Source organism: Erigeron canadensis, chromosome 7, assembly GCF_010389155.1.
Source record: "Erigeron canadensis isolate Cc75 chromosome 7, C_canadensis_v1, whole genome shotgun sequence".
Classification (NCBI taxonomy): Eukaryota; Viridiplantae; Streptophyta; class Magnoliopsida; order Asterales; family Asteraceae; genus Erigeron; species Erigeron canadensis.
The window spans coordinates 31557199-31618146 of NC_057767.1; the positions used below are offsets into that span (position 1 = coordinate 31557199).

The following is a 60948-nucleotide window of genomic DNA, read 5'->3' on the forward strand; positions in this document are numbered from 1 at the left end:
AGAAACACGAGAGAAACTAAACACATAACAACATGATGTGAAAAGCTGAAGACGGATACTTAAATTGGACTATTGGAGTTTTCCATAATATATCGTTTTTCAAACAATATATTAAAAAACTTTTATTAAATTTTGTGTTATTGTATTTGAATAAGTATATATATTTTATATGTCAAAGTATTTAGAAACATAAATCATCATTATATTATATACTCGAATAATTGAATAGCATGTGAATAGTAATTTGTCTGCGTGGCGAGTTACTATTATATACTTTAATAATTGAATAGCATGTGAATAGTAATTTGTCTGCGTGGCGAGTTACTATTCGTCCATGTTATAACCCGCACCATTATTCGGATTTTGCCAAATCGCATCCGGTTTAGGTTTTCTAATACGAGTTACTTTCTGGTTTTTTCCATATGTTTTCCTTTCAGGTTTTCAAATAATTATATTGAAAATGTTTATTTTTTTTTTTGTAACAATATTCAGGTTTTACCACATTAGATACCTTTCAAGTTTAAAATTAAGGGTTACTTATTGGTTTCTTACATTTTCTTTTCTTTTGGGTTTTAAATAATATGTCAAAACTACTTTTTTGTAATTATATTAAAAACATTTATTCTTTGGTTGTAACAATAGTCAGATTTTACCACATTAGATCCCTTTGAGGTTTAAAATTAGGAGTTATTTCTTGGTTTCTTACAATTTTTTTTCTTTTGGGTTTCAAAAAATATAACAAAACTATCTTTTTTTGCTATTGCCTTTGAATAAATATCATTTCATACAGTATTTTAACAAACATATATAGCGACACATCATCAATAACAAAACATATTCGTTTTCGAGTTTCCAAACAATATATTAAAACCTTTTTTTAATTTTTTTGTAGTATTGTATTTGAATAAGTATATATATTTTATATGTCAAAGTTTTTAGAAACATAAATCATCAATAAAAAAAAAGTAATTGAATTAATTGAAACCACGCATGCTTGAGTCACAGCATCCAGGTTTGACCCAAATTGAGCAAAGACGACCACTTATGCAGACAAAAATTATTGTGGTTTATATTTAAATGAATATATTTGCTAAATATATATTTGATATGATAAAATTTTAAACAAACCTATCTATGACAACAGAATGTTTGTTTATTTAATGTAAGTATACTAAATAACACAATCGTTTAACACGAAAATTTATGCATCGCAACCAGGAAATTCCCTAGTTTGTAATATGTGTCCTTCCACTGACAAAATAATAAGCCAAGTAAGGACTATGACATCACTTGGAATGAAATGATGAAGCATGTGTGCCAATGAAAAGGACATGACTATATCACGTTATCTAACTACTCAAACGAAAATCGTGGCTATGCCTATGGTCTATTTTCTTTTCTTTTCTTTTTGTTGGTGTAGGTTATGGCTACATTTACTCACAACCAAGTTGGATGTTCTTATCTCCCAAATGAATGTTCTCGGTCCCTATTGTTTGGTTTGGTTACAAAGCTCATCACAATATGGTCCAACACAATTCATTTACATGCTAATAAAATAAATGACATAACATCAAAGAATCTAGAAAATAGGTAAGAATGTAATTTCAATTATATATTTTAACTTGCAATTTAGGAAGCGTGTATACTAGAAAATGAATAATGTTACAACTCTTAATCTTTTGTGATTAGATTAGCAACAACATATCAAGATAACCAAGTCCAAAATGATCTTCAAAGATATAAAATAAGTAACTATTACTAATACGAATGTATAACATTGTATAGAAAAACAAGCCAATTATCGCAATGTGCTAGTCATGAATCTAGCGATTTAATACAATAATACTTATCTACTCTTTTACGTAACAATTGTACATGTTTACAGTTACAACACAATCATCATAGAAAAATTACTAAAATCTAGCTACATGAGTATAACAGAGCTATAATAAGTCATTAAATGAAATTAAATTGGGTTATACTCGAATGGTAATATATTCATGCTTATTAAACATAAATTTCTATCAATAACCATGGAAATTAAATGTTTATATCAAAACAATTAAATTTAATAATCGTCATTAACGAACCTAACTTACATACTCACTTTCCAAAATTGGTTTAGTTCTAGTCCCCATTGCCACCGGAACTTTAGCCCTCCCCACGGCGGCAACCGCCAATGGATCGCCGCTTTCCGCCACTCCTCTCATTTCCGCAATCCGTTTCCTACCAACAACCCGTCTCACCGCCACCACAAGCACCACCATTGCCGCCGCAACCACCGCCCCTCCGGCAACCGACCCACCAATCCACAACCACTTCTTCCTCACTCCACCTCCACCACCACCACCACCACCCCCATTCCCTCCGGCAATCGGATATTCCGACCCATGGGACTTTTCCGGTGCCGGCACCGGCGCCACCACCGGCGGCGGCGAAGTTTTTTCAACAACTATCCCAAAATGCCCTTGTGTTACACTTGTACAAACACTCCCGTTTTCAACATGATCAAAAGCAACCCCACCAAACAAATCAAAGAAAACACATTTTGGCAAAACCCCATTTGGCAAAACACTTAAAGTTTCAAACTTTATCAAAATGGGGTTTTCCGATGACCGGATATCAAGCTCCGGCAACCCTTTTCCGGTCAAATTCGCTGCATTGTAACCCAACAATCCCACCACTGGTGACAAGTAAACAAACCCAGGTAAAGGGTAAAAAACATTTGACCAATTACCCAAATTATGATACACCAAAATAACCCTCTTAACATAAGGATTTACCAAAATGCCACTAGGAATGTCAAACTCTTTGTAGTTAAAATAGCCTCTTCTTCTCAAACTACCACTTCTTAACCTAAGGGCAGAAATGGTAGTTCCTGTTACGTTGGCAGGAACAATGCCGTCATAAATGACACCTGTCTTTTTCCGGTGACCGGAAAATGACCGGAAAGCATAGTCTTGGAGGACGGAATCAAGAAACCTTGAAGAAAATGTGGCTTCTTGTTGAGTGATGGGTTGTAAAGAAAATGTTTCAAATGGATATAAAAATGTGAGAATGATTATACAAAAAGAAGGAAAAGAAATCATGGGTTTCAGTCAAAATGAGTTCTTCTTTTGCATTGAGGAATCTTTGAGTTGAGTAAAAGAGTGTGGGGATGGGTGAGTGAGTACAACGGTTGCCTTGTTCTTGAAATAAGTGTTGGAAATAAATTTTGTTTTTATTTCTTATTAATTGGTAAAAAGATATTGTACATAAAAACTTTTAGTTTTTAGAAAAACAATTTACACCCTGCTATGTATAACATTGTATTGTATGCATCTTGATTTTAAGATATAGCACTAAAAAGTAGTTTGACAATGAAGTTCGGCACAAAAAGTTGGTGTAGGACCAAACAATATTACTCCTTATTAAACTTCTATAGTTCTATATAATTGATTTTTAGTAATAGTGTACCATAGAATTTTCACAATTTATAGTCATTAGGTACATGTAACCTATAATTTAATTATAAATTACTAAATTTGGTGATCTATGCATTTAAATCAAAAGTAATGAATATCAATATGGCCATAAAAAATGTTATAAATTGTATAATCCAATTATGTTGTTTTGGGAAACAAATCAGGCAACTTTAGATGTTGGCATAGAATAAAGGAAGGAGCATGTTTGTCTTTGTAATTTGTCTAATGCTTTCACTAGGAAATTGTCATAGAAATCAGATATTTGGATAATTGAAACCATTAAAACAACCAGTCTTTGTGTGTAGGGGGTTCTATAATCAAGTGATAAATCATTATTTGTTTTTGTTTTGAAAGTTGTGTGAGTTAATAGCATATATTGAGAAATTTTACATCTATCGGTGTAAACAGATCTATGCTATAAAGCCAGATTACTCGCCAAATAGATCCTAATTTGAACCATTCGATGAGGGAAAACTATTATCTAGATATGAAAAACTCACACAGGTTTCATCAAAGATAACAAATTAAATTTATGTGACTACCCAAATATGACTAGGTAAAATTCGAAATCAATAAATTTGTCGATCTATGCATTTAAATAAAAAAAAAACGTTTTTTTTTCATTTTCCTTTAAAAAAAAACGAAATTAATATAGTAAAAAAAAATGTGATAAATCGTAATCAAGTAATGTTGTTTTGGAAGGACCGGTCAAAATTTGTTGATGCCTAGAAAAAATTCATTTTTAAATATATTTTTTTACAGTACAATAAATAGTTGTATAATTTATTTATTTTTTATAAAACGAGCATGGTATCTGTGCGTTGCAACGGATATTATGGACGACGGTGGCTGATGATGGACGATGGCGGTGGTTATTCACGAAAATAAAGGGGTTGTGTATTGTTTTGGTATATAGAAAGAAAGAATATTTAGTTTTGTTTTAAAAGAAAGAGTAAAAGGGTAAAATTGCATGTCCCAAACATGTAAACTTTTCAACACCCATATAATTTTTAATAGGGAATATAGATATTTAGGAAAAACGAAATAAAAATAAAAACCCTCAGTAGTTTTGGGAACCAAATCAAACAGCTTTAAATGTTTGGCATAATATAAAGCAAGGAGCATGCTTGTCGTTTTGGTTAGTATGAAGCTTGATGCTTCTTCTACTCGAGTTTTTCTTTTAATGGTGTAAGATATATCTTTAATCCATTTGGAAGATTAAAATACTTGTCATGTTATTTGGGTGATTATCTATGCACCATTTGTTTTTCACCGTATACCACAAAATAAACTTTAGAATGTTGTACAATACAATACTATATAGAATGTTTAGTGGTGTACGGTCAACATCTGATGGCGTACAGATCACTTCCCTGTTTGTTTTTAGTTATTGAAAGTGCATTGTTTTGGTCAAAAATCACCTATGATAATATACGTCGAAGTCTTAGATTAATTAAGTAACCAAACTTTCATTCGTGAGGTTGTGTGCTTGTAAAGTGTGTTGAGTTGCAAAGATGCGTTGTTAAGAAAGACTTTTGACAAGAGATTATGTCGACTAAACAATAAAGAAGGTTAAGATAATCGCAAACTAATGTAAATGATGCAAAATATGTTAAGGTAAACAAGATATCAAGCAAGAAATAAATAAGTAATGCGTAAAATAAAGAGTAAAGAGCAATGACACCGATATTTGTTGACGAGGAAAAACCCTTAATCATTAGAGGATCGCCGGCATAAAAACCCCAGGAGGAAACAATCATTTCTGCCTTGTTCTTTATTGATTTGTATTGAAATGATTACAAAGGGTGGAAATTGGTTGATCGATCTTTCCAAGTGTATAAGCAGCGAAGAAAGTAATATGCAGTGTGTGTGAGTACAAGTGAATTATAGCAGATGATCGTAAGTGCCTAGGATCGATCAACCTCCTTCTATTTATAATGCGAGTGCTAAACTAACTATCCTATATTGTAGGGATCTTCCATATCTTCAGTTCTTGAACGTTGGTGAAGATCTTCCCTGGTCAAGTGACCGTTACTGTATTTCTCCTCATGCAGAATTCTACTTGAAGTCCGATTATGTTGGAGGACTAAGTCTTCTTTGCGTGTTGAAGAGATTCTTTGCGTGTATGCTTGATTTTGTACCGTTAGAGGTATTTCCCATGTGTGATATTGATTGATCCTGCATGTTTGACTCAAGAGGAAATAATAATAACATGTGTAACAATCGTTAGTATATCTTCCGAATGTTCTGATGTGTCAAGATCCTGAGATGTCAAGATCCTGGGCTTTCAAGATATTGGTACTTGAAATTTCAGGTATAACATGCATAACTTTTTTTTATACATAAAAACATTAGAAGCCGCCTTACGTACTCGTCCAAGACTAGTCCTAAGACTCATCCTCCATTGAACACCACAGGGTTGGATTAATCCTTAGACTCGTCCTTCCCCATTCGTCCCCCCATGGACGAGTCTTTAAACATTTAATTTTTTTTTTGTTAGCGTATAATTAATAAAAGGTAGGTCCAAGACTAGATCTAAGTATAAAGTTGGATTTAAAGGAATTAGTCTTTGGATGTTTTTTTTACTGGTGTGACACTGATTAGGACAAGTTTTCTTGGGGACGCGTTTATGGAAGCTCCTTAGAGTATGCTTATTTTATATTACATATAATGCAAAGACATTTATTTGAAACACGCCTAAAGCAATTATATAAATATAGAAAATATAATCATTTAAGATATATAATGATAATAATAGTAATAATATTTATGTAGTTTTTTTGAAACAATATTTATATAAATAAAATAAAATGTAATTGGAATTATTCTGACTTTTTGGTGTTAGCTAGTTTGTTATATTATGTTAGTGTGGTACATAAACGTGCCCAAAATAATCAGTTTTGGGAAAAACCGGTACTGAAAAAATAATCGGTTTTGCCAATATAATCGACTTCTTCTGAACTGGTTCAATTTTATAAAAAAAAGTCGAAGGTTTGAAACTAGTTTGGTTTTCGGTTCCTAGGATTGGTTTTCTTGGGGTTTGGTCAAAACCGATTTTTGATTGCGTTGACCTAATCCGGTTTCAGTTCCAAACCGGTTTGGCCCAAAACCAGTTTTTGGGCATGTAAGTCTAGGTTTCACTGGACAGGTGTAGTTGGAGCTCTTGAAGATTTATTCATAAATAATCTGAAGATTAGTGAACGCCTTACTTGTACATGAAATTTGGTGACTCCAGAATTCAGTTCACTAGATTTCACTCCAATCAAGATCTACATCACGGAAGACATTTTCACTAAAGTAAAAGGCTAGAGTCAGAAAAAGAAGATTGTCTAAACCGCGTAACCTGGTTACAATCTTACCAAATCAAAGATTGGAACATTTATCAGTACTCCAGTATTTACAACTCTAAGAACTAGTTATGAAGAATACCTTTAGTTTTACCTACCCACATCTTTCTTTCTTGAATGTATGGTATGCGGCTTCCCAACCCTCCCACCACACCATTCAAGCATAAAATTAAAACCGCCGGTTTTAAGCATAAAATCAGCAATCCTGCTCAGCACTCTTACCCCTTGATTAGCCAAAGTCGAAAAGGCCATATGTTAATATATTATAAAAACTCAGTATAGATATAAATGGTTTAGATACTAGCTTATAAGATAATTAACGTTTCTCCATTAAATTATATCGATGATTAAAGTATAATGTAATCTAAATATTTATGAATGATATTTGAGGGAAAATAAGGTCCCCTCTTGCATGTGTTGAAGATATAAATCAAGGCCTGACACTACTTTAAAAACACAAATAAAGCCCAACCCCACCATCACTGGTCAACCTCCTTTCCACTAAACCTCCCAACTTTAATGTAAATTCATTTTTAAGGACGAGTTACTTGTTAGATGGTTTTGAAAATTCACAATGCCGTTCAAACTTTAAAAAAGGACAGTATACAAACCTTAAACCTACACTCTCACATTACAATTGTTACCACCCCTAATTAATGGTTACACTTACACTAGGGCTACCACGAGAAAGAAAATCCCTCAAATAATGCTCGAATCCAAGACCTTAATCATTCTTTTTGTGATGGAGTGCCAATTTTTTTTTATTTTTTTTAATAAACCTATTCATAAGTATACATTCATTTAATACTTTTATGAATAATTAGCGTGACACCTTTGCCTCTGGAGACAGAGGTCATGGGTTCGATCCTCATCCCATGCAAAGGTTGAAGGGCCTTTTTTACCATTTAGGTAGAAACTGAAAGCAGCCTCACTACTTAGGTAGAGGTAAGGTCTGCCTACATCTTAACCTCCCCTATACACTGTCGAGGTATTGGGGCTCAAAACCCGCGGAAAGCGTCACTGAGCAGTTACTTACTTACTATGAATAATTAGCGTGACAAATACAAATAAAAGAAAATGAATATATGTAAATACAAGGTTTTCAACTTTTGACCCATATGTTGTATTGTACCTGGAGCAATCTAGTCGAAGTGTGAAGCTTTTTATCTCTTGGTACAGAAAAACAATGATTCTTAATATAAAATATCAGTCACATGCTAACATGTGATCATATTTCCAGATATAGATAGAGATGCAGAACTCAATGCTGGTTGAAATATATTTAATTAGGAAGTATTAATTAGTTTAAGATAACTAATAATCTCCCACGCATCAATTCATATGATGCCTAGACAACACTTCACTACATCAAAGTGAGGGAACTAAAATGAAACCAAACCAAACAAAACCAGGTTTTAAGTTTAAAAAAACAAAGAAAACCCAATAAATAATTCAACTTATGTGTGTCTGCATTATGCATGTAAGACATACTAGTGTTAAAGGAATATTAATCTAACTTTTTATTCAAAACAGCTTAAAATGTGGTACAATATGCAACAAACAAAATGTACTATGGGCGAGTTTTGATACGTTTGACCTGTTTTCCTTTTAGCTATGTTTTTGATTGACCCGTTTATATGATTAAACGTTCAAACATATCCCAAACCGACCCATTTTTAAATAAGCAGGGTCAAAATAAGCACCAATGTATAATGGTAAGGAAACCAGTATCATATGTGCCCAGGTCATAAATGGGTTGCCACTTGACACCTTACATTTCGAGAATCGAGATCAACAAGCTTAAAATCAATAATGAGTACCCTTACCGGCCTGACCCTTGTCTCTTGTCTGTGCATCAGATATTTGTAGTATCTCCCTTTCTAGTGTTTCATATAGACGGGGCACGTCATCATCCTCAACGATGCACTTGGGATCACGAATCCACATTAGGACTTTTCTAAACTCTTCAGTAATGTATAATCATATTTCAAAGAATCGCCCTATAACAGCATAAAGTACCAACAAAACAAGAAAGCCAACTAATGTGAAGAAAAAGATTTCTTTTAGTGCCCATACATTTTTTGCTGCTTGTCTAGTGTCTACTATATTGATATATAACTTCTAATGACTTTTGTTGCTTCTTTGACCTTGAGAAATGAAACAACCAAAGGACCAAAGATACTGTAGATGATTTAAACATTATATTTGTCCCTAATTCTATGGTGTGAAAAAAAGTATTGAGGAACTACTAGGTTCTAGGAGAATGGGCCTGCCTCATTACACTGGGTTACAGTTGTAAGCCTATATGCAACAAAGACCACTTTTCGGTTATGGGCAAGTGTCCTCAATGCAGTCAGAATCTCTACCTCAGTTGTGCTATCGAGAGCACTTGTTGCCTCCACAACCTGAAACAAAGATCAAAAAGCATTCCAAACGTTAACTTCTCAATGGTGAAATCAAAGAAGGGTAAAAGAACTTTTTCCCATCAAAAGTCCACTTTATCATACAAATAATGAAACGATAAAACAGAGGAAACCATCAACAAAATATAACTGGAAAATGAAACAAGACAGCTTACCAATTAGGTGGAGCTAACAGGAATGCACGAGCTAATGCAACTCATTGTTTCTCACCACCGTTCAACTGTAATAAAAACAAATGAATGAAAATATTACATCATGAACCAATTATGTAATCCGATAAACCTACATACCTTCAAATTATAAAAAGGGACAAAATTAAGTTTACCTTTTAGCCCACATTCCCCTGCTAGAGTGGAATGTTGTTGTGGAAAGTTCATGATAGTATCATGAATTGCTACCTTTCGGGCAACATCATACACCTGCCTGAAGTCAATTGGTTAGTGAAAGTGAACCTCATTCATTTATTCTATTTACATATCACAGAGAAATGCAATTGCTGACCTCTTCAGTTTAAGATGAAAGGCGACCATAATGAATGTTGTGGCTTTCGTACATCTTGCCCATATAACTTCACCTGTCATATAAGGGAAGTATTAAAGATTTGCTGGTGGAAATGTGAGGGACACTAAATATTCGAGAAGCAATTTCAACCCATTAATTTAAAATACGAGTCTACAGTCTCGGGTTATATTTTTCAATTTATAGGGGTCAACTTAATATAGTAATTTATCAACAAAAAAAAAAAAAGGAAAAAAAAGAAAAGAAGATAAAGGTGCTAGTAAGCCACCTACACTGAATGCTTCATATGATTGATGTGAAACCCTTTCAACGGTTTAGTTTACCTGTTTGGACAGGTATACCGTAGAAGCATAAATTGGGTTGTAAGATTCACATGTGCAAAGTAAAGTGTTACTAAAAGGTAAAGTAGGGATGAATCAGTTACCGTCCCAGAACAAGTGTCAAAGAACCTGAATGTCATCTAAGAACGGTTGATTTGCTTGCACATGAATTCAGTTCATGTATAGTACAAAAAAGGAGTAAGTTCACTGAAATTTATTCATATATAACCGATCACAACAGAAATACTACAAGTGCCACTAGTTCCCACAATAGCCACACTTTTCCAAGCTGCCAACGCAAACGATATTCCGTCAAGAATCTTGCTAGCACATAAGTGGAAAAACAGGCGCATATCTCTATATCACTAAGATAAATTACAAAGCACAAACCTGGTCCATCTGGGTCTTCCACATCATGTCTATCAAATTTGATGAAAGCAGCTCATATTTAGAGGTGGTACTCAAGATTGCCAGATAAGTGAGTTAAATACGACGATACGTTGAACCATCGGTGAAGCAACTGTATGTGTAGATAAGTGTGTGTGTATATATATAGATCCAAAAGTTATCCAAATTATGCATTTTGACAAACAAAGTATCTAGAATAATGAAGCATAATAAGGATTAATACTATGCGTTAACAATACTGGATTGGATGTTTTTGCATATATAGTGCGAGACAACAATGTCATATTTCATTTGGACATTTAATCAAACACCTTGTTTTCAAGTTTAGTTGATTAAATACACAACATTTGTTGGAAATATGTATGTCTCCAATCTTAGCCTTAGTTCTACTTAAAGGTGGTCAAGACAAATATAATATGCAGGGCTGAAGTGTTCTTTACCCGAAGATGAGGGGTCAAAGGTGTAACACCACAATACCCATCATCTCCTACAACGGTCATATCTCTTTCACTGCATATATTCATACAATAGCAGAAGGATAAATTTTTTACTTTTCATCACAAGATAATATATATTCAAAAGTTTATTCAAGATGTAGATATATTATGTATTTTGTTCCTTTTATGGGTAATCCTCTTAATTTATGTATTAAACCCAAGTTATATATAACAAATCCTTTGATTTCTAGTTAAATCTATCTTATTTTCTTTTTTTAGTTGTTTGAATCATAAATTTCTTCGTGGTATCAGAGCCAGGTTAGTCTTTACTGATTATATCGTCTCTCGGACTTAATCTTTTTTTCGTTTTGGGTTTCTTTCAATTAAGTACTTTTCTCAAAATCCTTTTCAATCTTCACCTATTTCTTAGATCTGGAAATCTCTTATTATTATTATATTTTCTCTTTTTTCAATCCACCGATCTAAAAATCTTTTATGTTGTCTTACACATCTTGATCCTTTAATTCTTTAACAATCTAATCATATATCATAATAATAAAAATAGATCTTGGGTGAGTAAGATTGGTGATCGGTTTAATAATAATAATAATAACAATAATAATAATAATGATAATAATAATAATAATAAAAGTTTCAATAAAAGTTATATAATAATAATAATAATAATGATAATAATAATAATAAAAGTTTCAGTAAAAGTTATAATAATAATAATAATAATGATGATAATAATAATAATAAAAGTTTCAGTAAAAGTTATATTATAATAAATAATAATAAGAATAAGAATAAAAATAAAAATAGATCTTGGGTGAGTAGATTGGTGAGTTCTTGATATTCAATCTCTTTGGCATCTACGGGATCATGTCGCCCCTTTTTGATTGTGGTGTTACTATTGGCAGTCGTGTTGTTTCGTTTTTTTTTTCCCCGCTCAATCTACAGCTTCTAACTCTGGTTGATTGTGGAATATTTATTCTTGGATTTGGATTCTGTTCAATTGGAGAGTAAATTTTGTTGGTTATATTGTCTCTCGCGTTGGGATATCTTCTTTGATCGATGTGGTCTTGTTTGTTGCTGAGTCTAAGTGAAGATCTCAAGCACTTGGGGTCCTTCCTCTATCTGATCGTCACTCAGGTTTTTTCTTTACCAGACTTTGTAGCCCTTGAAAGTTACGAGACTTGCTTGGATCACTCTTTATAGCGTAACCCCACTGTGAGTCTATCTAAACTTTTTTTATTTCTTTCTTTCACATTAGGCATCTATGGCTGGGTTAGGAGTACCAGCATTTGTTTGAGTGTGATACAGGGAGAATTATCCTCTGTTTGCTTGTTTAAATGTTGCATTTAGGCATCTAAGTTTTTCTTTAGCTTATGATGGTTATGCTTGGTTCTTCCTCTTGGTGTTACCATTGGGTTTCTTATTCTCATCGCTCAAATTGCACGATTAGATTCTTCCGCTGTTTCTCTAGTCTGTAACGTTCCTTAGGTTTAATCCTACTTATTTCATCGTGCTATTTTGTTGTCATTGATTTAGTTGCTTTTCATGATCGTTGCCGTGTTTGTTGCTGAATTCTTCTTATATCCAAGTATGACTCGTCAAGCATAATATGGGAATCTCTGCTTATATGTATGGTTGTGTGTATAGGCTGTTTTCTTGAAAATGATGTTATTTTTTTGTCAGCCCTTAGTTATGTCAACATGTTCAAGTGTTTTACAAACCGTCCTTTTATTATTGTCTACATGAAAGAAAACACAATTGACTGAATTGTTTGAGCATTCTGATTATTATAATTAAGGTTTTTCATTTGGTAATGTGTAGTTAAAGTAAGTTTTGTTGGTTTAGTCTTGTGCTCCAAGTTGTCATTGTTGGTTATGAAGTTGAATGTATGAGGAACTCATCTTTGTGGTTTGTTTTAGTTTAACATGTGTGATCTTAATAGTTTAAAACGATCTTGTTATACCCTTATTTCAAAGTTTTTTTTATCTTCATGTCAACGTGTTCTTTGGTCTTATATTAGGCATTCTTTCCGTTATGGTTGCCTCCCGTTCTCCTGGTTCTTTTTGTTGTCTCTTACCCTTTTAACCTTAGATTTATGGGCGTGTTACGATTGTTATCAGTTGTGCAATTGTTACTTTGTTTTTATTCCTTATTTGATTTGTTGCCTTATGTTTAATATGCATGACTTCTTTGAGTTATTTATAACGTTATTGATTTGCAGTCTTGTAGTATTATTTGGTTGTGTGTATGTTGCATACTTGTTTTGATTCTCTAATTATTTGTGATGTCTTATATGACCAATCTGTTATTTGCGGATCTTAGACCCTTTGTAACCGTTCACCTTCTTCAGTTTTTCCTTACCATTCACTTTTAAACTTAATACCCCATTATACCCCACGATATTCAACTATACCTAATCAAACCACACTAATTATTTAAACAAAGATATGAACACAAAATTAACCTTTTGCCATTCACCTTATCACCTTTAACCTTCAATAATTTCATTTCACCTTTTTTTTGTCACAAACATTTAACCATATTCTTATTACCTTTCCTCACCTATTCATTTCATCTTCCTTTTTCACTGATTGTCTTATGATCCTTATGTGTTGGTTCTTGTGATTTGTTTGCTAATTGGTTGTTTCTGGGCATTCTTAGCCTTTCATGGCAGCCCCTCTTTATGTGTTTGGGCATTCTTAGCCTTTTATGGCAGCCCCTCTAATGTGATATGGGCACTCTTAGCCTTTCATGGCAGCCCCTCTTTATGTGTTTGGGCATTCTTAGCCTTTTATGGCAACCCCTCTTATATGATATGGGCACTCTTAGCCTTTCATGGCAGCCTCTCTTTATGTGTATGGGCATTCTTAGCCTTTCATGGCAGCCCCTTTTATCTGTCTTGGGCATTCTTAGTCTTCATGACGGCCCCTCTTATTTGTCTTGTTGATTTGTGTGACCCTTGCTGTTTGGATTGTGGTGGTATGATGGTTGTTTAGGGTTTTTTTTTTACCTTGTATTGGTTGGTGAATGATATATGTTTTGACCATGAGACTGTAGTGCAGATTGCTGCAGACAATGATTGGGGTTTTTTCTTATTTGGGTATGGATACAAAGCTCACATTCAGTAAGGTGGTTTTTTTACTTATAAGAAAAACCGTTGGTTGTTTTGTCTCTACATTAGTTTTGCAAGGTGTTGGTTGTTTAGTTTGGGTTAAAATTACCCTTTTTCGTGATGAGGTCATAAAAGTTTCCCTTAACTCAAATTAGTCTTTATGTTCTTTGCATGTTTAGTTGTGTGCCTTATTTGTGAAGTTGCAAAGGTTTTTGGTTAAGTTGGATTAGTCTTTACATTCCTCTCACTCCTGTTTATTTTATATGTGTCCAGACATTTTTGTATGATTTTATGGTTGTCCTTTTTTCCCTCCTTAGTTGGAAGGAGTTTTGTTGACGATAACATTTATGACATGTTCATAGTTGTTACTTTGCATTATGCCTATAAAAAATCCGGCTATTCAGGGAAGTTTCCTATATCTCCGATTGGTTTTCTTTTGATGTGTCTGCCAATCTTGTTGTTAGATACTTCTTTGATATCTAACTACAAGATTTAGGGAGGGAATATGAGTCTATGAAGAATATTTGAAAGGAGGTGTCCTAACAAAGTGTTTTTCCAAGTTTATCTTTTTTAATCCCCAGTCTTATAAATCCTTCCATTCTAAAACACCTTTGAGTTCTTAAAAGTTAAAATACTAAAGGTCTTGTTTTTTGGTTCACTCCTTGTTGGGTGGTTGGTTATATTCCTTCTTCTATTATTTATGGTTCTTTTTTATTTATTGATTTTGTTATAGAGTTTGATCTTGCTGGAAATGAGGTAAAGGTTGTTGTAGATCTATGGATAATTAATGGATTAATAATGAAAAGGTTGTTGCAGTACAACATGGATAAATAAAAACCTTGGTGGTCTTATCAAGTTTTGTACTCTTCATCACAACATCCGATGTGACCAACAAGTAACAATTCAGCAAGCAGGTTCCTTTTTAACAAGCTAAAATCGTGTTCTGCTGGCTTCCATATACAAGCCTTCTATATTAGCATGCACCCTTCCTTCTACAACTGCTTCAGTTTTCCTGTCAATTATTCCAACAACCAGTGATGTCTTTTGTCCTTCACCAGTAAAGGCAACAACTCGAAGAAATAAAGTTCAGCTCTACTTCAAATTTGAACTAGTTGGAGTCAAGAAATAAGTTGTTGCAGATTTATAGAAATTATTGAAAAATATATCTTGCTTTTATCAGCTTGATGTGTTTCTTTTAGCATCAAGAGCAAGCTCCTCTATGAGATCAACATAAGTATTGATGATTATTGGTAATTGCAATCCATTGATTATAGAGAGTTTGCATGATCAAATTAGTTGTTTGTGTTGCTGAGGATAGTGCATCTCGGTTTGGGGTTAACAGCCGCAAGAGAGTTATGATCGGGCATCAAAATGAAGAAGCACAAATGAACTTTAGTTGAATAAGTTTAGTTGCAAACTGGTGGGGTTAAGGTTTCCTTCTTGGTGTTTTAAACAGGCAAGAATCAAGGGATGAGTCACTTGAGAACTATTAAATGGCCTCTCAACAGCGCGCATTTTCTTCTGATGAAAAACCTTTTTTAATGCTAATCGCTGGCCTATGTTTCGTCGTTGTGCAGTAGCTGATGTAGTTGCTGTCGTGTATTTTCATTGTTGATTTGCTGCTCAGCTTGTCGCTCATCTCATCCATCAGCAACTCGTTCATCAGCAGCCCTTCTCTTAGTCGCTAAGCTGATCATTGTTGATACTTCGACACCTTTTCTTCAGTGATTCTACTCTTAATATGATGTTTTCTTCCAAAATCTTCACACTCTCATACTTGGTAACTCATTTAGCTTGTGTTGGTGCACTTGGGGTAAAAGACTCTCGGTGTGAATAACACTTGCCCACACTCAGTGCACTTGGGGTGAAAGACCTTCGGTGTGACCAAGTGTTCTGGCTTTGTTAATATTCCTTGTTTGAGTGGAGATCTTGCATCTTGTTTGCCTCGATCCAAGTATTGACGGTTTTGTCTAGTTCTATTGGGTGAAGGAGCACTTGCCCGCTAAGATTGGGGGGGGGGGGTTGGAAATATGTATGTCTCCAATCTTAGCCTTAGTTCTACTTAAAGGTGGTCAAGACAAATATAATATGCAGGGCTGAAGTGTTCTTTACCCGAAGATGAGGGGTCAAAGGTGTAACACCACAATACCCATCATCTCCTACAACGGTCATATCTCTTTCACTGCATATATTCATACAATAGCAGAAGGATAAATTTTTTACTTTTCATCACAAGATAATATATATTCAAAAGTTTATTCAAGATGTAGATATATTATGTATTTTGTTCCCTTTATGGGTAATCCTTTTAATTTATGTATTAAACCGTTATATATAACAAATCCTTTGATTTCTAGTTAAATCTATCTTATTTTCTTTTTTTAGTTGTTTGAATCATAAATTTCTTCAACATTTACTTCTTAGCCAAACAATATAAACTGCTAAATACTCTACCCAATCTGTGATCCAATTGTGTGATAAGAGTTTGATGTTTTCCATGATGATTTCGGGCTGTTTGCTAGAGTAATTAAAGAAGATTTCATTACGGTAACGATACAACTACTTTTTTTTTGAGAGACCCGAGGTAATGATACAACTTATAGTCCAAAGATTCGGGTCAGCAATCATCCACCAGGTATTGAAGAATTCCCAGATTTGGAGGCTGTGGAGCAATGAATGAAGAGGTATTCAGTAGTTCTTGTAATTCCACTCTTCTTCATCTTCAGCATCTTCAATTGGTTTTATCTGAAAATAAATACACAAATAAAAGTAAAATTACAACAAAATATGGATTTATTACCTTTGGCACTTGAATTAATGGAAGAATCAATAATTAAATTTATTACCTTTGGCAAAACATCATTGATGGCATTAGGTCCATCTAGCTGTAATCTTCGCCCAGCTCTCAGAACCAATATGCTTTTGAGCTTGGGTGTTTCATGGGTTCCATGTCCCCATATCTTCATACTAAAACAGTTACTTATTTCAACATCCACCAAAGATGGATATGTGATGCTACAATTCTCACTCCCGCCTGAGTAGAAGCTTTTAAGTCCCCATAAACCCTTAAGGGATATCTGGGCAAGGGAAGGAAACGCAATAATATTTTCAGATTCATCATCTCCACCCCAAATCACTTCCTCTAAAATTGTGGAATTTGTGATACTTAGGTCTTTGAGATTGACAAGGTCTTGTGCTACACGGACTGTAAATACTCTTTTTAACTTCTCACAACCTCTGATATAAAGAGTGACTAAGTTAGTAAGACTTACATGGCGTTTCCATAACACCCTCAAATTTTTTAGCTCTGTCAATCTAAGTTTTTTAAGCTCCATGAAAAACTTTTCCTCTGTTTTTGTACCATCATCATCATCATCCACTAAGCATGACACATTAGGGCAAGCATCCAGCTCAATATGCTCTAAGTTATTGAAACCTTCATGATACAAGGTCGGAATGATATTATCTAGTTTTTCAATTCTTTGTAGGATTGTAATAGGACTTCTCTCAATCAGTTTCTTTAACCACTTCACTAACGGAATCACAAGATGTTGACTTGAAATAATTAGATAACGATCTGAGCTCTTAGGCTCATTATATCGATAGAAACCTCCAATTTGAACAAAAAATCCTTTAAGATTTTCTATTTTAAAATCACCTTCAGGAATAATGTCAATACTATTCACCATTAGATCCAAATATGTGAGCTTTGACAACTTCATAACCTCAACAACAATACAACCATTAACTCCTTCACTCACCTTGCTAAGGTCGATGCACAACTCTTCCAAGTTCTCGAGCTTTGAAATCACACCCGGCGTTACATGAGTCATATTAAAACACCTATTAACTTCAAGCTGCCTTAAGTTCACCAACCGACCAATCTCTTTAGGAATTTCTTCGATTCCAGTACGATTGAGAATTAGAATCTCAAGCTCTTTCATCTCCCCAAGAACAGAAATCTCATTGAGAGATTTATTGCCACTGAGATTGAGCATGCGAAGTTTTGTGAGCAGCTTCAATGATTGTGGAAGGTGTGTAATATGACAATTCTTGATATCTAATACTTTGACTTCTTTCATGCCCTCAATGAATTTATCAGAAATCATTGACAATTCCATGTTGTCATTAACAAGGAAAATGTCAATGCTTGATGTATGAACCTCGCAGACTGGAAGATTGGAGATCCAGTTTTGCATGAGTGAAATACCCGTATAGCTTTCTAAGCTTTTGTTTCGTGGCTCCCATTTTGTCAAACCTTTACCAGCTTCCACCCAGTATCTTTTTTTACCTTGAGCTGAAATTAGCAATGCTACATCACGAACAACATCATGCATTTTGGTATAGCCTTCGCGTTCGGTATTCAACAACAAGCAAGAAGATGTGAGCATATTCACTGCATTTTGAACCCTGTATCTTGCATCCTCCATGCTCTCAAGGTTATCAAATTTTTCTAAGCCCACCATATAAAATACCAAGTCTTTCAACTCAATATCACAGTCTTCAGGGAACATGCTACAGAGCAAGAAGCACGACTTGGCTTCTTCACTTTCAAGGTAGTTATAGCTTAGCTGCAAACGAGTAAAGGCTTTCCGTATATCCGGATCTATTTCCTATGGTGCGGCTTTCTGTAGTCGAGAAAGAGCTGCTTGCCATGAACCGATGCTTTTGTTTTTCAAAGCATTGCCTACAGCCTTAACGAGAAGCGGCAAACCACCACACTCTTTAGCAACCTTGGCTGCAATCGGCTTCAGATCAACTTCAGTCTCCACTCTTTCACCAACAACACGTTTGAAAAGAATCCATGCTTCTTCTGTTGGCAAAGAGTTCACACAAATTTTAATTTGAGAGTTCATTTTCTCACACACATCTTCGTTTCTAGACGTTAGCAAAATTCTGCATTTCGTGCGGTTAATAGGAATGCACAATTCTTCTAGATCGACTGGCTCCCAGAGATCGTCTAATATGATTAGAATTTTGTCCCCGTTCATTATCCGCTTTGTTGCATTTTCAATATCTTTCTTAATCTCTTGAGCTTTTACAGTTTGGGAAACAGTTGTAAAAGCAACATCGTCAAATAGATGCTTTATTTTGGCAACGACTTCCTTGGCTATTGTTGTTTTGCCAACACCACCTAAGCCATAGATTCCAATGATTTGTTTGCTTTCATCTTCAAGAGCAGCAATGATAGCTTTAAGAGCTGAAGTGTGGGTATCCAGATCTTCAAGATTCTTTGTTTGGTAAACGTCTAGTTGCGTAGGGGGGAGAGTTTCAACAGAGACACAAGTCACAAATTGCGTGCCACTTTCTTTGTGCTCCTTAAGAGGAGTCATCATCTCGGTTGCTGCCTTACCGTAATGATATAGGGTGGCCCAGTTACCACACATTCCTATTTTGAAGCACGTCTTCTTGGCATTAACAAATTCTCCCAGAAACGCTTCGGCTTTGGATATCTCATCCCCTGCCTTGCCTAACCACTCTTCCACACCAACAATGAGATTATCACCTTTACCTCTGGCAATACCAATTTGTTGTTCAACCTGCCTCGTCATAACTTTGAGGCTATCAACTTCATTCTTTAATTTCTCAACATTTTGTTTGCAATTCCACATGTAACCAATCTTCTTTTTTGCCACATCAAACAACGTGTCCACTGCTTTCCCAACCACGGGACCAGCAACCACATCCGCCATCACTAATTCTTCTTCTTTTTTTTTGTGATTAGTTGGGATATGAAATTTATGACTCGTAGTAGTGAAAGATAAAAGTAGCCAGGGTTTATAAACAGGAAGCTATAACATACCAAGCATGAGACGATAACTTAACAGATCGAAGAAGAAAAAAGGATATTCTGATGAAACAAAAATCAAAGACGACCTACAATGAGATTATATATACTGAATTGATAGTGAATGAATGAATAAACAACTGAAAAAGGAACTGAAATGGAGAGTTGAAAAAGAAGAACAAGAAGACTATGAAATGAAGAGTAGTTGTGAATAGATGATTATTTTTAAGGATCAATTTAATAATTTGTAAGGTTGTTTATTGGCTAAGAAGAAAGGAAGAAAAAGATGAGATGAGTGTCATGTGTGAAAGGTGCGCGCACTGCACGAAACAATATAACTTTATGTATGTATGTATGTATATATTACGAGTATTATACACTATAAATGTAAAACCAGGCGAAAAAGCTTTTATAATTAATTACTGTATTATTCGTCCTTATTAGCGGAGGGAGGGAGACAAGCGCATGAGAATGTCAAAGACTAAGACGAATCGGACATAACTTAAACAAAACGCTTCCCTCCCCAAAACACTTTTTTATACATTTAGGAGAATTACACTTTCTGTCCTTAGAGTTGTCATGATTTTTCTTTTTTACCCTTGAAGTGAAGAAAATAACAAAAAAACACCTTGAACTTGACAATTCTTGCCAATTTTTTTCCCATGACTAACAACGTTTAATTTTCTCAGTTAAAATGATATATTTTCGTCATTTACCGCCGTTTTCTTCTTCTTTCCTTTATATATCCCAATACACACAAATTCGTAAAAACACACAAATTCATAAACCTATAATAGGTAGATAATTTATATTTTAATATTTACTCCGTAATCTAATTTAATTGTTAGCATTATTAAGTTGTTTTATAAATTTAATATATGGAAACTAAATTCAATAAATAATTATGTCGTTCAAAAACCCAATGCAACAACAATTATAATAAAAGGATAGATATAAAAGAAGATTCATATCAAATTGATAGATCGATTAGTATTAGATAAGTATTAGGTAACTTTGAATTAATATATTTTTTACTTAAAATAAAAGTGATACGTGTCGTGTAAGTAATATGCCAAATGTTGATTAAAAAAAAATCTTAATCATGTTTTAGTATATATTGGTGTGTATATATATATATACTAGGTATGACTGTTTAAGTTTTCCACACGCCGTTTAAATTATGGTGAAAGAAGTTTTAAAAAATTATAATCTAGATATAAACATTAATGTCATTAAAGAAATTGCAACAAATTAATCTAGATATAAACATTAATGATGGTTAAAAAGTATTTTGTGTTAAATTATATATTATTCCTTGGCCCTTTGTAGTTATTAATACAACCATTTTATTAAGTGGAGAATTATATACTCAGTATGAAATATCTGGTATGATGTCATATGAGTATTAGACTAATGATGGTTTTAATTTGGTTATTTTTGTGAACATCTATCAAGTCACATTTTAAACATTACCTCTATAGGAATGATTCATTTTGAGAAATATTTTTATAAAAAATGTGAAAACCGATTTGTACAACAAATTTCATTCAGTTATTAAAATAATAAAATTTCACCTAATTCATCTAACAAATCGTACATCGTTAGACAAAATAAAATATGGGTATTGTTAAAATTTCTTCATATTTCAATAAAGATGAAACTTGATATACATAAATACAAGATAATTATTGGCAAAGATAAATATGGAGATGACACATAAAATTTAGTGACAAATATGATTTATTTAATTCTTTTCTTAATTTTATCATTTAATTTAAATAAATATCATAAACATATAGTTAAAAAGATTTACTATATGATTTTTTATAAACATGTTTTATTATCTCATGAATTTTAAATATTTGAATACATTAATTGGTAATGAATATTTTTATGTCGTGTAAACAGATGTAAAATGTTTACATGGAATAACAAATCACTAACTATCACTTGGGAAATCTCTTAGCAAAAGCTAGATGCCGTTTTTAAAGAAAATATAGTACAATTGTACAAAATCTATATAAGGGGGAAAATATTTACCAAAATAATATTTAACATTTATAAAATCCTACGTTTTTTATTTTACTTCATATTTTCTCTATATATATATTTAAAAATTTATAGTTAAAATATTATAAAGAATATATAAAAATGCCATGTAGGATTTAATCATATATGGCAATGCTATAAGCTAGCTTTAACTTGCAGATACTCTAGAATCGTTCGAATTCGTACTGTTTTAATAATTATATAGATATATATGTTGTAACCTCTAAAAAATATATGTTGTAACCTTAAACGTGTGAACAATGTTATAATACTCAAAAGCTTCACTTTCATGCATAGTCCATAAAATTAATATTAATACAATGTATAAATAATTATCATTATTTAAGTGTTTATAACAACATATTGATACATGAAAAGTGAAAAGTCATAACTTTTATGCATCTCCGACAAACATTGACGAAAATGCAGATGCTTGAGGCGGGTTTGACATGTTATGCTGTTATAGTGGGGAGTGATATTTATAATTTGCTTTTTTTTTTTCTCGTGAATCTAATTGTTTGTATCTATATCTATGAATGTATATGTTGTATTGGGATGAATAAAGGATATGAAAAGAAGAAGAATAGAAGTGGGTGGTAAATGACAAAGGTACCCTCACTTTAACGCATAAGTTTTAACGACGTTTCTCGTAGAAACAAAAATTACAAAACTTGCCAAGTTCAAGGTTTACTTTTGTTACTTTTTCAGTTTAGGGATGAAAAATGAAAATCGTGTCAACATTAAGAAAAAAAAAGTGTATTATATATATTCATTATATATTTCAATTTCGTACTTTTGAAGTTCGAAAAATAATTTTAAATCGTGTAAAGCATGCTTTAATTAACAGTGTGAAAGGTGCAAGAAACAATAACTCTTGGCATATATGTTCAAAAAAATTGTAGAACCAAGTGAAAAGGCTTACAAGCGCATATGGATTTCACACATCAAGACCAATCTGTCATTGAATTTATATATTTTAACAAAACGCTCCGCTCCGCTCCCCTCCCCTCCCTAGACTTTTCACAGATCAAGACCAATCTGTCTTCAACTTCAAGACGAGCGCATGTGAATTTCAGACGAATATACCCCAGATTTACTATCAAGATTACATTATATTATTATACTCCACATTGTTGTAGGCTATTAAAATGGAAGGGTAACTAGTTGAGAAAAATAAAAGGAACCAAATTTATAATCTAGCATATATAAGCTAACCACTTTTTTTTTAACCGGGCATCTCCCTTTTTCATTTATCGCCTTAAGGTGCTAATGAGGTCATGTCACTTCAAGCCTGACTTCGTCTTTGACTACCTTAATCCATATACGATTGATATATAAGTTAATCTAACCACATACTCAGCAGTCAGCACTCTATAGCGTTTGGACCCATCTCCCAAATTCATCCACAAACACAACTATGCATCCCACACTACTATTGCCACTTTAAATAAAGGGTGGGCAACAACACAATTATGTATCTCAGACAATCTCATAAGATAATATGGAACAGTGTGATGCTTGAGAAGTGTTTTTAAGTGTCAAACTGTCGATTGATCTTTTTGAAATGTATACAAGTGGACTGCAAATGGAGATTTGGTTGAAAAGTGGAATTACTGTACATATTTTGATTCACAAACAAAAAGAGGCATAACAACCAGGAACCACCCACTACCGCTGCAGCCGCAGTGGTGGGCACTGGGCAGGTGACTGCAGAGTAGCACCATAAACTACACAACCACTTTAGCAGTGATGGCTGATGGGATGACCCTAGCGCGTTGAAGGGCTGGTGGTGCTATGGTGGCTTTACAGAACAAAACGTATATATGCATTACCATAACTTTCAAATGATAATTGTGCATTTGTGTAAATAATCTACGTGACTTGAAATGAATTCTATCGAGAAGTGAAACTCATTTTGAGCTTGCAATCATGTGAGAGATCCCTGATCAAAACCCATCATCATAGATCTCAGTATCTCACAAAATCATTTTCATGGACTAAGAGGTGTATGAGACCAAAATACTATACAAAACAAAATATCACTATGCAATAACTCACATACATCTTTACTAAGGCCTTAAGTTCAATTCTAACCTGACCAAAAGAAACGAATGAAACAAGGACTGTCAAAACCTGTTGATACCATGGTTTTTGGAAATAATGACCGCTTTTGAGTTAACTCAGTGATTTGTTCTGAAGACTCATCTTCATTATTGAGGCTTGGATGGAGTTGGAGATGATGGTGGTTTCATATTGGGATACTGCAAATTTAAATTTTTTTGCATGATTAGAATCTTTAATATCTGTCATTAAGTCGACAAAAAAAAGAGCATGATCTTACCATTGAGTATGGAGACAACGATTTTGTATTTTGTTCAGCAGATGTGTTGGCATATCCATTAGTTTGCTTAATTTCGGCTACAGTAGCTAGCTGGCTCTTGACTTCACTTTCTTGCTCGATGGCTCCATTATTGTTTGCTTCAATTGACTTTTTGAGTTTCGCTTTAAGGTAAATATGTACAGATGGTGGGAGCAGCGTTTCTTGAATTTCCTGTTAACCAAAGCAACCGTAAATAACAACGGGAAATAATGAAAGGGCTGTTGTGACGTAGGAAAATCAGTTTCTTACACCCTCTTCCTTCGCCCACATCACTATCATTCAACTTTCCCTCAAACACTTATTTATTTGACTCAGTTATCACACAAGTATCACCCAATACACCTAAAACTAAAATAAGTGTATATGAAATATAGGAAAAGTGGGCAGGCAGACCACCGACCTTTTCTTCCTTCTCCCCAGTGACCACCTTTCCTCTCCTTTTCCATCATTCCTTCCCTCTCTGGCTACAACCCTCACCTTTTCTTATTCCCATACCTATTCCTCTTGGAAAAAACTTATTAAGAAAACCAAGCCTGGATTGATGTTTACAGGTGGCAAGTGCATGTGGTAGAGCATTACAGAATGTGCAGGTCAGGGGTTGGAAACCCCCTTTACCAGATTTTCCCTCTCAATTTTTTTATTCTTCAAATTATAAGGACCCCTTAATCAACTAAACACCTAAATTGCAACCCTTTTGTATTATATTAATTTTACCTCTTAACTTATCAAATTTACTGTTTTATTTATTAAAAAAAAAGAGATGATTTTGATAACGTTACAATTGTGAAAAATTTCAATCTCTAACCTCGTCATAACAATATGACTTATCTTTTTTTATCAACATAATCTGCCCGATTGATCAATTTGACTGGTTCAACTGGTTGCCTTGAATAGGTAAGAAACCACATGGTTTTCAATCCAGAATCCTCCACTGAACGTTGCAATTCTCAAGAAATCCCACAAAATGGAAAAAGGACTATTTTTGAAGGGAACTGCATGCTCACTTCTTTTGAAAAAATTGTACCTTTTCAACTAGTATGAATTCTACTGACGTTCCACGGTCATTAATAGTGCTAAATTACGATTGGACAACTATAAGGGAGGCTTCAGTTATCTGTTAAAGCTGCTTATCAGTTTTAATGTTTGTGTAAAACAGAAAAGGTTATGATCCTTCAAACTTTCTGATTCTCAAAGGTCAAAAAATCAGATTTGGAGAAGCATGCAAGGTGTTAGTAAAAAAAACTTCTGTTACGGAGAAAAATGTTAAACTACCTATATAGCCCTAACAAGAATTCGGATTCTTTACGTTGGATTGATCACTTATCAAAAGCATATCCAAAAGCCCCTAATTCTTGTGCTCATGTGTTTTTTTTTTTTTTTGTAAACATGGGTATCCTCTGTGGCCAAGAGTTAAAGAGCTGACTCGCTTTGCGAACGCAAAGTCAAAGCTGGTGAGCTTTTGTGGCAACTAGGGTATCTTTTCTGAAGGAACTATGAATTGAACCTGTGACCTCCAGGGAGTTTCACCCTTTTGGAAACACATGCTCAACCAACGACCACCACCCAGTGGTTTGCTCATGTGTTTTCTAGATTCACTAACATCTAGGGTAATTGGATGGAAACACCCTGATCCCATGTACTATTTGGTACCCACAAATCCCCTAGCCAGGCTAGTGTCCAAGTGATTCTCAATCATTTAATAATCTCCTGATTATCTCAAGTTTGCTTTTGGCAAGACTCGAACCCAAGACCTCCCCTGGAAAGTGGCGGCTGGTGGCCACTGGGCTATTATCCAATGGTTGATTCACTAACATATGTATCCAGTGAAGATCCAAAATCGTAGCACATTGTGTTATAATCATGGTATGTGGCAGAAAATATATAGCATTAGAGTAAGGAAGAAGCGAATCGTACCAGCCATCCATTGTTGCCTCTAACTCCACCTCGGATAGCATAAGCCTCTTTGAATCCATTCTTAAACAATAACTCAGCTACGTTCATGGAGTTACCATCAAAACTACCTTACAGACAAAAAAAATGAATCAAAAACAGAGACTTCTCAGGAAAAGAGAAGATGCAAAGGCATAATTGAAGATAAAATAAAATGGAGAAACACAGCCACTTTCAAGTAAATTGGAGTGTGAGGTGGGAGGTGTAGTAGAAACAATATTCATTTCTTGGTAGACGGCATCACCCTTTTTGTATAAGTTTGACAAATGTTTTAAAAACTGGTTTTTTGGTTGACCCGGTGTGGTCATCAGTTTAAGTTGAACTGTTTAATTGCTATATACAATAACCCACATACTCAAAGAACGATAAAGTGTACATAATACATTCTCACTTTCATAATAATCACTAAACGTGGTAATATGGGGGGCTGGTTGGGTCATGTAATGCGACAAAACAGGTTTTGGAATGCAGCAAGTTGACTTGCAACAGGGTGGATTGACCCACAACATTGCTCTTGAAGACACTTTTTCTTCTTTTTTTTTTTTGTTGAAATAACTAATTTTGTGAGGGGTATGTCGGATAGGCTCCCAGTGTTCCTCACCAAGTCTGACCCCTTGGTTTAGGCATTTGACCCTACTTGCAGCTTTCCCTTTTAAATACGATCATATTACAATTATGCTATATTTTAATAAATAAGCAATATCAGAGGCTTTAAACACTAAAATGAAACTTAAGTAACTTTCAAGTTCCAACATATTTGACTATTCAACCGTTGGGATAAAACCAGTATAAGATGCTATAGCACTAAAATGCAATTTGGGTGATTTTCAACTTGTTTGACTGTTCAAGCCATTTGACTCATTGGGGATAAATCATAACCCAAGTAGAAATATAAATAACTAAAAGGGTCAAAGATTTTACCTCTAATAATTACTACAGTATATTATCAGGATAGTTAATCTCACATATACAAAATCACAATTGCAGTAAATGATAAAGGGTTGTGCAATGTGGTCACCTCTACAGTTGTTGCAACGATATACTATAGGTGAGATTCTTAAATTCTTGCAAAACACAATGCCACAACTATTCCTTTTAAAATGCACCCAAAAGAACTACCATACTTAACTTTACTTATTATATTAAAGATCAATTTCCCATCATATGTATGCAACAAGACCGGATCATTATCAGCATCTTAGTGCTATTTATGCATTAATTTCCCATTTAGAGTAAAGATGGATGTTGAGCTTTAACTATGCTAACTATCAACACTGATCTAATTTCCATTGAAAATATGTCAAAGATTCAGTTTTATCTCAAGTTCACATTATATGCAACACAAACACAAATAAACTTTAACGGGTGATCAACTTTTTCACCTACAATCGCAAACTAACATTTTTAATTCATGTCAAATTGCAGATCACTATACTTAGCTACAAAGTACCAACAAATGCAAAATACACAATATTCATAACTAAACCAGTCAAAACTTCACTATCTAAACAGGATCACTATCAGCATCTTGGTGCTATTTATGCATTAATTTCTCATTTGGATTGAAGAACCAAGGATATTGATCTTCATTATGCTAACTATCAACACTCATCGAATTCCATAAAACTAATGTCAAAGATTCAGTTTTATCTTAATTTCACATTTTCTTGCATACAAACACAAATAAACTTAACGGGTGATCAAGTTTTCCACTTGATCGCAAACTAAACATTTTTAATTCATGTTAAAATGCAGATCACTATAGTATGCTACAAAGTACCAACAAATACAAAATACACAATATTATCATTAAATAAATTAAAACTTATAAAACAATATGCAAAAACTCACTTGTCAAGAATATAAACACTAGTATTCTGATAATCCTCAAACTGCTCCTTAACTTTCTTAACAAACCCCTCATCATCATCACCCTCAACGAACTCAACCTGCACCACATTCTTACCAAAAATCTTCAAATTCGGCGAACCCAAAACCCGTAAAGTCTTGCCATCCCTTATATCCAACATTTGAGCATTCGGGTCATCTTTAATTTTCTTAAAAGCATCAATGGCAGAAATATATTTATACTTTCTTAAATACTCTTGGCTAACAGGAATAACATACAACCAAATAAAAACAACCCCAGCTACAAAAAACGGATACTTGTTAAAAAAATCATCAATTGAGACCACAATTTGTTCTAAGTTGATTTTCGCCGAGTCTGCGAAAACTGGCGGTTGGTTTTCGGAAGCAAGTAAAGATAGTGGGGAGTGAAATGTGGTGAACAGAAATGATAAAGTTTGGATTTTTAGAGATGGGGTTTTGATTTGGAGAAATGGGTTGGTTGATTTGGGATGTTTTTTGTTGATATGAATGGAATTTGGGGTGAATTTAAGGAAAATTGGTTTTGGGGTTTTGAAAATGGAGGTGGTTTTTGGGGAAGATGATAGGCCAATAGACAGAGATTCCATTACAGAGAGATAATGGATGAATAAAAGTGATGTAAAATGATAAGATATGTGGCGGGATAATATGGTTAACTACTGGTAACTATATCATTTAGGTCAAAAACACCGCGGTTAAATTTCGACTTTTAATTTCATATCTCTATCTCTTCTGCTTTTTATTTTCTTGTTTCCAATCCTAAAAAAGTGTCATATTTCTTTCTTTTTTCGCATAATTTTATTTTTCTAAAACATCGGTCTCAAGTTGTCAACTTTTTTGCTCCTTAAAAAACAGTATTCTCCCTCCTATTTTGAGCCGAAGTTCTCTTTTTTTATCTTAGATAAATATTATTAGCAGACTCTCTACCTTAAGGAGTGGTAAAACTGTTTACATATCAATCATCCCCAAACATCATCACGGTATTTGACCTAAAATCCACGAAAAACTGCATTGGGTGTTAGTTACTTGTTTTGTATAATCGAATAATAACATCAATGAACATCTCATTATAGAGTTGTGAAGCCTTGCCAATTGTACTCATTTCTATATGATATAAGAGATGATCAAAAGCTGGTCTAGTTTTTAATTTTCCATAGAGTTGTGAGTAATTATTTATTTTATGCTATATTATTACCTCCGTCTTACTAGAAGTGTCTAGTTTTGAATTTTCAAAGTCTTTATTTTGTATCTTTGACGTTAAATATTTTTGCTTGTATTCTATAATACTTGATGAAAAATATATGAACTGATTGAGTTTTAGATATATTTCTATTTAGTATAATTTTCATCAAGTTTTATATAATGCAATAAAAAGTAATTAGGGTCAAAGTTATAAAAGAAAGACTTTGAAAATTTAAAACTAGACAATTCTAGTATGACGGAGGGAATATATTATAAAACATTTGTATTTTTCATTTTTTAATAAAACATTTGTATTCTTCATTTTTTACAATTAGTTAGTTGATAACCCTAAAATGTCTGTCCCTTATATTCACTATTTTATTTTTATACATTCCCCTTAATACATACCTATATATATCTTTAATAAAGTTAACTTACTCTTACCTACACCATCTATCAATAGATGCATCTATCTTTTAATAGGATGGAGGGGGTTTATTAACTTTTAAGCATTCTCATAAGGATTTGTTCTATTGTAATTTTTTATTCTAATATTATTATCCACCATCTACAAAAAGCATAATGATCTAGTAATTCAGAACTAAGGGTGGTTTCACCGATAATAAATCAATCGATACTAAATCTGTTTTCATCAAACCTCTTAAATTGAAGTCATCGTTTTTTTACCAGTATTCGAAATCAAATCAAGATGGTTTCTTTAATCGGGAAAATAATATCTACCTCACCACAGACAACCTTGCATATCCTTTTACAAAGGAAAGTAATATATCTACAACATATTTTTACCCATCTACAACAAAAATATATATTTTACTACACAGTATACAAATGTGTAAAACATACATTGTTATAGATAACCAAAATATATTGTAGATATATCACTCACAAACCATTATCTATATTTCTCATGTAATTAAATAACAACAAATTTTATAATTTTTGTTGTTACGTGAAAATAAAAAAAAAAGGCAATTGTCTCTTTACTTCAATAGGTATGATATCCTTTTTTATGATCCTTACATTTCCTATAATAACTCTTCCTAGCACTCACCAATTATACGCAGAGAGATTATTTCTTTTTACGTACAATAAATAAATAGTGCAAATGTTTACATATGGAGAGGTCATGTGAAGGATTTAAAGGGTTGACAACCTCCCACTTCTTTTTTCACCACTTATTTTTAACTAATTATATTATGTCACCTCAATTTCACTACTCACTCATGACTCATTCAAATTTCATTGACATCCGACCACTCACTTCACCACTCATTTTACAATTTTCATTTTATTTAAACATTCAATTTTCATTAAATTAAAAACATTACATAATAAATAAAAATAAAACATACATAATACTTAAAAAACATTACAAAAACATTACATAATAAATAAAAACATAACTAACATAATAACTTTAAAATACATAAATACTAACACTCGGAATAGTCCGAGTCCACAGTACTATCACCGTTGTTACGATAAATGTAGCGGTATGGTTCAGGTGACCCGACAATGTCGCCAGGTGGAGGAGATACGTACTCCTCCCCCGGGTCAGAGTAGTAAGGTACATCCTCACCATCACCGACATTGCCTTGCCAGAACACCCCGTGGTCTAACGTGGATGTCAAAGTCGTAGAGGCGGTGGTAAGCTAAAAAATAACTTGATTCAGCCAATCCATCTTCTGATGAAGATACACGAGATACTCACTTTCGTTAAGGTTAAGAACCCGATTGGGAGCCATCAGTTGGTCGATCTGGGCTTGGTAAGCGGCCTTGTTTTCAGACACGCTCTGAATGACGTTGTTTACTACAGTGCGGTGTCTCGAGTCGTAATTCAGGTGGACTTGGATCGCCATTTTAACATCACCAAGGTTCATTGGATTGTTAGCCTGTAGTAAAATGAGATTTGTATTAGAAGGTAAAGTATTTAAAATTAGAGAGTTGTGTGTAAATATGTAGTGTGTAGTATATATAGGAAAGGTGAAAAGGTAAAAGAGAAAAAAAAAAGAAAAGCAAACGGCTCAAAAGTTTCAAATTCCAACCGTTGGACCTCGATATGCATGCAAGGATTGGATGGTCGAGTGCGTGGTGTGACCACTCGTTTTCATACCACGACGCGTGGTGGAACGTTGGCGGTGGTGTTGAGTGTGGTGCCACATCCATAATGCGCCCATATTCCATCTGTTGCCAACCCCCTTAGGAACAACCAACTCCAAGTACCAAATTAGTGGGAAAGTAAGAGAAAATGAATTACAGAGAGTCCATCAAGATAAGATCATCCATAACCTATCATTTTTATATTTTTTTAAAGGTAAATTTCGCTTAAAAGTTTGTATCAGATAAGTACTTTAATGTTCACTATTAGTATCATGAAATGTAACAAACTTTGGGCAGATGTTTATAGTGGGAAATAACTAAAGTCGTGTGTATTGTATGTAAACAACTCAAAATTATGTTTATTGTATGTAAGAAAACATACGTGACAACCATATATAGTTGTCACTTGTTAAATTTTGATTGGTTGGATACATTTTCTTACATATATACAATAAACATAATTTCGAGTTGTTTACATACAATACACACGAATTATTTATTTCATACTATAGACATTCGTCTAAAGTTTGTTATATTCGAGGATACTTATCCCTGTATGTTAACACCGTCTTTTCACAAACTCCGTATTTTCCTTTTACCCCTAACCTATCTGTCAACTACCAAATTAGACCCCAATGTTTTACTTTTAAAAGTAAAATTGTATTAAATTAATGAAAAAAATATTCACATCCGTAGTTTGTAGCAATGGATTGAAATCTGTAAAGCGTTTTGGAAGTTTAGTTAAATAGCACAAAGTAATTATCATAATTATATAAGTAGTCAAACATTAAAAAGTTGACATATATAAAATAATAAATTTTGACTTTTAATTTAGATGGTTACGATTTATTTCTTGATCTATTTCAATGGTTAAGATCATTCTACAACTATATTTTTTTCTCTTAGTTGTGATAGCCATTAATATATATAATACATAAAAAAAAAGGCAAAACCTTCACCGTCAAAGTGGACGAAGACCTTCATTAATGAGCTACCACCTAGTCAATTTACCGGTTCAAATGAGTGCGATGACCTATACCATGCATGAATTAAAAAACTTATGTTAGTCTTACTTGAACAAGTCAACCAGTCGTGATCACTTGTAGTTGCTATGCATCTACTTTTTTGACCATATTTAGCAATAACTATCCATTGTATATATATACACACACATACGCTCGCACACACTTGTTACTAATCAATTCTGTTGTGGCAAGTGGCAACCTCCTCTAGTCCTCTCAAATCAAAATTACATCTTCAAGGTGCCCATTGTATGTTCTTCATCTTCATTTCTTTTACTTTTTATTTTTTATATACGATCTTCAAACTTATGCATAATCTTTTATTTTCATTTGGAGCAATTAATGATGATTTTGTGTTTTTTGTATTGTTATTTTGTATGCTTGTTTGCTAGGAATTTATCATTTACTTCTGAATTATACAGATTACAGCATGAATTAAAAGTGTCAAAGAAAAAATATAGAGTTAATTTCATATTTCCCCTCCCTAAATCATACAAATATCATATATACCCAACTTAAATAAATAATATCATATTTTCCCTCTTTCAATTATAAAAATATCATATATATCCAATTCAATAAATTTGATAATTTTTAAATAATTAAAACACTTAACAATTATTTGTAACTATGTTAATGGCTGTTTTAACCTTTAGTTCTCTTAAAGAAAAACAAAACTCTCGACTATTTTATTTATCTTTCAATCTTGACAAACAAGTATATGTGAATTTTTTTGCAATGTGATATGTATAAGTGTATAACTACATTATGTACGTAGTCGACAAATAGAATGTAGTGAGTAGTCTTTTAGATAGTATTTAAATTCATGTTCAGCATATGAGTGTCATAACATGATATGTATTGTTTATATCTTATGTTTTCACCAAATTCTTATGTCATAATATTTTGGATCAAATTCATAACATTTGTATATGTAACAATCAAACTATTCATTAATGTCACTTCAACAATGAAGAATTGTTTTATCTTGTTCGACTAAAAAGTCAAATGCATTTCTCGTGTGTCCTAATTTCACTTTTTATTCAAGAACTTTAATTATATTTTAATTTTTAAATAAACTTTGAAGTTATAAATTATTTGTAAATTAGATTATATAAATTAGCTGATTCGTGATTTAATTTTGATAGCTCATTAGTGTAGATCTATAAATGATACTGGTGTTTACAAGAGAATCTGAAAAATGTATAATGGTAACTAATGTACAAAATCGAGTTAACAATTATTAAAGAACTTTAAATACAATTAAATTATTAATTCAGGTATATATGATATTTATAGCATTTAAGAAGGGGAAATATGATATTGTTTATTTGAGTTGAATATATATGATATTTGTATGGTTTAGGGAGGGGAAATATGAAATTCTCTCAAAAATAGATGTTATTTTTACATAACAAAAAGTATACTCGTATACTTTAGAGTGTTGCAATATATTTACTTGGTAGCAAGATATTAGTGACAATTATTCCTACTTAATTTCCAACTAAAACTCATACATCATCAATATGATAACCCTTTTTCTTGTTTCTTACATGTAAGTGTATTAAACTTGATTTGCTACTTATTTGTATACTACTTTTCAAAACATCTATTTTATGTATCAAACTTTCAAGTTTCAATTTTTGCTATGGCATGCATGTGGCATCTTAAAACTTGTAAAACACTAACATAACATGAGTTTCAAATGAAATGACAATTTATATGGTTGTCACCATGGACGGAGCTAAGGTGGGGGCAGTGTGGGCAGCTGTTTCCACTCCAATCTTGGTACAATGCAAAAATTTTCAATTTAAATAGTATATTTATAACTTGTCTTAAAAAAATAATAAAAAATAAAAGGGAAATACATACAAATGTTATTTTCGTTGTCATAAGTGTATTATTTGAAAGTCATTGGTATTTGAAGCATTAGTTTTGAGGTAAATCTATCAATTGAGATAGTATAGCTTGAGTTTAGAAAAAAAAAAAAACTTGAAGAAAGCAATTTCTTTATTTGAGTAAGTATATAAATGTGTAATACAACCAACTACTAAATGTAAGAAAAAACTAATTGTTTCATACAAACTTATATATTTTGGGTTTTTTTTAATTAATATTCATGAGATTAGCTAGTAATATCATTTCTTTTAGGCGTCTATTTTCTATTCTCTAGCTAGGACCCAATTGCGTTTAATATTATCGTATACGACTCTTATAAATATGAAAAACGACTTCTAAATTTGCCCCCTCTTAAAAAAATTTTTGGCTCCGTCCCTAGCTGTCACGTGAGGTTTTTTTTTTTATAAAGAAGTAACCATATATGTAAAATAACATTGAAACGAAACTTGGATATATACAATAGACTGAATAGAGGCTTTAAGAGCTGATCACTGTATATATATATATTAAATATTAATATTAATATATATATACATTCACAAAACAAGACAATACCAATACAAGAAAAATTTAATACATTTAGATACATACATGTCCCAAGAAATAGTCTGAAAATTCAAATTATTTTCTCCTTTTTTTTCAGGTTCAACTATTAAACACCAGAGTTTCTTTTTCCTTTTAGTGCAATGGCACCAAGCAACAAAGTAACAATCCTTAGTTTCTTCTGGATGCTTTTATATAGCAATGCTATCGACACCAATATCAATTGCCTCAAAGCGTTCAAAGACTCTATGGAAGATCCAAATAACTTCTTATCTTCATGGAATTTCAGCAACGCTGCGGAAGGATACATGTGTACCTTTATTGGCATCGAATGTTGGCACCCCAATGAGAACAGGGTTCTAAACATTCGTCTTCCCAATCTAGGACTTAAAGGCATGTTACCCATTGAACTTGCAGAATGTACCTCTATGACAGGATTAGATCTTTCAGGAAATCTTTTATACGGAACTCTTCCAACCAACATATCGAAAATCCTACCTTTTGTAACGTACCTTGATTTATCCGCAAACAATTTCTCAGGACAAATTCCACAGAACCTTGCAAACTGTTCATACCTCAATGTCCTCAAATTAGATAACAATCATTTTTCGGGTCAGATTCCTGTTGGACTAGGGAGGCTTACTCGTATTCGTGAGTTTAGTGTTGCAAACAATAGTTTGTCTGGGCAAGTTCCGGTTTTTCAAAATGGCAATATTTCGGCAGGGAGTTACGTAGGTAATCCTGGATTATGCGGAGGCCCGTTGCCGCCATGTCATCAAGGACCAAGTAACAAAACCAATACATAGACCATAATTTGTTCTGAGACTAGTTACTATAAATAAAGTTTGTGTTCTAGCTTGCTTTAAATATGTTGGGGTTGTGTTTCTCTATTTGTTTATAATGTATGTTCTGTATGTATACTTGTAGAAAAACATGAATCTACATTCATAATGTCTTCAAAGTGGTGGTCTCACAAGTTTACAACATTTTGATACAAGAATAATATCTTGTTAAAATATGTCTAATAACATATGCTTTTCACTCCAACATGTTACTTATGCTAAAACTTAAAGTTATATTTGAGACTTGTTTTGAGTATTCTAAGTTGTTTTCTCTTACTATTACCTATGGGTCTCAGTCTTAATAATACGAGTATCTATTACGATCACTCAATTATGTCAATGAGACACAAATCAACTCACACATATAATCCTAAGGACCGTCTCATGACAAGTCAGTGAGATTTTTTTCTTTTAAACTATCTGATTGAGTTCTGCATCCATGGCGAACAAATTCAGATCCAAAAATTTATGATCACTTAATTTATATTTGTTTAAATTTATGGGTTTTGCTAAACGCATTTATCATGCATTAAATAGTTGAACACTTACCATAAAATTAAGGATAAACTTTTGATATAAAAAGTACAAATTTTTATATATACACTTTAAGTAAAACTTTAAGGGTTGTGTTTAAAAATTTTCTTAAATTTATATATAAGTGACGTTGTAAAAATATACACTAAATTAGTAAATTTAAAGGAAAATCTTATATTTTCATTATTTTTCACATATAAGAAAAATTATATTTTCAAAGTCAAAAAGTCTACAAGGTTCGTAAAAGTCATGGTCTTCACACGGTATTCCACTTTTTCTTGGTCAACAACAGCAAGTCAAACATTCCATTTCCCACTTGCTCCTTATTATTTCCTGGCAGCTTTCACTCCAGTACTCTCTAGCGATCCCTTCTGTCTTTGGCCACAACATTTATTTCGTCACTAATTCTTTCTCATTAACACATTCTTTTTGGCCAGCCCATTTCCTTTTTAGCAGGTATATTTATTCATTCAATATATTGTATGCATGTTTTTCATCTTTATATATATGTAGTTTTTTTTATATTGTGTATATTTGAGAGACTGTAGCCGCACCTAGTTAGGTAATAGGTGCTCTTGTAACATAGATTTTAATCTCTGTAACAATCATAGCATCACTTTCCAGAAAACCTTAATTGTGTCAGATTTTTTTTTTATATATTATAAGCTAATTATATACTGTAATAAGGTCATGTTGTCAAGGTCGAAAAGATTTAACTAGGTTCGTGGTTATGTAGGTTACAATATTATGACTAAAGAAAGGACTAGGTTTGAAAGTGTGTCGATTTTCGTCTAGTTATATTTGAGGTGACCCATTAACCAAAAGGTTACTTGTGGGTTATAGTCATATGATCGACATATTGTAAATATGGGTGGATATGCGTGAAATATTTGTATCTCCGAAAAAATACATGTTGTTGTTTTCGGGAAAAAAAAAAATAAATAGTCGTGTAGCGGATTTCACTTTGGTCTATCGAGTTATGGCGTGTATTAGTTAAGCTGCTGGTTATCTAATTCTGATTATTAAGATCATATAGTCACTTTCAAAGAAAAACAATATAAACAGCCGGAACACAGTATGTGGTGATACACGAAATATTACTAATTGTCATAATTGTCATAAGTTGTTTTAGTGCTTGACTCTTGTATCTCATAATTTGTATTCGGGTTACAAAGCAATTAAACTAAATGAACATAAGCATGTCAAAGTGTTGATGCATATCCCTGAATGTCGCTTTTTTAGTTTGCAGGTTCATTTCAAAGAAAGTGACTTTTTCTGGCTATAATCTAAATTTGATATGTGCCAAGGTTAAAGTTTTTTTCAAGAATTTTTCTTCAATGGGACCAAGTAACATACCGATAATAATTACTTGTATCTTGATACTTACGTATATCACCTTTAGCAATGCTGTTCAAAGTGATATCGATTGTCTTAGAGCCTTTAAAGATTCAATTGAAGATCCAGAAAACGTCTTATCCACATGGAATTTCAATAACAGCACTGAAGGATTCATTTGTAAATTTACTGGCGTTGACTGTTGGCATCCTGATGAGAGCAAGGTTTTAAATATTCACCTTGCTGACATGGGACTTAAGGGCACGTTACCTCTTGGGCTTGAAAACTGTACCTCAATGACCGGACTAGATCTTTCTGGTAACCACTTGTTTGGAACTCTCCCGCCGAACATATCCAAGGTTTTAAGGTTATTGACGACTCTTGATCTTTCCTCAAATAACTTCTCTGGACAGATACCTGCAAGTTTTGCAAACTGTACCTATCTTAATGTTCTCAAACTCGGTAACAACCATTTTTCGGGTCAGATTCCTATAGAACTAGGTGGTCTAAATCGTATTAGGGAGTTTAGTGTTGTAAACAATCAGTTAGCAGGACAAGTTCCAGTTTTCCAAAATGGTAGTATTTCAGCTGCGAGTTATGCCGGAAATCCTGGGTTATGTGGTGGTCCGTTGACCCCTTGTCAGTGGCAAGTCAAGAAAACCCGTATGGGTGTCATTGTTGGGGCAGCTATTGGCGGGGCTGTGCTTGCTGCTTTAATTGTAGGAGTAGGAATGACGGTGTTCATGCGTAAGGTTGTTAGAAAGAGGAAAGAAGATGATCCCGAAGGAAATAAATGGGCCAAGAGTATTACAGGAACTAAAACCATCAAGGTTAGACACTTTAATCTTCTTCTATCTCTATCTTGTCTACACATATACGTGATTTTGATTAATTGTGGCTACCTCGATCCATTTAACTAAGAATGGGTTGGTTTGGGTTGTGTTTTTTGTCTCAAATGGTTGAATTAGGGAACGCAATCCAGGTATTTGAGGAATCGGTGAAATGGGCTAAAATCTGTCCATAGTCTAATTTCCAGTCGTGCCATTTTCTATATCATTTTGTTCAAAGATTATTTTGTTACTACACTAAATTATTTGCTAATAATTATTACTCTTACCACATTAATAACTGACTTAATATTTTATGAAATGGACGAAAGTGTCTACAGGTCAATTCCACTTGACCCGTTTCATCCCACACTAACATAATGACCCATTTCAACCTCAGTACCTCACCCCATTGTACGCGTCACTGACCTGCCTGACCATTGTCTTAATGTCTTGCTCCTCTACTTTTGATGTTTGGTGCATAAATTTGACAAATATTTATATTCTTGCAGCTTTCCATGTTTGAAAATACTGTTTCAACAATGCGATTAAGTGATCTTATGAAAGCTACCAACAGTTTTAGCAAAGAGAACATCATCGGGTCAGGAAGAACGGGGTGTTTATATAAAGCTCTGCTAGAAGATGGCAGCTTTCTTATGATAAAAAGATTGCAAGAGTCCCAACATTCCGAGAAAGAGTTTGCATCTGAAATGGCTACTCTCGGGAAAGTCAAACACCGGAACTTGGTTCCACTTTTAGGATTTTGTGTGGCCAAACAGGAACGACTTTTAGTTTACAAGTACATGTCAAATGGTACTCTATATGACAAATTGCACTCAATCCCTGAAGACCCGAACCACCTAGATTGGCCATCACGGCTAAAAATTGGGATCGGCGCTGCCAAAGGTCTTGCATGGCTTCATCATAACTGCAACCCACGAATCCTTCATAGAAACATAAGCTCAAAGTGCATATTATTAGATTCAAATCTTGAGCCCAGAATATCTGATTTTGGGCTCGCAAGGCTCATGAACCCAGTTGATACCCATTTGAGTACTTTTGTAAATGGTGAGTTTGGTGATTTGGGATACGTAGCCCCGGAATATGCAAGCACCCTTGTGGCTACACCAAAAGGGGACGTTTATAGTTTTGGGGTGGTACTTTTAGAACTAGTAACGGGTGAAAAACCAACACATCTGACTAAAGCCCCCGAGACCTTTAAAGGAAGTTTGGCCGAGTGGGTCATTCAGTTATCTGCTGAATTTAGACTTCAAGATTCAATTGCCGAGTCACTGGTAGAAAAGGAACACATTAGTGAGGTATTTCAGTTTCTAAAAGTGGCTTGTAGCTGTGTGGTGCCGGCCCATAAGGAGAGGCCCACAATGTTTGAAGTGTACCAGTTGCTACGGGCCATTGGTCAGCATTATCATTTCTCGACTGAGGATGAGATCTTGATTATGCCAACTGATAACGGCGATGCAGGTCAGATAGAACTCATAGTTGCTCGTGATCAACTAGAGAGGTATTGAAGAAGTACAATGTATGTGTAATTAGTTATATTGTTTGTCATATGTAAATATATGTTTACTGTTTATGGTTACAATTTTGAGTTTACTTTTAGTTTTAATTTAACTTTTTTTAAAACATAATCTTAAAAGTTAAGTCTTGCAACTTATTAGCTAGAACTATTGCATATCTCAATGTTATGTAGTGAACCTGTGAAGGAGTATCTTAGGTAGATGTCTATTAGATGAACATAACCATCACCAAAGATAAGTGGCCCAATGGTTAGACATGTTGATGTCTTTCACAAGAAGTTCACCTCACTAGAAAGCATCTTGCCCAGGAAAGAGTTTGAAAACAGTTACGGGGATACCCCGCTTAAGCCACATACACTTGAGTCTAAGACTTGTCCTCCCCATTTACCGGTTTATTTGATGAAAATAAGCCTTGGCTTGGATGGTTTGCATTTCTGGGACAGGAAAACTATATAGCTGCCATGTACTTTTGCACATCTGATTATACATATACATATTTTTGTATATGTATGTATAAACATGTTGTACGTTACTACGTTTTAGTAGAGGGCCTTACGGCGAAGAACTATCATAATGTTACCCAATGACTGTATAGTGATGCACTTCTGTTATCAGTAACTCAGTAAGATTGTGCCTAGTAAATCAATTATGACAGCTCGATTGTTAACAATATAGTTTAAAAAACCTCATTGCTAGAACTGTATTTGATATCTGTATTTCGTTCGGATACTATATATTTCACATAATTAGACTTTGGTTTCAGTAAATGGTTTTTTCTAACAATAAGTATCTAATCGGCTATATATTCTGTTTTTTAAATTAACTTGTACTTGTTTAAGTCGACACTCCAACAATTATGTCTTGTTTCCAATTATAATTTTAGTCAAGTATATGACAGTGAGATTCATAAAATTGATGTTTTTGTCATTTTCAACAATCTTGAATTCACAGCTTATACAAAACCTTCAAATATATGCTTACAAAATTTTGTGACGGAATTTACTATTTCAAATTTACAAAACTACAATTCCAATGTTATCAGATCAATCATAAACAAGTTTCAACTAACCAATCAAGCGCCACTAGGCCAAGCATTTAGTGACACGAACCTCTCGAATAATTACATTTTGAAGCTAAAACGAAGACATAAACAAACGATGAGTACTTTATCCCTTAAAGAGCCTCATGTTTTAGTCATCTCGTACCCTGCCCAAGGCCATGTTAACCCATTGCTCCAGTTCTGCAAACGTTTGGTCTCGAAAGGGATCAAAACAACATTTGCAACAACTTTTTCCTTCTCCAAAAGTGTTCATATTGACCATAATACCCTCATAACCTTTGAAACATTCTCTGATGGGTTTGATGATAACGGCCCTGATCAATTCGTGCCACCAGATGTTTACTTTCCAAAGCTTCGAGAAGTGGGCCCGAAGTCATTATGTGATCTTGTTCAAAAACTAGATGGTCTCGATGCACTCATTTATGATGGGTTTTTGCCATGGGCCCTTGATGTTGCAAAACGATTTGAGATAGTCAGAGCTGTCTTCTTCACTCAAACTTGTGCTGTAAATAGTATTTACTACAATGTCAACAGAAAGCTTCTTGAGCTCCCATTGTCAAATTCTGTAGTTTCGGTTCCTGGATTACCACCTCTTGAGAAGTGGGAAACTCCTTCATTTGTGCACAAATTCGAGCTATATCCTGCTATTTGTGATTTAGTTTTGAGCCAATTTACCAACATTGACCAGGCAGACTATGTGTTCTTCAACTCGTTTTACAAACTGGAGGAAGAGGTTTGCCTTTTTCTATAGATACAATCTACTTGAATTCACAAAATGGACAACACAATGAGTTGAGTAGTAACCAGTCACATTCTGATCATGACAAAATGGATAGTTGGGTTGGGTTGACCCGAAACACATTTAGTCCTAAAATTTCGAACTTTTTACAAAAATCTTGGATGAGTTTCAACTTTTTTAGTTGTCTTGTTTTCTTTTTGGCTATCTTTTTACTTCGTTTGACCCGTCAGAAATAAAACATAACAGGTATTGACCCATTTATAAGTAAACGGTTTGGAAGTGGTAATTATACACACACTTTGATTCATGTTTTTCATTGATCACTATTTGTTTAGGTGGTCGATGTGATGGCAAAGTTGTGGCGTGTGAGAACAGTTGGCCCAACTCTTCCATCAATGTATCTTGACAAGCGACTTTTAGATGATAAAGACTACATAGTAAATCTCTTAAAGCCAAATCATAGCGAATGCATGAATTGGCTAAGCAACAAACCAAAAAGATCAGTTGTTTACTTATCGTTTGGGAGTTTAATCCAGCCTGGAGCCAAGCAAATGAACGAAATAACACGTGGTTTGATTGATGGTGGGTTCAACTTCTTGTGGGTAGTTAAGTCGTCCGAAGAATTCAAGGTCCCAACAGAGATAGTCGATGGAAAGTCAAATAACGGTTTAGTAGTGACTTGGTGCCCACAATTAGAAGTGTTGGCGCATGAGTCAATAGGATGTTTTGTTACACATTGTGGGTTCAACTCGGTCCTTGAAGCGATTGGGTTGGGTGTGCCGATGGTAGGAATGCCTCAATGGTCTGATCAAACTACAAACGCTAAATACGTGGAAGATGTTTGGGGAGTTGGGGTTCGGGCTAAGCCCAATGCCAATGGGCTAGTGAGTAGACAAGTGTTGGATTCTTGCATAAGGGAAGTCATGGAAGGAGAGAAAAGCATTCGTATCAAGAAAAACATGATTAGATGGAGTGATTTGGCGAAAGAAGCTATTGAGGAAGGCGGAAGTTCAGACAAAAACATCGATGAGTTTGTAGAAGAATTGGGTAAACGGAAAACCTGACTCTTGCTTTTAGTTTCCGTTGTTTTCCATCACAAATAGATTGCAATAAAGATCCAATGTGCAATGGTGTTTGTTTAGAATTTAATTAGCTTAACGAGTAATTGTCTTAAATACAATAAGTCATGAGGTTTTGAATTTAATTGGTAAAGTATGACTTAACTCAAATAGTCAGAAATACACTAGTTATCAAGTTAAGACATTGTTTTCACTAAACTAGATTGGTGCCCGCACAATGCAGCGATGATAATGGCAATGGTGATGATGTGGTTATTAACATAAAAGTAATTTGCAGTTTGAGATGTGATGAATTGTTGCGTAGGATATATGAAAGGGGAGAAGAGGGAGATTTTGAGTTAAGATTTTTGTTATGTGTTTCTGAGTGAGAGAGAGATCGATGTTGAATTTGTTTAAGGACACTTTAGTTACAGTCTATAAAATAGAAATAAAGATGTATTAAAATGGAGGATAAATGTGTTATTTCAGGTTTTTAAAATTAGAGGAGGAAGGAGAGTTTGTTTTATAAAGGAGTATATTCGTCATATAAAACATTTAATCTATATATCGACACGATATTTAAATAGAAAAACAGGGTTCTTTGAGAACCGTTCACATATGAACATAAGTAATATTGAATATAATTTGATCATATATTTATATGTGAACGATGTTCACCATCATTCACATATGAAAATTCAATTCACATGAAGTCATGAACTTGTTCCTAGAAAAACAAACAGTCGAAGTGTCCTTACAACAAAACACACCCTATATTATACACACTTTCTAGACAATATGGAGGTACAATATCTTCAAGAGTTGATATGTCAAACCGTCAAAGTACGTATTTGAAAGATATCTGCATAATAGAGATTTTAGAGTGCGTGTAGATACCAATTAAAAGCTAAGAAGTCAAGGGACTAGAAGTGTTTTTAGAAGCTTATTATTACGAACTTTAAAGATATGTCAAAGAAGAAGGGGCAAGTGTGACAAGTCTTGGACGTAAAAACGTATATATATACTTCTCATCTCTCAATTAAGGGTTTTAATTAAACCCTTTATTCTTTCTTCTATTCTCTCTCGTTTTTATCGTATTCTTTTTCATACAATAATAATAATGATTCGATTATTATTGGTTCTATAATAATAATATAATGCCGACGTTTTGTGATGAAGATGAAGATTTGAATGAGTTAAAGTGGATTGAATTGATCGATCGTAGGGATGTTCGATGTTTAGTGGATGATAGTCCTATTTCACGCAAGTAACTTACCTTAGATTGAACGACCTAATTAACATGGAGGTACTATGGAAATGCCGAGATGAATATATAAGTTTCACGAACTTACGTTTTGCCATCTAAACGACTATTTGTTTGCTATGTTATATACTTTTATATGTCATTCATGATTCCGATATGAACACCTCCTGCTTAATTGGTATCCATCAATATGATTTTCAACCAAAACAAAAACAGTCATTTTTTTTTCATATTAAACTGATTTCTTCACAATTTCGCCATCTAAACGACTATATTGTCCCCTACCATGAAACCATCAAAGACGGGAGTTGGTTGTACTCAAACATTATGAATGGAAGTAGTCATGATTCGATCACTTGCCCTATATACCAACTTAAATTCTTTGCACACCCGGTCAAGGACCATAAAGAAAACCTTCACAGCCACAAATATTCTTAAACTGTTTGCTTTTCTTGAACTTAAATTAATCTTCATGACCTCTTGTTCTGCATTCTGCAATTTTCAAGATATTGTTTATTGAAAATCGGAAAACTTTGTGCTTTCCATTTATTCGACAATTTTGATAATATAATGTTTGGGGTTCGGGCTAAAGCCCCATGCCAATGGGCTAGTGAGTAGACAAGTGTTGGATTCTTGCATAAGGGAAGCCATGGAAGTAGATAAAAACATACATACTCCGTATATATTAACAAATTTATGATTGGATGGAGGGATTTGGCAGAACAAGCTATTGAGGAAGGTGGAAGTTCAGACAAGAGCATCAATGAATTTTTAGTTTCGGTTGTTTTCCATCCATCCACAAATATATTGCAATAAAGATTCTGCTTTTCGTTCTAATTTAATAAATCAATGTGACAAGTACGCACGTTCATTGTTACCATCGCGATACATGTCATTGAGGGTTTGAGGTTGATACATTATATTGTTTGTTATCATAATATCGATATATTGTTTGGCCATATGTCTTTTTTAATCTTAAGGTTTGTACCTGCATCATATCACTCATGGGGTGAGTTGATAAATATTCATTCATGCTATCGGGGCTAGTGTTCTCTCTATTCGTTAATATGATAAGACCCGAAGCTTGGACACGAAAACTACTTGCATCAAAAAAATTAAATGAAGTCGTGATTTCGTAATCATGATTATATATTTAGTAATCAATATTATATATTCTAAATTAATTAACCAACTTCTTTCGTCTATACATAATGAAGTTGTAAATTTCATTGTTACATGTTTATATACACACACTTATGAGGACATTACTTTTTTGGTTTCTCTACCTTTTTGTCATAACATATGCATCTCCACCCGTAAATACTCCATCAACATCATCTTCGATAGCTAATGCAACAAACAAGTTGTGTTGGTTAGATTATTGGACCATTTATATCTACAATGATATAAAGGATCCTATCACCATTCATGTACAATCAGCTAACGATGATCTCGGCAACCGTACAGTTGCACCGAACTTCAATGAAAATTGGGGTTTCTGCGAGGCCGTCGGCACTTTGTTTTATTCTCATTTCTATTGGAATGAAAAAGTAGCGTTTTTGGATGTTTTTGAAGATAAAATGGCTAATGACTATTGCTCAAAGTTTCACTTAACCAAACCACGAAGGTGTTTTTGGTTAGTTAGGGAAGATGGATTTTATCTGGGCCCAAAACTTAACCCGTTTCCTGATAAAGGATGGACTAAGCTCCATGATTGGTCATGAGTCTATCAATGTATTCTCTATTTTCTATATAGTATGAAAAATAATTATATATATTATTATCGAGTGATCATTCTTGTAAGAATACATCCAAGAATTTTTCCTTTTCTTGTTTAATCTATATATATCCAGACAGACACAACATTTAGATAGAAAAACGAACATTTAAATAGACACAACATTTAAAGAGGCTATTGAAGAAGGTGGAAGTTCAGACAAGCTAGAACATCGATGAGTTTGTAGCAGAATTGCGACTTTTGCTTTTAGTTATGTTTGTTTTCTATCCACAAATAGATTGCAATAAAGGTTCTGCGTTTCGTTTGAATCTAATGATCGAATCATCGTGATATACGCCATTTAAAAGTATAAATTCTTTCACCTCTATAAGTTTGTTCACCTCAATAAATTTGGCAATCTCTTCAATACACCAACACTTGATGAATAAAATTAATAATAAACAGACCGTGCTTAAGTGTCCTTAAAACTAAACGGCCCCTTATATTATTAGGTTCAATTCTAAACACTTTGTAGCTAGGCAATGCAGGTACAATCAAGAGTTGATATGTCAAAGTATTTTAAAGTTATTTGTATAAAGATTTCTACTAAAAGCCAGAAGTCAAGGGACTACAAGCGTTTTACTTTTTACGAGCATGGTACCCGCGCAATGCGGCGGCGGTAACGGTGACGGCGGTATAATGGGGTTGGTGACGCGTGGTTATGACATCGACAATTGGTGTCGAGTGGTGTAAGTTGATGTTAAGATAATAGAACTATTTTATAAGATAAGGACTTATAATGTAAATTAGCAAGATAAGGGTTTAGAATGTAAAATAATTTATTAAGGGCAAATTTGATAATTTATAAAAATCCTTCCATAGTGGGGTGTTTATTAAGGATATTTTGGTAATTTCGCATGTGACATTTTGGTAACACTTTCCATTTTGAGGGGGTGATAATCTTTAATAAGGAGTATAGATAAGGTTAATAATATCAAAGTATATATATATACTTCTCATCTCACGATTAGGGTTTAAACCTTGTTTTTCCTCTTCGTATATTCTCTCAAAGTTTTCTGTCATATTCTTTTCCTTGTTTAATCATTCGATCGATTTTGTAATAATATAATGCCGAAGTTTTGTGATGAAGGTTTGAATAAGTTAGAACACATTGAGTTGACCAATCGTTCCAATGTATTATGGTTATTCGATGATACGGCTTGCGCGGATGAAGGGGAAAAAAAGGAAAAGTATTTCACGAAACTTAGAGCCTTTAGATTGAATAATCTAAAGAAATTAGAGGTGCTATGGAAATGCCCAGACGAATATATAAGTCTTACGAACCTAGTCTTTATCGATATTTATTATTGTAATAAGTTAAAGAGAGTATTCTCGGTGAGCGTAACGCAAGGCCTTGTCAATCTCAAGAGTTTGACTATTAGATTTTGTGATGGTATAGAGGAAGTAATTTATGGGGGTGGTGGAGACGGTGAATCTGGAAATATTGTCGTATTCCCTTCTCTTACGGGGATTTTCTTTCATGCTTTACGAAATCTAAAGTGTTTCTTCAACTCAGGTGATGAGAATTGTAGGAGCGTCATCAAATATCCGTATTTAGTGGATGTAATTATGTTTTGTGCACCCGTGAAGATTTGGGGATCTGGAATCCATGAAACGCCCAACCTCAAAACATTGGAGTGGGATAGTGATGTTGTGAAAGTCCAAAATGCAGCCAATGCCATAAATGAAGCTGTGGAAAAAGCATTGAAAAAGAAAAATGTAATCCAGTAAATTTAATTTTTATCTAACCTGTCATGTAATTTTCTTTTATTTTTATTTATTTTTCTTTTCAACAGAAAAAACTACAAAAACCGGAAGATGAAGACGATAGTGAAGATGGAGACGAAGATGATAGTGAAGATGAAGATGAAGGGAAAAAATTTCAGGCTTGATTCGATTTCAATTATACCATGTCTCTATAGTGATCAATTAGAGTGAAAGGTTTGTTGAAAAGTGGTCGAAAACAAATAAAGTATCATGATTTTTCAGTTTTTATCGTATTAGTATTATATATTTCCAGTGTGCTCAACTAATATTGAAACCATCTCTCACACTTTTGGAGATTGTAAATTCGCTAGTCATATATGGCGGCTCATGAAAAAGTGGCTACAATTCGACTTCCATGCCATTACATCCGGTCAAATGTTAGATGAAATTCAATCTTCCAATGCAACGAGCAACCTCAAAATGCTACTGGAGGCAACATGTTACGTATGGTGATCGTCCTTATGGAAACACCGAAACAATGTAGCTTTTGGAAAAGAGAAAGCAACGGTAGAAGATGTTTTTAATTCTATTGTTTCAATGTCTTTTTTATGGGTATCATCTCGTTATAGGAAGACTAGTTTGACATGGCCATTATGGCGCATTAACCCTATGCATATATTTGATGTAATTACTTTATACTTCGACATCTTACCGAAGTGTTATCAATATATAAATTGGCTGTTCAAAAAAAAAAAAAAAGTAGTATATATTTCCAAATCGTGTATTAGGGATTATGGAACCAAATTTGAACGCGAAGTGGTTGATGAAATACTTATGGAAAATGTACAAGACTACAATTGCGCCTGCTAATTATTTGATTTAGTGTACAATGCGTGCTATGTTTTGTATGTCATCCATAATTCCAATATGAATACTTCGTGCTTGGAAGTCATCAGATGCATCGCAAGTCTAAGGCATAACTGGCCACAAATTTAATCGATGGAACCATATGCTTTTTTACCAAATATTAAGAATACAGTGATTTCTTCTTAATACGAGCAACTTCTAAGTCGTATTATAATCTTGGACCACAAAGTGCAAGAATGAAATGAATATATACCTTGCACCAGTTTGAAACTAGAGCCCACATCTCTTAGACTATTTTGTTAGGAGGATTAATCATTTTCCCTAAATTAAATTATAGCTCTTTCTGTTCATCGTTTTGTTACTTATCATTTTTTATCTGATCAAACCATTTATAAGTTAATATTCCCTTTAAACTTGCATGTTGATATGTCTTCATAACTGTCATCTTTGTATATATCATCATCATCTCTCACTTGTTTATATTAAGACACACTGATCTCTTCTTTTTCTTTTTCTTCTTCATAATCCATTTCATTTTCCAATCTTCAATTTATTGTAAGCTATTGTTTTATGTTAGTATTATGGAGGCCGCTTTTGAAAAAGTAGTGGACATACTATTTGGCGTGGCTATAAGGCAGATTAGTTACATGTGGAATTACATTGAGAACATTGATACTTTGAAAAGAGCATTGCAAGATCTCAAAGGTACAAGGGAGAGGGTTCAAGGACAAATAGATATAGCTATTCGTGGAGGTAATAATCTCTTTGAAGGTGTGGAAAAGTGGATGAAGGATGCCGATCAACAAATATCCAAGGCCGAAGAATTTGTTGAAGAAGAAGCGAATGCCAAGAAGACGTGATTGAAATTAGCAATGTGTGGTAATGGGCACACCCTTCATCATTATGTAAGAAGGGCAACAAAGATGGCTCCTTCTCTTTTGCAGCAACAAGTAAGTGGCACGCCTTATGAAAGTTGCGTCTATGTTGAAACCCCTGGACCACTAGATGTTTATCAAAACAAAGATCTTGATGATATTGTTATCCAAAATGCAGCTCTGAATGCTATCATTGTGCTCTTGAAGATGAAAGCAAACAAATCATTGGAATCTATGGCCTAGGTGGTGTTGGAAAAACCACCCTTGCTTTGGAAGTTGCTGCAAGAGTAAGACATCGGTTGTTTGCTGAAGTTGCTTTTACAACCATCTCACAAAAGGTAGATTTTGAGAAGATTAAAAAAGATATTGGAGAAGCAACGAAGCGAATAATGAAAGGGGACAAGATTCTAATCATATTATTAGACGACGTGTGGGAGAAACTAAATCCTGAAGATTTGTGTATTCCATGTGGGAATAAGCACAAGAATTGTAAGATCTTATTAACGTCTAGAAGTATAAAAGTGTGCCAGAAAATGAATGCTCAAAGTAAAATTCATGTTGCCTCGTTGCCAACAAAAGAAGCATGGATTCTTTTTCAGACGTGTCGTAGGCGAAAGATTGGATATAGATTCCAATCTCAAACCAATTGCATTAAAGGTTGTTGAAGAATGTGGTGGATTGCCACTACTTATTCAAGCATTTGGAAATGCATTGAAGGATGAAAACATCAAATCCTGGGAATGGGCTCTTACTCAATTGCAGAAACATGCACCATCGGATGTCGATGACGAGATACAGAAATCATTTACTCATTTGCAGTTAAGCTATGACTATCTTAAAAGTGAAAAAGCCAAGTCGTGCTTCCTGCTCTGTAGCATGTTCCCTGAAGACTGGTATATCTCTTTGGAAGACTTGGCATATTATGCGGTGGGTTTAGAAAGGTTTGATGACCTGGATAGCATAGAGGATGCAAGAGGCAGAGTTCAAAATGCAGTGGATATGCTCACTTCTTCTTGTTTGTTGTTGAAGAACCAGTACCTAGGAGAAGGCTATACCAAAATGCATGATGTTGTCCGTGATGTGGCATTGTTAATTGCATCTCAAGGCAATAACAAATTCTTGTCAAATCTCAACAAGGTTTAACTGAATGGCTACCGAAAAACAAAAGCTTCGAAAACTACACGGGTATTTCACTTATACGTAATGACATTATCAAGCTTCCTGATTATAAGGTACACATACCACACCTTGAAATTTTTCTTGTACAAAAAAATCAAAATTTGTCAAAGATTTCTGATGAATTCATTGGGTGGATGAAAAAAGTAAAGGTTTTAGATATCTCGTGGAATAATATCTCATCCTTGCCACAATCATTTCAACTCCTCACAAAACTTCGTATGCTCGATCTTCGTGGAAATAAATCTCTCCATGAAATTTCAATACTTGGGGTGTTGAGAGACCTTGAGATTCTAATTCTAAATGAAACTGGAATCACTAAAATTCCTAGAGAAATTGCCCAGTTAGTAAACTTGAGGGTGCTTCAAGTTAAAGATTGCGTGGATTTATCTCTCATAACAGAGGGTGTTATAGCAGCGTTGTCGAGATTGGAAGAGTTATGCATTGACCTTAGCTTTTTGAAACGAGCCTCTCCTTGTATTGTTGAGGTAATGAGCTTATCGAAGCTCATATACTTGGACTTAACAGTTCCTAGTATTGATGATATTCCTACTCAAGAACAAGGATTCAATTTTAATAAACTGAAAGTATTTGTGATTCAAATAACAAATTACCCTCGAGATTATCTCCTCGATTGGGCCTTCATGTCATGGTCAGGTCGTTATCTGGTGTTCTCAAGCGTACATCTTAGGATTCCAATAGGGAAGTGGTTAAAGAAATTGATTAAGGTAGATCGTCCTATTACAATTCTAAATAGAATTGAAAACTTAAATAATATCATGCCAACCCTGTATTATGAAGGTTTCAATAAGTTAGAGTGTATAAAGTTGTATAGGTGCCACAATATGTCTTGCTTAGTGGATGATGTTCAAACAGGTGTGATGGGGATGAATGGAAAATAGAGGAGAAGTTTTTCAAGGAACTAAAAGACCTTGAATTGTTGTATCTAGATAATTTGAAGGTGTTATGGAAATGCCCGGATGAATATATAAGTTTTACTAACCTAGTCACTTTTGAGATTCATCATTGTGATAAGTTAAAAAGAGTATTCACAGTAAGCATAGAAAAAGGGCTTGTCAATCTCAAAAGTTTGATAATTAATTCGTGTTGGAAATTAGAGAAAGTGATTTGGGGTGGCGATTATGAATCTAGAAGTATTATTGTGTTCCCGTACCTTGCCAAGATTTCCTTCAGGGGTTTATGGTGGATCAAAAGCTTCTACTCAGGTGGGAGTGAGAATCATAGCATCAAATATCCATCTTTGGTGGAAGTTGAAATCGTTGATTGTAAGAGCATGGAGATATGGGGACCTGGAATCCATGAAACACCCAACCTCAAAAGCATAAAAGTTGCAGATGAGTTTGCTGCTGTGCAAAGAATACAGCTGGATGGAGCTAATGCCATCAATGATGTTGTAGCAAAAAGGCATCAGATACTTCGACAAGGAAGGTAATAAATTTAATTATTCTCTGGTTAATTAAGTTTTGTATATACAATTTCTGGAAATCCATATTCTAATTGTGTTTTTTATTCTTATTTTTCCTTTTTCTCTTCAACAACAAACAGAACTTTATAACTGGGACAACAAATTGAAGAGGAAGAAGATGATAAAGAGAGGGAAGACGATAATCACGATGAAGAGTGGATAAGAATTAATTTGAATAAGGTGTGTATGAACCATTGTAATAACATGATTTTTCTGTTTGCCTTCTTTAATCATAGTAAGCATTTCTGTAAGCTTGTGTGGTGAGGATTATGGTCCCAAATTTGTAGACAAATTGTTGGAAGTTTCTGGCCTGCCAATTATTTTTAATTTCATCGTTCGTGCAGTATGTATGTACCTAAAAAAGATTTGTTTTATTTGTTACTAAGGCAGTAAACGCATTGAGCCATATTTGAGCTTGAGTTCGGCTCGTTAAAATTTAAAGAGCCTGAGCTCGTCTTCTAAATTTAGAGAGCTCGAGCCGAGTTTCAAGTCTTATGAGTAAGCTCATAAGCCTAAAAATAGGTGACATCCCCGTTAAGAACTTCTGAATCCATGACGACAGTTTGTATTAAACAAAAAAATAACAAGGAGCTAGAATCAGTCACAACACTTTGTACATTATGGCAGAAGTTGGGTCACCTGAACTGGAATTGCTTTTCTCCACCAACAAAAGACAGTGGTCGTTGGTCCACAGGATTCTAGTGCAGGCACAAATCAAAAAAAGATGCGAGGAAATCTCTAGGTCGTCATTACACAATGGGCACCTGGTCAAATGTAGATGGATACTTCTATGGTCCAAGTTTATTACAGAAGGCAGCCGGTCGAGATTAACCCTCCAAGTGTCAATATTGACCTTTGACGGCATTATGTTGTTCCAAGGCAGAATGCAGTCATCACCTTGAGACAACGAGTGGGCAGGCAGCATTAGCGGTGGCAATTATTGCCCTGAGGGCATTAACAGAAAAGATCCGAAAAGGAGCTGACGGAAAATTTACCCACTGATCCGGGGTGTTTGTAATGTCCAAGTTTGAAAGAAGACCTTAAAGTTGAACAAATTCAGCCTATTCACAGTCCAACCAAGGTTGTCTTCTTCAATCTGAGACTGAAAACAATAATGTGCGATTTTGACAAGGTAGTCATCAATCAAACGTTTGCCTATATCCACTAAAGTTGCAGCTTCATTCACAAAGTTATTAAATTTAATTGCATCATTACCCCATTCATTGTTGGTTCAAAACTGTTTTTAAAAAAAAAAAAAAATTTAATTATCAATTTAGATGGCTTCGTAGTGCATCAAATACATCACAATTCACGACTTTAAGATATTTATGATGCAAATTTAATTAATCATATGATCTTCAACCAACAACTAATCTATTGATTTCTGAAAATTGATTAGATCCAAACCTTTTTTACACTGATGTCATTACCAAATTGTTCCTCCCACCTTCATAATCTACCTAAAAGGCCAAAATGATCTAACATATCTATCTTTATAAATAACTACCTACAGAGAAGAAGAGCTACTGTCGTCATCTGAAGAACTATACTGTTGCCTTTTATGAAAACCATCATAGACTGGAGTCGAGATTACTGGAACTTTATGAACCGAATCATGGTTAATTCGATCATTTAATGTCCCAACTTCTTTGCACACCCTGTCAAGAACCGTCAAGAAATCCTTCACAATCACAAATATTCGTAACGGATGAGCTTCTTCTTTAGCCGAGTTTCCATGGAAATATTCAGTGACTTCTTTAACTAAAGAAACTGTTTCCCTTTCTTGGACTTGAATCTTGATGACCTCTTGTTGTGCAATACTCAAGAACTTGTTCATTGAATCAGAAAACTTTGTGCCTTCCATTAATTTGACAATGTTGATAATATTAGCAATCCCGTTCGAAAGTCTAGTCACGTCCCCATTAAGCACTTCTGAATCCATGGCTGAAGCTTTCTTGACATTTAAAAGGTCGGAACTGAGACTAGAAACAATTTGAAGCCCAGCGGCGGGTTTGGTAGTTTGGTTTGTAGTTGGGCTGGAGAGACGGGCACCTTCTAGTCGTATTATTTCTTGGACCACAAAATGCAAGAGAGTTGTTTTGACATCTGCACCCTTGATATCAATGAGTTTGAGGAGCGTGTCGAGTTTGAAAGCTTGGGCGTCGCCACGGTTTGTGCCAATGTTCATACGATTTCCGGTCTTGAGAACAGCTTCCAACAGTTTTAGAAACATTCTGTTGTTTCTAAGTTCTTCACAAGCTGCCTGATTTGACATTCAACATTTGGAATCGTCAATACTAAATCAGAAGATGTGAACATAACACCTATTTCAATCATTGTAAATATAACAAACCTGCATACAAGCACCCGTCCCCATGGTTCTTAGGGTATGTTTGGATTTCCCTTTTCTAACCTATTAACTGATTATTTAATTACCTTGAATCAGTAATTAGCACTTGTGTAAACAAATTATGCTTATAATTAAGAGACCATTACGGCCAATCAATTTCATATATAATATACTTTTCCCTAAATATTTCATCTTACGTAATGTAATGATGACTTCGTTTTCAAGAAACATAGCTGTTTATATAATTATATTAACTTGTTGAATAGATTGAATTTGTCAAACACTCGCGCCATTGATTATCTCATTATTACCTATCGCCAATGGCGTATAGCTCAATTGGCAACGGGTGGGAGCATCTTTGCCACAGATAGCACAAGATCTGGTATTTAAGCCCGGACACCCCCATAGCCACAACCGCCGGGTCAGGGATATTATAGATTAAAAGCCGATTGCGGACTGATTTGGGTTGCAGGTCATCAACCTTTTGCCACAAATAGTACAGACCTATTTCCCATGGCTTGTTTTTTTACTAAAACAGATTGTCTGTTCCTATTACTAGTTCAAGTTTGATTACAATTTACAAGTCACAATCTTAATCTGATTACCAAATATCACATAATCAATTTCAAGACATAGCAAATCGCCTAAAAATATAAATAAAGCCTGTCAATAACAGAGCTAGAGCAAAGTTATTTACCTCAAGAGTTTGAAACGAGCGCTTGAGGTATTCAACCTCGGAACCAAAATTGGAAACATAAAGCATCGCACAAACTCTTTTAAACGCAAAAGGTACATCAAGAACAGCCTTGAGAAACTTTTCAGCAGGACCAAGCTTGGAAGGTGAATCAACTCGATATTCTTTCAGTTTACGTTCTTCCTCTTTTGTAGGGGCCATTTTCAGTAAACTTTCAAGAACCTCAGTACCAAGTGCACCTAAATTACCTATTAACAAACATAATTCAATACAAAACTGGTTATCTATTAATCACAAATATACAACACCATGTCATAAACCTATAAGTAAATCGAAATGAAGAAAAGCACCTTCTAAAAGTGCATCACAGACTTCCTCAGTTGTCACACTAGATGCCCGCAATGCAATGGCAATGTTTTGAGACTTCTTTGGATCAAGTACTTGGCTTTCATTACTTATTGCAGAGGGAAGAATCGGATCTCCAGGAGCTGATTTTTCATTTGAATTATTTGCACTTGGCTGTTTTACAATGAATAATGTCTCGATCATCTCTTCATTTAATCTGTAATCAATAACCCCATATCATTAGCGATGTAAACAAATCAAATGAACACAAAGGATTGTTTAAACTTCATTGTTCTGTTCAACCGAACAAACGATTGAATACAAAATTACAAATGGATAAATAAACGGAACAAATTTCAAGCAATGTAGCAAATTATTTGCTCAAATTTCACATTTCACCGAAATACGATCTCTTTTTGCCAAATATTCACCCGAAATGTCATTTTGGCTCAAAGTCATATTTCTTTTATTTAAATATTGTGTATATATATTATCCATATCCATATCCATATCCATATCCATATACATATATAAAAATAATATATATCACTTTTAAAACCATGTACCAAACTTAACACTAGCTGTGGTTAAAAACATTTCTATAAAAATTACTCAGTATTTTTAACGGCAAACTTGGATTAAACGGCATTGTCTTTTCATATATCAATTTGAGTTCCCCAATTATTTTCATGAAAAAACCCCAGTCCTATGGTATATTTTGCTCACACCAGGTTTAACGTTTCTAGCTAGTCTCTCATGTACCAAACCATTTATTGATGGTTGGTAAAAAATAAAAAAAGTTTTGCTTTTACATTTTAGAAACCAAAAACACAAAATTACAATCAATACTATAATATGTACATAAATAAATTTCTTACTTAAAGGAGTTGGATTTGAGATGATCCCACACCATTTCATGATCAGAACTTGCTCTCATTTTATCCCAATGAAACGCTTTCAGTTTCGGTTTTCGGTTTTCCTCGATATTTTCTTGTTTTTCCGGCAACATTTCGACACTCGAAACCATTGGCTTATTAGTATTAGTACTACTTACAAGTACACTCCTTGTGGGTTTTACCAACACAGGTGGGTTTAACCTGTTTACCGGCACCGGAGGGTTGATTTCCGGCAGTGTTAATGGCGGTATGGGCGGCGGCGGAATCCTCACCGGAGAATATTTTTGGTCATTTGAAGAGTTTGACAACCTGGGTGATGACTCTAAACTATCTTTACTCAACCCCACATCCGGAAACGGCGGTGGTGGTGGCGGCGCGGGCCGAGACGGCGGCGGAACAGTTTGGACAGAAAACATCTCCGGCGATTTCATCATTGTAGTATGTCTTGGACTCAAGCTCACCGGCGGCGAAATACTCAAAGAAATAGACCTCGCTGGAGACCCAGAACTTGACGAAGTAAACGAAGTCCTGGAACCGGACCCAACACTCCTCCGCCCAACATCCGCTGTCGCCGCCGTAGCGCCGCCGCCGGAACCTCCCGGAGAGTAAAACCCTTCACACTCAGAATTTTCAAACCCGTCATGGTGAAGTAAAGTTTGACCCTTTTGACCGGTCAACGGCGGCAGTGGCCGGAGCTCCGGCGAACCCACTTTAGTTATAGTTGAACTGATTTCATTTCCACTTTTCATAGTAGTGTTGGTATCAACACCACTATGTGAATTCACAAGAGTTCCGAGATATAAAAACTCGGAACTAGTTTGTGAAGGCCGAGTGAGCTTCGGTATTTTATTATAGTTATTATTATTAATAATATTATTAGTTGTGTTGGGCTGTTGTGGTTTTTCATTAAGAAAATCCTTATTAAGATTTTTATATTTTTTAATTTTCAAAAATGATATAATGAAAAGTACAATAAGAGCTAAAATGGCAAGAGTGATGGCAATGGGGATGAGTTTTGAAGAAGTGTGTTTTGGTTTTGGGGAAGTAGGGAGGTTAAGAGCGGAGATGTTGGCCGGAAAAGAGGCGGTAGAGGTGGTTGCCGGCGGCGGTGGAGATGGTGGTGGTGGAGGGACTGATGGGAAAAATGGTTGGTTGTTGTCATTTGGTGGAGATGTGGAAATGAATGGGATGTCGTTGTTTATAGATGGTGGTGAAGATGGTGGGAGAATAGTGGCCGGAGGTTGTGCTACCGGTGGTTGTGACACCGGCGGTGGGGTTGGGTTGTCGTCTGGGAAGAACGGTTGGTGGAGTGTACGGCGGTGGTTAGTGGTGGCGGTGGTGGTGGCTAAAGTGAGTGAGAATACAAGAAAAGTGAAAATGTGCATGGCTTGGTCTGTGTATGTGTGTGTGTTTATTACTGTGTGTGGATAGGGGGGTTTAAAGATTTTACAGTGATTGGAGAGAAAGTCTGATGTGATTTGACTAAAGTGTGTAAGTATATTTTTTCAGACTGAGGGGAGTTTGTGATTCCAGCTAAGAAAATTTGTATTGATAGGTGTAAATGTTGAAAATTTGAGGTTGTATGGTTTGTAAAAAAAGTAGTATGTTGGATGTAAATAGGTTGTTTTGAGTGTGGATCATAAAATAACAAAGATTTTGTTTTTGATTAGTGTGTCACCGTGTAGTTACTTTCTCGATGATAATTTTGGATAAAGTAATGGACTTTTTAATTATTTGTTTGCTAGTTTAGTGAGTACTTCATTATATTCTCGATACCAATTTTTCATACCGTTTCCAATCCTGTTCAACTTAAAAAAAAAATTTTGTTAAAATGTAAATTTTTTATAGTAATTTAAGGTTTTTGACGAGCTACTAACTTACCTAATTATTTCTATTCTTCAAATCATCAAATGAGAAGTCCACTCGGCCGCATATGGAACCTTAAATTTTTTGTTACATGCACAAGTTGAACTCATAACTTTCTATTATTAAAGTTATTAGGTATTTCATCACAACAATTTGAACTAAGGTTTGAGGGTCATTGGGGCGTTTAAGATCTTGTCGACGATCATGATGTTTATCTCTTTCGCATATTTATCGAGTATTTTCAATAACTTGCTTAATAATGTCCATTAAATTAATGTCATCCAAAGTGTAAATCATATCCTCAAATGTTCTTTTATTTGATCGTTGATAAGTATATATATATATATATATAGGAAAAGTGAGTATGGGGTTGTTCCTCATCTATTAGATGGAGAACCCCTTACATACAAATATTTTATGAATAGTTTGAATTTAAAACAAATACATGGCCCCCCATGATTTTCATGATTATAAAAACCAAATGTGAGGAATTCCTCATCTAAGTTTAGATGGGGGATAACCTCATACTCACTTTCTCATATATCTATACTCCTATATAAAGATTATACACCCCTCTCAAAATATAAATAGTTACTCATATGTCACATACAAAATTACTAAATTGCCCCTTAATAAAGACCCACTATGGAAAAAGTTTTATAAATTATCAATTTTGCCCTTAATGAATTAATTTATACCATAAACCCTTATTTTAATACTTAACACTTTAAAACCTTATCTTCTAAAACTTTCCACTATCACAATTACATCAACCTACACCACTTGATACCGCCACCACTAGACCGTCTTCTACACCACCGCCACCGTATTGCGCGGGTACCATGATCTTATATATATATATATAATTTTAAAAGAATCAACCTCTGGCAGTATAAAATTTATCTGATTATTACATTCGTAAAACGCAAATAATCTAAAAAAATGTTTGTGTGGAAAAGTGATTATCTGTTATGAAAACATAGTCTTAAAGAAGTATGTACCTACCTGTTTTTTCAAAACGCAATTTTTAAAGCGCATAATTTATTTTGAAAACGCAAAATCTGCTTTGTAATCACAATAACAAACACCCCCTTAGTATGATACTCATGTGTTTTTCTGATTGCACGAATACTCCTCTGATATAGACTATGAGTTAAACACAAAGCTTTTACTCAGTATATAATTTTGATAACCTATTAAAAAAATGGGTTTTGTTAGTGACAGCCCTTAGGGTTGTCAGTAAAAACTAATTGGGTGCATTAAAATTTGTACCTTGCTGTTAGAAAAATCAGGGGGCGGTTTTTAGTATATAATGTACAAGTTTTTAAACATGTAATATGTTGTTAGGACTGTCATTATCATTTTCCTAAAAAAACTGCTCTTTATAAACAGGTTTAACCTCAAGTTTTATTTTAGGCAAGAGCAAGTATATGTTATATAACGGATCTATTGCTTTTATGCTTTTTATTTTAGACCTTAAAGGCTTATTAAAACGTCATTGTTTTCTTTGCCTATAAATGTAACTTTTATAAGAGCATCAGTGGTGGCTTAAGGTTTTTGGAGACCTCAAACGAGATCAATTTTGAGGGCCTAGTTCATTACCATATAAACTAAAGTAACAAAAAAAGTAGCTTGTTTTTTGTTATTGAACTACAAGTAATAAAAAAATATGCAGATGTTGATGCAAAAATCAAAAAGGCGTTACTGCAATACAAATTATATAACGATACTCAATCCAAAATTCAAACACTAAGTCTAATATACAAGATTCTGAGGCCTTGAAAATTTGAGGGCCTAAAGCGATCGCCTAGTCTCATAGTATTGTTGAGCCACCTCCGAAGAGCATCCACAATGGTGGGTTGATCAAAAGCTTTTTTTATACTAATAAGTCATTGAAAAGCTTATTACCATTGGAAAAGATAGCTTTTTTCATCAAAAGGTTGAGAATCCTCAACCTATTTGATGAAAGACTTTTTTCAAAAACACTCATACCAACTTATAAGTACATTATATTAATATGATTTTATCTTACATTCTTAATTTAATATTATAAATTGGTGGTATGAAAATAATAAAAAGTCATTAATAGGTTCATTGAGGATGCCCTAATTTTGATCTCTTTTTAGAGCAACTCTAATGGTATAGCTTTTTTGTAAAAGCTTTTTATAAAAAGCTATAAAAAGCTTTTCATCAAATGATGACTCCAATGGTTAAAACTTTAAAAAAAAGTCTTTTAATTATTTTTTAATTATGAAATAGTGAAGAGAGAGAATGTCATGTTCTTGCAAAGACTTGAATTTTCTCAAGCTATTGATAAAAAGCTTTGGACTCTAATGGTAAAAAACTTTTGCAAAAGCTCTTTCAAATAGTAAAAAACTTTATAAAAAGCTTTACAAAAAGCTCCATTTGAGATGCCCTTACGTTATACCTATAGGTTATTATTAATGTATTTTTTTATTAATGAATTTTTTTTATTTAATTGAATATGCTTTTTTTCATTTAGTGTATTGTGTTTTTAATACAATATAAATGATGACTTGACACGGTGTGAATATTGGTGACTCGACTTTCATCGGTAGATATTTTTTCTTGTGTCTTGATTTTTATTGTAATTGACACGAGTTTTTTCAATCCTCCTACCTTTTTAGCAATCAAAGATTTGAGGTTTTTGTTTCGTTTCGTATTATTTTCACTTAAATTAGCTTTTGCCTCTTTTTCTTGTAATTGTACACAATCTTTTAGGATTACTATCGTCTTGTTATTCAATCTTTTGTAATAAAGTTTCTTTGAAAAATATGATGACTTGACAGAAGTAAACTGAACTTTAGTATTAAGTTAAAAAT

The 60948-nt window shown here is 34.0% G+C and overlaps 9 protein-coding genes and 3 long non-coding RNA genes across 13 annotated transcripts; 6 read left to right on the forward strand and 6 right to left on the reverse strand.

Annotated features, from left to right (window-relative positions):
• Positions 1-2090: 2090 nt before the first annotated feature.
• LOC122609305 lies at positions 2091-3089 on the reverse strand. The gene has a single exon (XM_043782357.1). It carries the CDS (start codon positions 3087-3089, stop codon positions 2091-2093), a length of 999 nt encoding a protein of 332 aa, XP_043638292.1.
• A 3868-nt stretch (positions 3090-6957) lies between these two features.
• Positions 6958-10578, reverse strand: LOC122608607. Its single transcript, XR_006325269.1, has 8 exons — positions 10464-10578; positions 10178-10362; positions 10022-10076; positions 9736-9808; positions 9560-9657; positions 9390-9454; positions 8638-9216; positions 6958-7035 (listed from the first exon to the last, which is right to left on the reverse strand). It is a non-coding gene; the product is annotated as an uncharacterized LOC122608607 (long non-coding RNA).
• Positions 10579-11688: 1110 nt separating this feature from the next.
• LOC122608606 lies at positions 11689-16432 on the forward strand. The gene is made up of 2 exons (XR_006325268.1): positions 11689-12151; positions 14782-16432. It is a non-coding gene; the product is annotated as an uncharacterized LOC122608606 (long non-coding RNA).
• A 63-nt stretch (positions 16433-16495) lies between these two features.
• Positions 16496-18562, reverse strand: LOC122609307 (leucine-rich repeat and death domain-containing protein 1-like). Its single transcript, XM_043782358.1, has 2 exons — positions 16895-18562; positions 16496-16793 (listed from the first exon to the last, which is right to left on the reverse strand). The coding sequence occupies exons 1-2, from the start codon at positions 18560-18562 to the stop codon at positions 16737-16739; spliced, it is 1725 nt and encodes a 574-aa protein (XP_043638293.1). The 3' UTR covers positions 16496-16736.
• Positions 18563-18661: 99 nt separating this feature from the next.
• LOC122609308 (probable disease resistance protein At1g61310) lies at positions 18662-19741 on the reverse strand. Its single transcript, XM_043782359.1, has one exon. It carries the CDS (start codon positions 19739-19741, stop codon positions 18662-18664), a length of 1080 nt encoding a protein of 359 aa, XP_043638294.1.
• A 4038-nt stretch (positions 19742-23779) lies between these two features.
• On the reverse strand, positions 23780-31164 carry LOC122609309 (rhodanese-like domain-containing protein 4A, chloroplastic). The gene is made up of 6 exons (XM_043782360.1): positions 31017-31164; positions 30766-30899; positions 28067-28758; positions 26180-26282; positions 24227-24436; positions 23780-24146 (listed from the first exon to the last, which is right to left on the reverse strand). Exons 1-6 carry the CDS (start codon positions 31162-31164, stop codon positions 24096-24098), a joined length of 1338 nt encoding a protein of 445 aa, XP_043638295.1. The 3' UTR covers positions 23780-24095.
• Positions 31165-32577: 1413 nt separating this feature from the next.
• LOC122607813 (inactive LRR receptor-like serine/threonine-protein kinase BIR2) lies at positions 32578-35969 on the forward strand. Of its 2 annotated transcripts, none has more exons than XM_043780863.1 (2): positions 32578-32676; positions 34970-35969. In XM_043780863.1, the coding sequence occupies exon 2, from the start codon at positions 35013-35015 to the stop codon at positions 35673-35675; it is 663 nt and encodes a 220-aa protein (XP_043636798.1). In that variant the 5' UTR covers positions 32578-32676; positions 34970-35012; the 3' UTR covers positions 35676-35969. The 2 variants fall into 2 exon arrangements, with proteins under 2 accessions (XP_043636798.1, XP_043636799.1); XM_043780864.1 differs by having other exon boundaries at positions 32588-32667.
• A 648-nt stretch (positions 35970-36617) lies between these two features.
• On the forward strand, positions 36618-40027 carry LOC122606483 (probably inactive leucine-rich repeat receptor-like protein kinase At5g48380). The gene is made up of 3 exons (XM_043779332.1): positions 36618-36701; positions 37488-38410; positions 38920-40027. Exons 2-3 carry the CDS (start codon positions 37583-37585, stop codon positions 39934-39936), a joined length of 1845 nt encoding a protein of 614 aa, XP_043635267.1. The 5' UTR covers positions 36618-36701; positions 37488-37582; the 3' UTR covers positions 39937-40027.
• A 1075-nt stretch (positions 40028-41102) lies between these two features.
• On the forward strand, positions 41103-42808 carry LOC122609310 (UDP-glycosyltransferase 74G1-like). The gene is made up of 2 exons (XM_043782362.1): positions 41103-41738; positions 42080-42808. Exons 1-2 carry the CDS (start codon positions 41103-41105, stop codon positions 42806-42808), a joined length of 1365 nt encoding a protein of 454 aa, XP_043638297.1.
• A 6190-nt stretch (positions 42809-48998) lies between these two features.
• On the forward strand, positions 48999-51053 carry LOC122609311 (probable disease resistance protein At4g27220). Its single transcript, XM_043782363.1, has 5 exons — positions 48999-49273; positions 49471-49813; positions 49950-50429; positions 50525-50956; positions 51027-51053. The coding sequence occupies exons 1-5, from the start codon at positions 48999-49001 to the stop codon at positions 51051-51053; spliced, it is 1557 nt and encodes a 518-aa protein (XP_043638298.1).
• Positions 51054-51095: 42 nt separating this feature from the next.
• Positions 51096-52297, forward strand: LOC122608544. The gene is made up of 2 exons (XR_006325245.1): positions 51096-51917; positions 52035-52297. It is a non-coding gene; the product is annotated as an uncharacterized LOC122608544 (long non-coding RNA).
• Positions 52298-53306: 1009 nt separating this feature from the next.
• Positions 53307-57624, reverse strand: LOC122609312 (formin-like protein 1). Its single transcript, XM_043782364.1, has 4 exons — positions 56222-57624; positions 55349-55560; positions 55002-55246; positions 53307-54217 (listed from the first exon to the last, which is right to left on the reverse strand). Exons 1-4 carry the CDS (start codon positions 57622-57624, stop codon positions 53462-53464), a joined length of 2616 nt encoding a protein of 871 aa, XP_043638299.1. The 3' UTR covers positions 53307-53461.
• Between the last annotated feature and the right edge of the window lie 3324 nt (positions 57625-60948).

What these genes read in the sequence shown, in the direction of transcription:
- LOC122609305 (XM_043782357.1), bottom strand. Translation starts at nt 3,089, where the DNA reads ATGATTTCTTTTCCTTCTTTTTGTATAATCATTCTCACATTTTTATAT.
- LOC122609307 (XM_043782358.1), bottom strand. Translation starts at nt 18,562, where the DNA reads ATGTTCCCTGAAGACTGTGATATTGAGTTGAAAGACTTGGTATTTTAT. An exon ending in TCAATGATGTTTTGCCAAAG is followed by an intron (nt 16,794 to 16,894) that starts GTAATAAATTTA and finishes ATTTATTTTCAG; the next exon opens with ATAAAACCAATTGAAGATGC.
- LOC122609308 (XM_043782359.1), bottom strand. Translation starts at nt 19,741, where the DNA reads ATGGCGGATGTGGTTGCTGGTCCCGTGGTTGGGAAAGCAGTGGACACG.
- LOC122609309 (XM_043782360.1), bottom strand. Translation starts at nt 31,164, where the DNA reads ATGGCGATCCAAGTCCACCTGAATTACGACTCGAGACACCGCACTGTA. An exon ending in GTAACAACGGTGATAGTACT is followed by an intron (nt 28,759 to 30,765) that starts GTGGACTCGGAC and finishes AGTTACCAGTAG; the next exon opens with TTAACCATATTATCCCGCCA. An exon ending in GAGGCAACAATGGATGGCTG is followed by an intron (nt 24,437 to 26,179) that starts GTACGATTCGCT and finishes TTTGGTTAACAG; the next exon opens with GAAATTCAAGAAACGCTGCT.
- LOC122607813 (XM_043780863.1), top strand. Translation starts at nt 35,013, where the DNA reads ATGGCACCAAGCAACAAAGTAACAATCCTTAGTTTCTTCTGGATGCTT.
- LOC122606483 (XM_043779332.1), top strand. Translation starts at nt 37,583, where the DNA reads ATGGGACCAAGTAACATACCGATAATAATTACTTGTATCTTGATACTT. An exon ending in CAGGAACTAAAACCATCAAG is followed by an intron (nt 38,411 to 38,919) that starts GTTAGACACTTT and finishes ATATTCTTGCAG; the next exon opens with CTTTCCATGTTTGAAAATAC.
- LOC122609310 (XM_043782362.1), top strand. Translation starts at nt 41,103, where the DNA reads ATGAGTACTTTATCCCTTAAAGAGCCTCATGTTTTAGTCATCTCGTAC. An exon ending in TTTACAAACTGGAGGAAGAG is followed by an intron (nt 41,739 to 42,079) that starts GTTTGCCTTTTT and finishes CTATTTGTTTAG; the next exon opens with GTGGTCGATGTGATGGCAAA.
- LOC122609311 (XM_043782363.1), top strand. Translation starts at nt 48,999, where the DNA reads ATGGAGGCCGCTTTTGAAAAAGTAGTGGACATACTATTTGGCGTGGCT. An exon ending in GAAGCGAATGCCAAGAAGAC is followed by an intron (nt 49,274 to 49,470) that starts GTGATTGAAATT and finishes TCCAAAATGCAG; the next exon opens with CTCTGAATGCTATCATTGTG. An exon ending in TCTTGTCAAATCTCAACAAG is followed by an intron (nt 50,430 to 50,524) that starts GTTTAACTGAAT and finishes CCTGATTATAAG; the next exon opens with GTACACATACCACACCTTGA.
- LOC122609312 (XM_043782364.1), bottom strand. Translation starts at nt 57,624, where the DNA reads ATGCACATTTTCACTTTTCTTGTATTCTCACTCACTTTAGCCACCACC. An exon ending in CTCAAATCCAACTCCTTTAA is followed by an intron (nt 55,561 to 56,221) that starts GTAAGAAATTTA and finishes TATTGATTACAG; the next exon opens with ATTAAATGAAGAGATGATCG. An exon ending in GCTCGTTTCAAACTCTTGAG is followed by an intron (nt 54,218 to 55,001) that starts GTAAATAACTTT and finishes ATGTCAAATCAG; the next exon opens with GCAGCTTGTGAAGAACTTAG.